Here is a 72,089-nt window from a genome sequence, read left to right as displayed (position 1 = left end):
ATATGAAGAGCTATGGAAAGTTTACTAGAAGTTTAAGATACGAAATCAAGTTTTTATAAATTAACATTATTCAATTCTTTATTTCCAGGACTGACGTAATATTCTGCCTTAAAGTATATACTATGGCCGATAAAAGTGAGTAAACACTAGTGAATTATATTATTTGTTGAATATAATGAAAAACATTTGAATCCCACATAAACCTTTTGTTTCAGAACCGAACCAAATATTTGTCCTAATCTGCAACAAACCGAAAAAATTCATCACTCAAATCAAGGCTATATTTGATAAATACTATGGGAACTCGGCATCATAAACTTCAATTGTAAAATATTGATTTACTGAATTTCGTTGTACCAGCACGGAAGATGCCGAACATTCAGAATGCCCAGTTGAGGTCCTTTGACTCCACACAATTGAAAAATTGGCCGATCTTAGATTGGAAGTACGAGAGATGGACGAGTATCTGAAACATTTAACTTAATTGTTCGTAACAAAAATTCAAATATAACCCAAAGACCTTAAGTGCAAAAAATTTTATAGATATTTTTTTTGCACAATTTTTTTTTCTAAAAACCTAACGTAGTTGTTGACATTTGAAATTAAATAAAATTCATAAAATGTCAAGAATATCAACCCCTCACTTTTAGAATAAATTTAATTTTATTTTCAAAATGGGGCAAATTTGACCCAAATGAAGGTTAAACAATACAAATGTTATTCCAAAATAGAGCTCATCCTAGTCCACGGTCAATGAAATAAAGTCTCCAGTTTTCGTATCATTAATGACGATCCTGGTCCAAAACGTATATTGTATTTTTATTTCATTCTTTTTATACCCGTCACCATGAGTGGCAAAGGTATAAGGACTGAAATCGAAAAATTCTTAACATACGTTTTTCATTAAAACTTTTAGCATGCCAGTTATTATGTTGAATGTGACGAGAAAAAAGTGCTTACTAAAATTATTAAATATTTTCAACAAAATCCAACTTGGTCCTACAAAAAGTCTGCCGTCAAACTGTTTCCAATTTTATTAAACAGTACCGGGTGAACTTTTTCGTGGATAGAAAATCTGGTTCAGGTATTAGGAAGGGTCCACATGATGTTTCAAATAAATAGAAAGCATTTTCAAAAGAGCTCCCAACACATCCGGTAGGAAAGCTGCCCGGTTAGGCCAGTATTCGGACTATTTGGCACGAAAAGTTAAAGCCAAGGCAGGTTTAAAAGTATACAAGGCTCAAAAAGATCCTGACAGGAACTCTGCTAAAAATTTAGAGGCCAAAGCACGGAAATATAAGTCACATTTTATACAAAAAATATACCTGCTGCATAGTGTATGACGAAATGTACGAATGGAAAATTTTTCGCAGCCTCCGGGTCAATATTTTTATGTTGCTGATGCTCTAGGGAATGTTGAAGAAATTTTTAGGACCCAAAAGCAGACAAAATGTCCCAAAAAGTTATTGGTATGGCTAGAAATATTCAGTTGCGGCAAAAAAGCCAAACATTTATTACAAAGGGCCCTATAAATACCGAAATTTACATCAATAAATTTTTACAAAAAAGGATGTTTCCATTCATAAGACTTTTTAAAATGTCCACTTATTTTTGGCCTGATTTGGCATCCTGTGACTATGGTAAGAAAGGTCTTGGATGGTAAAAGAACAATAATGTGGTATTTGTACCAAGGGAGACAAATCCTCCAAGCTGTCTGTAGCTAAGGCCAGTGGCGTGATATTGGGCTCTTGTTAAAAGAGAATTGAAGAGCACAAAAAGGTGTCCAAAAGTGTGGTAGATTTTAAACGGAGATGGACAACCTGTTCGAACAAAGTGACATAAAGCACTATAAAACCAATAATGGAAGGGTTTCCGAAAAAGGTTCAAAATTTCATCACTAGTCATTAGAACAATATATTTTTTTTGTAAATTGTCAAATATAAAAAACTCAAAACTGTACGCTTAGTGGTTTAATTTTTATTAATATATACATATGTATGTTAAGAATTGTTCGATCTCAGTCTTTGTCATTCCGTTTGTAATTTCTACATTTTTCATTTGCGACCCCGCAAAGTATATATACATACATATATATTCTGGATCGTTATAGATAGCGAAGTAGATATAGACATGTCTATCTGTCGGTCTGTATGTTTAAATCAACTTTCGATAGCCCCCAAATAACTTACATACATGATTCATACATTAATATATCGGCTCGGTTGCAATTTAAAATCGACAAAATCGGCCCACAAATGGCTGAGATTTAAAGAAAAAACCGGGACAACCTCAATTTTTGGCCTATTTTTACTAAGTCATTAATATAGACAATATGGATATCTAATGATAGCTATTTTAAAGTCCATTGCAACTGCAGTTCCATCAGAATTTTTTTTTCATACAAACATTTTTTTGGCTTTTTCCAAAAAAAAAAAAATTATTTAAAAATTAAAGAAAAATTTGGAAAAATGTAGTATAATTTGGTAAAGGATATATAAGATTCGGCACAGCCGAATATGGATGTGGATAAAATAGAAAGCCAAACTAAGTCGCACCTACAATATATAAAAATCGGGAAAAATATTTTTTACCCCGAATTATTTCGTTATGAAATTTGTTTCACTAATAAATTAAAAACAAAAATTAAAAAGAAAAAATGTTAAAAAAAATTAAAAGAAGTTTAAAAAAGCCATGAAATTAAAAAAAAAAAATTTTGCTTACCAACAAATATTTGAAGGTCAAAAAAAGTATTAAATTTTACAGATTTGCAATTGAAGAATTTCGAAGAAATTTTGATTTTATTCACAAATTTGTTAAAATGATGATATTGGATGATAATTTACATAAAATTTTGTGACTTTAAATTCCTTGCATAATTAGTAATATTGTCATAAAATAAATAACAAAAAACTTATTCATAATCAATATTTAAATTTATTATAGGTAATACTTATATCTCTCTTATTTTTACTCTGTGATTTCACTTTCAATGGTATATATTTTCTCATTGCTGAATACAGAAATGAAGTTTGTATATTGAAGGCCCCATTGAATTTGAATGAACGATATTCTTCTGGTGGAGTTTGCTTTTTCTATATAATGGAATTAATCTTTATTATAATCTACACCACCATAGTGGGGAGGGTATAATGCGTTTGTGCAGATGTGTGTAACGCCCAAAAGTATTAGTCTAAAACCCACCTTAAAGTATACCGATCGACTTAGAATCACTTTCTGAGTCGATTAAACGATGTCCGTCCGTCCATCCGTCCGTCTGGCTGGTTGGCTGTCCATGTAAACCTTGTGCGCAGAGTATAGGTCGCAATTTTGAAGATATTTCGATAAAATTTGGTACATATAATTTTTTCGGTCCAAGGACAAAGCCTATTGAAACTGGCTGAAATCGGTCCATCATTTCACCTAGCCCCCATACAAATGTCCTCTCGAAATTGGACTTTTCGCTCCAAATAAGTTTTATATATACAAAATTCATGTCACCAAATTTTGTTACGATCGGTCCATAATTAGTCATAGCTCCCACATAGACCCGCTTCCGAAAATCACTTTAACATGCATAAATAGCTTAAAAATTTTGGTATACTCACAAAATTCAACATAGTAAACTTTCATATAGACATAAATCACACGACCTAATTTCATGGTGATCAGTTCATAACTGGTCATAGCCCCCATATAAGGCCCACTTCCGAAAATCACTCAAAAAAATTATTGAAATTTTTGCTCTTTTACTTACTTGTTTTTCAATATATTTGTGACTCTTGTTATTATTTTTATAACAATTTACCAAGTACTAATTTAATTTAAAGATTAAGCATTTGTAAGTGCACTATAATCTTGTTTTCTGTTTTTTTTGTTGCAAAATTGAAATAAATACAAAAATATTTACAGGGATATTAGAGTTCATTAGATAATGACTAAATTAAAATTTTATTTAATATCTATTTTGTATAAATATATTTTCATATGTTGTACATTAGGGTATAATCAAAATTGAGTTAAAATAAAAGTCTTTCGCTTAAATCATATTTCATACCATTAACATTACCTATTGTCCTCCGCACTATTTTTACAAAAAGTGACTTTGGCAGGATTGTTGTATTCATTTCATAAAAAATATTGTATTTTCAAAAATTTTTTTAAATTTTTTTCAACGAATTTTCAAACCAAAAAACGAAATGCATTTTGAATAGAAATTTTTCATATTTTTTACAACTTTTTAACTAGCTATGCCCCTAATGTTAATATGTATTAGGTGTTTATTATATTAATAATTTTTAGAAATTACCGTAAAAATGCAATTACAATTACTGGCTCTTTTTTTATTATTAAATTTTTTTTTGTCTAATTTAAATATTTTTCCCTCAATTGAATGTATTTAATTGAAAATTAGCTATTGACATCCGGTAAAAGGTGTTAGTATAACAAATTAGTTTTATTTTTAGCATTATTTATCTCTACAAAATTTTAATCAGTTAAAATTAAACCAACCTGTTTTTTTTTTGCATTAAATTATTTTATGCTGTTTATAAACAAAAATAATTTTATGTAGTTTTCAGGTGATTGAACAAATCAGTAATACCCATTTGTTAATAAAAAATAATGACCACAACTCACGTTTATAATTTGCAATCAGACAATATTTGCACACATTTTTTTGTTTCATAAAAGTACATATTTTTTTGTTTTGTTTCGTTTTGGGAAAAAAATATTTATCCGTATTATCTATTTACACAACTGAATAACAATAAAAAATTAATTAAAATTCTAAATAATTATTGTTATTATAGCAATTTCAATTAAAAGCTATTTTCTTTAATAATCTTATTAAAATAATTTAAATAATTTTATAGCTAAGGTAAAGGCTTATTTTTAAATGCGAAAAATTTGAGGGAATAATTTTAATGATTTGACTTAATTAATATTATGTCTATATAAAGGATTATAATTTTACGATTAAGTCATACATAAAGAAAGGATGTTTTTAAGCCCGATATAACTTACGAGATGGCTAACTGTCAAACGAACAGTCATACTGTGTGCCCTTTTTAGCATTTATGATCAGTATACTCTCGCAAATCATCGCTTGAACAAAGATTGACGCTTGATTGACAATGCTATCAAATTATTTAAATTTACTTTCTATTTAACTTCTATGCGACTTTTTTATAGCAAAATTTTGTTCAACAATGAGGCTCATTCTAGACTTAACGGGCTTGTCAAGAAACTAAATTGCCGCATATGAAGTGAAACCATTCCACAACAGACCCTACAGACTCCACTACATCCAGAAAAATTAACCGTTTGGTGAGGTTTACATGTTGGTGGCATCATCAGTCCTTATTTCTTCAGAAATGAAGCCGGAGCTGCTGCATTTGGTTTTTAGATAACGAGGAAAAATCTTAGACCTTGGGAACATAGAACTAAAGGCCATACGGCAAAAAATTTTCGATATTAAACAAATTTAAAAAATTTGTTTTCTGATATTAAAGTGTTTTAAGAAATGTTACATACTTGAAATCAAACCGAATATGCCCATACACTTTATACAGCATTATATAAAAACAATGCTTTTGTACATATGTATGTATGTCGTCTGTATTTATTCATAAACAGACATAAATATTTCTGGTTAATTAACAACCTGGCACTGGTTAAACACATACATATATCAAATAACATAAAGGCCAAACAAATAACAACAATAAAAACAACATCAGTAGCAACAACAATTTCAAATACAAAATGAACATTTCACATGATTAACTCTAATTCAAATTGTATGTTAATGACATGTTTTGTAAAATCCTTTCGTCTAATGAATACAATTGAAATTGATGAACGTAGAAATTCAATGTATTTGAATTGAATACCAACTGAATTGGAATTCTTGTGCCACAGAGAAATACCAAAAATTGAACAAAGCTTTTCGTTTGCTCTTCTTCTTGTGTCTTCTTTGGCATTTGAAAGAAACATTTCGAATAACTATTTAGCCAAAATAAGCAAAGAAATAATTTGAATTAAGGTGGCTGCAATTTTACAGGAGCATAATAAAAAACTTACAAATGTTCTCAACATAAATTAAAGTTTTAATTATTTAATGATATTATTTGCAAAACAAATTGTTTTTTTCACTTTTTTAAGTTGTTTTAATATTTATTCGAAATAAACAACTCCAGCTAAAAATTTAGCTTACATTTTTTAAGTTGGACCCACATTACAAAAATTATGTTTCCTGAAAGGGAGAGGTCGAGTGCTACTTTTAAACCACATGAGATAATCAAAAAATTTAAAAGGCATATGATAGATAATTGATCAGCCTATGAAATGGGTGTTTGAAAATGGTTCTACGCCTTTCAGGTGCCTCCTTATGGGTTAGCAAATTTGTGGAAAAATCAATTTTAAGGGATGAAAAATAAAATATTTTTTAAATTTTTTATGTTTCTTTTTAAAGGCTTTTATGATTTAAAATTATTCCAGAAAAGATTAAAAAAATTTGTTTTTTTTGAAAATAAATTTTTGGTTGGTTTTTCATTTTTGAAACCATGTGTTTTTTCAAAATTTTACCTCTAGTAAAAAATGGGGCAAGGACGGGCAGCTGGGAATTTTTGCGTTAGGTAAAGAAGTAATCAAAGAACTTATTTTGAAATTAAAATTTTTTTTTTTTGAAAAAAAAATTTTTGTTTGGTTTTATTTTGAAACCATGTAAAAAATGGGGCAAGGACGGGCAGCTGGGAATTTTTACGTTAGGTAAAGAAGTAATCAAAGAACTTATTTTAAAATTAAAATTTTTTTTTTGAAAAACATTTTTTTTTTTGGTTTTTCACGGTCAGATGTCATTTTTGAAACCATGTCTTTTTTCAAAATTTTACATCTAATAAAAATTGAGCAATTACGGGCAGCTGGAAATTTTTGTGTTAGGTTAAAGAGTAATCAAAGAACTTATATTGAAAATATGGCAAATATACAAATTGATAGTTTTTTTTCATTTTCCTTCAAAGTTGAGAAATATTGAAAAAATGGATAGTTGGTAAATATCGATTTACCTGGACAAATACAAAGCAAAATAGTACAGTTTTTGTTTTATTCTTTTCTTAGTAAATATGTCTATTAAAATAATCAAAAATAATGACGAGCAGTTACATAGTTTTTGATATATTGTATCTGAAAGCGGAAGAAATTACCGAATTTTCTGTTTTTTTGAATACTGAAAATCAGTCAACTTTGAAGGGCTATATCTGATAAGAGTAACATTTTTGAAATCGTTGGACAATTTACTGTAAAAGCTTTTTATTTAATGTTTTTTAGGGACACATGAAATTTTGATTTTTGCAACCTCACTTGTTCTACGGACGCCACTGTGGGTCGGTTTGAGCCTGAATCAAAATAGAACATCAGCTATTTCTGTCTTCTGCATGCTGATGCCAATTGGAGACACCAAGTGTTTTCATATCCTGTTGAACCTGGTCATTCCAACTGAGATTGGGCCTACCTTTTCTGTGTTGCTCATCGGTGGGTTCCTCCTTGTATCGGCAAGAGTTATTCACCATTGTATTTCTAGGCTGAGTTCGTTGTTGTTAGTAACACTAGCACCTAAATAAACGAAGCCTTTAACAATCTCAAAGCTGTTGTCTCCAAAAGTTTTTCGCTGTTCGATACGCTGCAACGTTTTACAACTCGAAATAAAATACTTCGTTTTATTTTCGTTCCCTTTAGACCCATATTATTTGACTTCTTTTCGAGTTCTGCAAAGGCTCTGTTTAATTTTCGTGTATGGCGACAATGATATCGATGTCGTCAGCATATGCAATGATCATGATACTTTTGTTGTAAATAATATCCGTGGTTTTAGTTTTTAAATACAAAAGAATTCAGATATAATTCTAATGAGATATTTTACTTTCATTTTAAAAAACTCATTCTGGTTCGGATTTATAAAAAAAACACAAATTCAATTTCTGGCAGCAGTCTAATCTGCATGTATACACAAAGACTTAAACATTTGTTAAGCTTTTTGTTCTTTTGCAATTAAGGGGTTAAGCAAAAAAAACTGATTAAAAAATAAATAATAGAGTGATGAATATAGAGTCAATACCATAAAGAGAGTATAAAATAATTTTTTTTATTTTTAAAACAAATGCCATATGTACTTCAAAGATGACTTCAGAGTCTAATGTTGTCTAAAACTAATTGTGGGAAGTTGTAAGAGGGAAGACAAGATAACAATGGGTACAAGCAATTGAAATACGATTTTGCATGTCAGAAATGATGCTTGAATGCTATAATTTTTTATCATCACTTGGGGTAAAAAATGGATCCATTACAATAACCCGAAGCGTAAGAGATTGTATGTGAAGCCCAGCCAATCAGGTGAATCGACACTAAAGCAAAGGTGCTAAGATAATTCTCTTTATTTGGTTTATGAATTTATTATAAGCTACTGAGATCTGGAAAGACCTTTACAGGGAACCTGTATCATTGACCCAAAAAGGCCTAAAATATGCAGCTAGACATGAAACTTTAATAGTCCATCATGAATATTACGGTTGGGAAATTTTACCACACCCACTTTATAGTTCAGAGAGTTCTCCGTCCGACCACTATTTGTTTCGATCGATTCAGAATGGTCTGTCAGGAATACGCTTTAATTTGTAACACATTTTTCAAAACAAAAGAACAACTGAAAAACTTTGGAATTTTATATAAATATATAAGTTTTCTTTTTGAAAAGGGCATAAGTCTAAGAATTTTAATTCATAATATCTTTGTCATAAACTTGTTTATTAATAGAAATATCATAAAATCAGCTAGGAATTTAGTTCTCATCGAATTTTTCCACAAAAAAACATATTTTTGTTATTTTTAATGAATATCGGGCTCGTTCTCTTTTTGAGATTCCTAGATAAATTGTAATATTAATGATTTTTATAATAGGAAAGAAATTACAAAGATGGCGCCATGAGCCATACAGTCGGCACAACAATGAACAATATCACAGAACTGATAATTATAAATTTGTCAATGAGACCATCTGAAGGTCTGCTTTACATGAACAAACCTCAAACACTGCATTATTAATTCCCATATTTCTACTTTAGATTGGTATCAATAAAACAGATAATTTATAAAAGTTTCAGAAATTATTATAATTAACCCACCGCACAGAGAGGCCAAATATATTAATTTTGCGGATTAATTGAAAAAACAAATTTCCAGTATTGTGAAAACTGAAAATACCAGCTTAAAGAGCACAAAATTATACATCAGCAGGCAAAAAATTAATGTGAAATATGAAACGGTATTTTTATAGTCACGTGTTCAAATTACATATTGTGAGAAAAAAACCTAAAAAAGTGATACAAAAAAAAATAAAAAATTTTGCAAATAAATACTATGTGTAATAGGTAATTTAAAAAAATTAACAAATCTTATGCAACCATCAAGTTCAGGTATTTATTGATATGTTTTTTTTAAATTTAAATTTGAATTATTTGTTATTAGTTTTTATATTGGAAGTGCAAAAAAAAATGGATTTTATCAGTTCAAATGGACATAAAGTTATTAGCTGGGCTCAGCTGGGCAGATAATTTAATATAATTTAAAAGCATGGACAGTTAAGCATTGTTTCAGAAAAATTAGGTTGCGCTTCGCTGCGCCTCATAAGTTATATGAAAATTAGTAAGAGCTTCACCCGTTAAGTCTACCAACAAAAAAGGCCTTTCGATTCTGCTAAACGTTTTATCGCTGTCGTTGTTGTTGTTATTGTCATTATTTTTTGTTTTATAAGAGGGGAATCCCGTTCCCGAAAATCCCGGTTTTTTCGGGATTTTCTGAATCCCGAAGCCCGGGATTTTTTAATTTTCAATCCCGGGGTTTTCGGGATTTTCCAAATCCCGTTTTTCATAAATAAATATGGGAAATTGTCATTTTTGTGTGCCTTTTTCATGAATTTTGACATTCTATATGCCCGAATATCACAAAGTGATGTCCAGCAAAGTTGTTAAGCTCAACTCCTGCTACAATATAGTTAATAAAGGAAAACGGTATTTTTGGTTTTCCTTGAATGGGGCTCTTGAAAATCAATTCTTCACCCTTTATTGTAAGTTGTCTAACAAAACTCAATTTAAATTCAAATGAAATAGATTTTATCTCAGATGAGGAGCTCGAACAAAATTAAAATATTTCTATTGCTAAAAGGCTAAAAGATAAGGTTCTGTTACCAATATGTACACTAGGCTGTGTCGATTTGTATTTGTTGTAAAAAATCGTATAGCAGAAACGCAATCTACGGAAAATTCTAAGAAATTTTCCCCAAGAAACTATAGGTCTAAAATCAAATCCTATCTTGCGCATTTCGTCTTTTATCGAATTAAAAAACTATTAAAAATATAAATAATGAAATATCATTGGATAAAAGACGAAATCGCAAGATAGGATTTGATTTTAGACATATGATTTCTTGCGGAAAATTTCTTAGAATTTTCTGTAGAATGCGTTTCTGCTATACGATTACTCATGCAAGTATTTTATGCTTTTTAGTGTCTAATAAAAATTAATTGCTAAATAAAAAAATTTCTTTCTATTGTAAATACACATAATCGGACAGCAGGGTAACAGCTGGAGAAGGCCAAACACTGAATTGGAAAAGTACAATGTAGTAAACACTGTCAAATATTTTGGATAAGGAGTCATGTTGTGGGGTTGTATGGCTGTAGCTGGTGTAGGAAACTTAGTTTTCATCGACGGTTCAATGGACAAAGCAGTGTACCTTAATATTTTAAAAGAAACCCTACTACAATGCGCTCTAAAGTTAAAGCTTGGGAATATTTCTGTTATCAACAGTACAATGACCCCAAACACACAGCCCATGACGTCCGAATATGAATAGTGCATCACGTTCCCCACATTCTCCCGACTCCTCCGCAATCACCTGACATGAATCCCATAGAAAATCTGTGGGATAAATTTGCCGACCCTGTAGGAAAGCACCATATTATTAGTAAGACTCAACTTAAATAAGTCCTGTTATAAGAATGGCAAAATATTGGAGCTGACGTCACCAAAAATTGCCAAGACGATTAAAATAAGTCATTAAAAATTATATACAAAATATTAAACTATTAAAAAGAAACTATTTTCCTATTAAAAATTAGAAACTGTGTGAATATTTTTGTCCCCTTAAAATCGAACTTCGAAACATTAGTTAAATTTTTTTTCTGAAATGTGCCAACTTATGTTTAGTTTTTCCATATATTTCAATAAGTTATACGTAAATAAATATTTTTTTGAAACCCGTACGAAAGTTGTGGCCTTCGTTTAAAAAGTATGGGAGATTTAAGATAAATCTGTATGCTGTGTGAATATTTAAGTCCGGCACTGTACATAGTTATGTACGTTTCTTTCTTATAATTTTCGGGATTTTAGATTTCCCGAAAATCCCGAAACCCCGGGTCGGGATTCCGGGATTCTTTACCAAATCCCGAACACCGGGATTTTCAAAAATCAGTCCCGATTAGCATCTCTAGTTGTGATACTAATACGAGAGTCATATGTGAGTCAGGCCTGGACCATGCTATATTCTTGTATTATAATGAGATAAACGATAACAAACTTTTACAAATTACTTTCCTTTATTTCAGTTAAGTTTAGTTTTCCATCCGTTGAGTTTCTAATCGTGAATGAATAGCACGCGGGATTTTAACACTTAGGCCTGTATTTGCTTGTTTAGAAGTTTTTATTGTGATTAAAAGTTTTTGTTGTGATTAGTTCGAAGTTTTTTCTTGTTGTTAATACGAAGTCATCCGATAGCAGGCGATTTAGCTTAATAAAAAAATCATGTTAGTGAGCGCGATCACGAGAATTTTAAAGTTTTATATCGGGAGCCAGTTATCAGTCACGTTCACAGCTTTAGTTTTTATATTGTCTCATTTTAAATATTGTGTTATATATATTTCAATGCAATGCATTTAATCTTTGCAGGAACCGAACCTCCCATTACTAGTTAATATAATGATATCATCTTACAACAATATGGTAGTTTTTTTTTATCAATAACATGCATAAATTTAGGGTGTCTCACTTATGTAGTTCTATATATATAAAATAATTAATAATTCATTTGTATGGGGGGAACCCGATTCCTCCCTCGTATAGCCTTCCGATTTTGGTGGAACGTGTAGTTTGTTTTTAGAGTTAAACGCAGCAAATTTAGTGTACATAACTATTGCAGTTCTATAGATATACCTCAGTTAATAATTATTTTATATGGTGGGTTATTGACTTCCCCCTCCGATATCCCTAAAATTTTGTTATAATATGCGGATTAGTCTAAGAGCTACCCACGTAAAATTTTGCGAGCATCGCTATTATTGTTGTTGAGATATTAATAAATCCTTAAAAAATGGGCATTTGACCCCACTGTGCACCGTCATAAATGTAATTCTTTCATTACTAAACTTAAATTCTATTTTTAAAAATTGTTTGCATTTTCATAAAAAGGGGGATTTGTTATCTTACAAAAAAATACATACCCTTTAACAACAATTACTAAGGAAATATAGATATAATCGAATTGTAACTAAACACACCCTCTATCAGGAATAATCTTCAAGGAACACTTCAATATTTATGTAAGAGCCCACACGTGTGAATAAACAATTCGATATAATTCTGCAATACTAAAGAACCAAATGTTCCATTATTTAGTTTCATTTATTCCTCACATATTTGTTATTAAATTTCTTAGAAAAGAAATACATAAGTAAATATGTAAAAGCAATCTTACTAAACTGGCTTTCAAGGCAAACTATAAATGAAGTAGATACAAGTTTCTTAGTGCAAGTGTTTTATTCATTTCAACAGATTGTTGCCCTAACAATAGCTAAGTTCTATTAAAAAATAATTAATATAATAAAATTTTAGTAATTAGTAAATTATTTCAGAGTATATGCATTTAAAATTTCATTCTTTAAACAAAACACATAAACTAAATATCATAAAATTCAATGGAGTTAGGTAATGTAAGTATTTCCTAAAATTTATTTTGGTTGTCATTGAAAATATTCATTAAAGGTGCAAACTAATAGCATTCACGGATTCGAAATACACTTACAGTAAACATAGCGTCAACACAAATGGCCTTAATTATATTTCAATAATTTCAAAATACCAAATAAAATAATTATGTAAAAAGCGGAAAAAAAAATTCTGTCCACTTTAACAAAATCCATTAACATCTGACCCCCGACACCATTTTCCTCTTTTAATTTCACATAAAAAATAAGTCACATTTTTTTACCCTACACCACCATAGTAGGGTGGATATTCTGCAATTGTGCTGGTGTTAGTAAGTCAATTTCACGATGTTCGTCCATCTGTCCGTCTGGCTGACTGTCCATGGAAATTTGGGCGCAAAGTACAGGTCGCAGTTTCGCCACATTTATCTTCAGCCCAAATACAAAACCTGGTAAATAACGGTCCATTATTTCAGGACCGATAGGATTTCATCGGTCATAAATGGTTGATTTATATAGATATCCCCATTTAAAAATTTTGAGCTGATCGGTGCATAATTGACCATAGCTTCCATGTAAGGCCCACTTCCGGTCCCACTCTAACGGACATGCTGGTATCCAGAAAAAAATCCAAATTGAGATAAAAAATGAAACAATAATTCAATAATTTTTTAAAGTTCAAAATGTGTTAAAGGTTCCAAATTTTTCTTTCGGTGGTCATGAAGAAATACCAACACAAACGCTGAGCATGTACATTCGTCTCAGTCTCAGTGACGACTAAACAAAATAGATTTTGAATATGTGATTAATTACCTTGCATTGAAATGTATATCTATGATTTATTTTAATGTAAATCCTATCCTCAGCACATCGAAATGAAAAAATCTGAATCCATTAGGACCTGAAGTGCAATTGATTTTATATCATGTAAAATTTAAACTTCCAAAGTCTTCGGAGTTGGATTTTCGTGTTAGTCTGCAACAATACTAACACGAAAATCCAACTCCGAAGACTTTGGAAGTTTAAATTTTACATGATATACCATTTTTCGAAATTACTTATATGATGCATATTCCTAAATATAAGTAATATATAAGTCAATTTTACTCGACAAATAAAGCTCATATTCACATGTTCTCTAACCCATTATTACATAAGATTATACTTAAACACATACGCCATGAAATCATACTTGTACTCCAGGTAGAGATGCCAAACGGGGAATCCCGTTCCCGAAAATCCCAGGGTATTCAGGATTTAAGATATCCGGGATTTTTAATTTTTAAAAGTGATAGACAAAGCCCTATCTGAAAATAGTTCACATCTCATAAATGTCTTAGTTATATAGATATCCAATAAAAAATTCAGCAAAAATCAGTTTTATATAAGCCAAACTCGCCCTACCAAATTTAGTGATTATCGGTCCACATTTAGTCATAGCTGCCATATAGGCCCACTTCCGAAAATCACATTAACTAGCATAAATCCCTTAAAAATGTTGGAATTCTCATAAAATTCAATACAAATAATTTATATATGTACAAAAGTTTCGCTAAATTTTCCTTAATTAGTCATAGCTCCCATATAATGCCCAATTCGGAAAATCATTCTAATGAGTATAGATTTCCTAAAAATGTTGGTATTCAAATAAAATTTTACACAAATAAGTTTCCTATATACAGAGGTCATGCCACCTAATTATATGGTGATGGGTCCATAATTAGATTGGTGTAGGTTATCAATTCTTGAGTAGTTATATTATACCCAATCGGCGTTAAAGAATATATCATACGTGTAATTTACGCTCCAATGCTAATATTTTTGATTTTTTTTATTGTATAAAATTTTCTGTTTTTGTTTTTTTTTTAAATAATTGAATATTGGTTTAATCCTTATGCATTTTAGTTAACGACATATTTGTCAGTAATATACATATTAGTACACTTGATTTCACACCATATTTAACGGAGCGTGATTTATGTTAATTTCGTTGATTTTAATTAATGCATAAAATAAGTAATAAATATATAACAACTTGCAAATGTTTAATTCTCCAGGTAACAATATTATTATTAAATAATTAAAGAAAATTTGTAAATTTAAGACAAATTTTTACGATACAAAATAATGCTGTTTTAAGTGCAAAAAAGGAGGCCACCAAAATCGTGGACATACAATGCAATTTATGTAAATTGATTGATAACTTCTGATCAGAATCTTCAGCGGAATCTCAAGAACTATTTGCAACATATTTGGACATGGTGAATTTATTCACAATTTTGTATCAATAAAAACATAATATTTCAGATGATTGGTAGTTTATTTAACTGAAACGTGTTCATCATTATCTGGCTCCATAGGACATATAAATTGTGCCTCTCTCCCCATAAGTTACATTGATTCCCTATAGTGGCAAAATAAGTCATGAAAGTGGAATGACTTGACTATGAGTAGTGTTTATAAACCGATTAACCGAAAAACCGGTTTTTCTTCGAAATCTTGGTTTTTTGCGAACCGTTTAATTTAAAATGTTGATTTTCGGTTAACCGGTTTTTAAAATTTAGGTAAAAAATTAAGAAATCTCATGGTTTTGTGCATTTTTTATATTCATTGTATACACATTATTGGTCTGATTTGAAACCCAAACTGCTGATTTACAATACAAACCTATTTAGATTGAAATTCTTAAGAATAATAATGATTCTAAATAGTAAAGGACCATGAGTTGCAGAAGTATTACAGGAGAAAAAAACTTTCTAAAATCCATAATTGGAAATATTTTTTGAAATCTGAAAATGGAGTTTTATTACTTACATATTTGCAAGTAATACAAACATGTATGTCCTTTTTTAGGACTTGTAACATTTTCTGTTTCATATCAGAAATTTAAGGTGATAATAAATTTAAAAATTTTGAAATATTTAATTAAAAAATTGATCTACATTTTTTGGTTGAAATTTAATGAATAAACCAATAATTAAAACAAGTAAGAAAGTAATACCCTACCCTAAGTAAAAGAGCAAAAACATTTTTCTTTTAAAATTTCAATAATTTATATTTTTGAGTGATTTTCGGAAGTGGGCCTTATATGGGGGCTATGACCAATTATGGACCGATCACCATGAAATTAGGTCGTGTGATTTATGTCTATATTAAAGTTAACTATGTTGAATTTTGTGTGTATACCAACATTTTTAAGCGATTTATGCACGTTAAAGTGATTTTAGGTAGCGGGTATATATGGAAGCTATGACTAATTATGGACCGATCGTAACAAAATATGGTGACATGAATTTTGTATATATAAAACTTATTTTTAGTGCAATTTGTGGAGATAGGTTTATAAATTAAACATTTATGACCGATAAAGTCCAATTTCGGAAGGACATTTGTATGGGGGCTAGGTGAAATAATGGACCGATTTCAGCCAGTTTCAAAAAAATAATTTGCGCCAAATTTAATCGAAATATCTTAAAAACTGCGACATGTACTCTGCGCACAAGGTTTACATGGACAACCAGCCAGACGGACGGACGGACATCGTTTAATCGACTCAGAAAGTCGATCGGTATACTTTAAGGTGGGTGTTAGACTAATATTTCGGGCGTTACACACATCTGCACAAACGCATAATACCCTCCCCACTATGGTGCTGTAGGGTATAACAAGTATTATATAGTTAGTAATATATTTATACTCAATTCCATTTGACTGAGATAATAATTTTGAAATGTTTACAAAATTAAATGAACTTAGCACTTTTGTATATTCATAGTTATTTGATATTATCCATTCCTGACTACTAAAAACTACAGATTTTAAAGCTGTGTATACTTTATAGGACATTTTATGTTTTTTACACATATATGACGGTCAGTGTTACCAACTATTGGTGAACAAAAAGGGCTAAATTCTTAGAAAAAAGTGGCTAAAAAAGGGCTAAAATTTGTAATTAAAAAATGCATACATTTGACACAAAAAACAACGCGTATATCATATGGCGATGTTTTTAAAATCTCGTATTTACATCCTGGTCTGCAAAATGCTAGGCAAATTGTTTATATGAAGACAAATTATGTATAAAGTAATCCTTTGTGATAACTTCGAAATCGATGGAGAATATTTTGATAAGTGAATATATGGCAAATATGCCTCTCAAGTAATGCAGAAAAAAAATATTCTAAAAATTATACACGTTGTCGGACAGAATTGATTTTCTTTGGCAAAAACATAAATTTTGCCATTAGTCAGTAAACATATCAAAACTAAGGTAGCCAAAATATTGCGTCCCTGATGCAAATAATAAAATGCTTGAGCAAAAATTTAAAGATATAATTTGAGAACTAGAGCAATTTTGAAGAATGTATGGATGGTTTCAACAATTTGTATGTGCTTAAATTGTTTACTGGTTCAACATTTTAAGTTAATTTTTGTCATAATATTCCTGCAAATTTTTTTGAACTGATTTTACTAATTTTCAACATCAAAAATTTCAGATCATTAGAGTAAATATATAAGTTTTGATTTAGCTATCAAAATGGCTAAATGAAAATAAAAAAGGCTAAAAAATGGCTAAAGCCTAAATTAAGTTTTTTGTGGCTAAACAAGATTGAAAACGACAAAATTTAGCCAGAAAAGGGTTAAATTGGCAACACTGATGACGGTTAACCGGTTTAACCGATTTTTTCGATGTCGGTTAACCGAAAAACCGGTTTTCTAAAAAGGACAATTTGAGGTTAATCGACAAATCGGTTTTTAATAAACACTACTTATGAGGCTGTTTCTTATGCGGACGAAATGGTACTTTTGGTTCCAGGAATGTTTCTGGCTGTGATTTCAGAGCAACATATCAAAAGAAACATATGAACTTTGAAAGGAACTTTCAATGACATTTGACAAATAGTCAAACTTTCGGTTGCTACTAGGAATCTGTTTTCTCTTTGTTCTATGAAAATTGCATATGTTTCATTTGCGAGAAATTTGAAACGAAAATCATAAAAACCTTAAAGAAGGTTTTTATGAACAAAAATTTTGAGAAATAGTCTTCTCAAACTAATTTCACCTTAATTTTAGTTGGAGTCATCGATACCTTATATTTTCTAAATACAAACCGTGCCCTTTTTACGATAATTTATTAGACAAGTGGATTTTTGCAGCATTGCTAAATTTGACATAACACATTCATAATTTCGGGGCATTTGATAGTGAGATATTCAATCTTTACTTGTCCTTGATGAATTGTAAAAGTTGATATGACCTGATTTGATAGGCAGTGTTTGAGGCATTTATTTTCCGTCTACATTTTCCCACAAGTGAGTTCTTCCATATGTAATGCTGCCACTTAAATCTAGCGTACTACAGTTGTCAGTTGCAAAGTCTAAAATATTTACAGTTCATTTTGATATGGCTTCCTTCCACATAAAATATCATATGTTTTAATTATTAACAGCAATATACAAGAATTTAATATTACGTTAAAATATTTTAAAAATTTTTAAGTATCCAAAATTCCATGGTGCCAATCAATTAAAATTAATTTCATTTTATTTTATATTATTTCTGTGTATTTAATTTAAATGTGTTAATGGGTTTCTATTGACAAAATTCCCTCTTAAAAATTTGTTTAATTGATTTTAATATTATGATATAATTTTTTGGAAATTTCAATAGAAATTTTAAATATTTGTAATGTATTCAATAGAATTTTAATTTGCTGGCGAGAAGTATATAATTATTTTAAAGTATTTAATACTCAGTTAATATTTTATCCACATTTTTTTGCGTAATATTTCCTTTTTTTTTGTTTGTTTGTTTATACATAGAACAATGAAATTCAAGTTGTTTTGTATGTGGGTACAGTACAATTATTTTTGTAAATATTATTTGGAATGAGAAAAATTCATTAACCATGGTCATGTCAATCGGTGTTTAAATTATACAAAAAACACAGGTAATAAAGTATGTATAGTCGGTTTGAGCGACATTTTATCGACTCCGACAATGATCCTGAGTCGATCGGAATACTTTAAGGTGGGTGTTCGACTAACAATTTTGGGCTTTACAAACATTGGCATAAATGCATAATACCCTCTCCACTATAGTGTATAATAAAATATTTTTAAGATCATATCGAAAGAAATCGAAGCATATTTTTAGGCTTAATAAAAACAAAATCTCTTAATTTGAAAGAAACTCCCTGTTCAAAAAAATCAAAACTGTTGCCCTTAATTAAACCTTTCCAAATTAGTTTCCTTACATTAATTAGTGTTATTTTTCCTTAATATTACCAACCAAAAAGTACCAAAAAAAATTGTTGACTTGTATTTTTAATTTCGTTTGTAGCAGACAGCGCTAATTAAAAGAAACTCTCATAATCTCTATACTAAATTATATTTATGGCCAAAAAAAAACACATTTTGTTTTACCTTTATCCAATTGTTTTATACATTATTTATAAAAAACAGCAACAAAATAAATTTCAAAACGAAAAAACTAAAACAAAAAAAGAAACATCCACAATATAAAATGCTATATAAATTTTATGAAAAATATTCAACCGACCATTTAATTTATAAGCTTTGGCTACTTTAACTTTGAAAAGGGATTTTAACCACACACCAGACATGGTTTTACCACATAAACCCAACAAATATTGCGGCGGCATGGTTGTGATGAGACACATTTGTTGTATGTATACATATTTTTACAGTCAAAAGAAAAACACAAACCAGAAACAGGAGCTGAAGCTGAAGCAGGACTCCGAAAAAAATATAAATTTATACAGCAGGGAAGCTTGTTAAAATGTACAGGAAAAATATAAGAACTTTATGAAAAAACCAAATTAAGTTTTATAAATTTAAGGGGATACAAAGAAATATTCAAATATTTGACAATTAAGTTTTTTTGTGGTAAATTATGACTTTAAAGCACAAAAACAACAACAATGATATATTAAAAAAACTTTGCTGAGAGATTTATGATTGCTGGTATACAAAAATAAAAATTAGCTAGGCATAAATTAGTTAAGGTAAAATTTTTGATAGTAAAATTTCAAGAATTCCAAATAATTCCTATGAGATATAAGGTTTTTTAAATGGTTTTAATGAAATATTAGACAAGATTAGGTTAGCTTTTGTTTTCAAGGTATACCGTTATTTCTAAAATGAAGGAGGCTTCACAACATATATTCGCGTAACTCAAAAAGGTTCAGCTTATAATAAACTAAAATTCAGTATGGCTTACATTGAGCGGTATCCTGGTCTGTATCTGACTGCTGAGAGAAGTGTCCCTTTCTACCTACTCCAGATTTTAAATTGACAACCACCTCCCATTGAAATGTCGAACTTAAAAGATAGTACTAAGTCCTTGGTCGATGGTGCTACTATACTCAGGCTACTATGACCACGATTGACCAGACGAACATCCCGAGTTTCGTAGTCGCTGATGCTACTGAGGAAGATACATCTTCGGGCGATCTTGACAGCAGCCTCTCAGTTCTAAGAGGGAGTCCGATGAGGAAGACTTATACATACTGATCTGTGAACCGCAAAATGTGAACAAAGACTGACAAAATTCCGAGGCCTATGACACTGAAAACGGAGATCCAGGATCTTAAATCAAAGAACATCATGAACGAAAAGGGCTGGTGGTCTACAAGCGATCTCTTCGGTACATAAAAAAGTTGGACACACGAGATCCATCGTCCTTGAATGCCTGAGAAAAGGCGTTGCAAGAACTGGGCCGAACACGATCATCGTCTCGTATAAGCTTGATGTATGCCCATCTACATTCAAGAGGGTCACATCGGCACAATGAGATGTCATGACCAAAGCGGCAGGACAGAATCTGCTAGTACAACACCTAAGGAGCTGTGGGCAACCTCGTCTACATGAAGAGCCGTTTCCTTCCTAATATTAAACGGCAAAGGTCAGGTAAAAACCAAGTTTCTGAGCTAGAATTGGACATCATAAATCGTAGTCAACCTGAGTGTAAAATAATTACGGACAAAAGGCTACTTTGGAGGAGGAGATCTCTTGTGCGAGCTAGTTGACGAACTCAAGTGATGGTGAGTGAGATTGTAGTTTCCTTTTCCTATTCAGAAGGAATAGAGAACTGGACGTTCGATGGAGATGGGTAGTATCTCCGGATCACGATTGGTTCATGTATTCTCGCAAGGCATCATTAAACACGGGCTGAGTAAACTTCGGTTAATCTTACCCATGGAGAAACACAGCGATGTGTCCAACCGTCCAGATCAGTCTGCACTAGTCAGAAACAGCATCAGATGAGTTCCAGCGTTTCATGGAGAATGAAGGCATAAACGTGGCCTTAATCCAAGATCCCTAATTCGTGTCTCTGAATTAGGCGGTTAATTTAATAAGACAAATACCGATTTAATAACTGTTTTTTATGCACTCAAAATATAAAAAATCGAATTTCATTAGATCATGTGTCATTGCATAAAAGACATCTGAAGATTTTTAATATAAGACTTTTAATGCTATACGATAAAAGAGAGGGGCTTCTGGATTCCCAATCCCCTAAATTCGCTGACATTTGGATCACTGGTTTTTTCAAAATATGACCCTAAATGAGTCCTTGATCACTCTAAACTGATCTGCGAAGATATTTCCTGAGTCTAGTATTAATCAAAGACAATTCTAATTTTTGACCACCTAATTTTCATCCACCGATATAGGTGCTTTTAGAACATATTTAAATATTGTTTTCACACATTTGACGAGGTTTGTGAAATTAGTAAAATCCATTATCAATATCTATTCTACGTATTGTGATTGACACATACCAAACATTTAAACAAGAAAAAATTTAAATATTTCTAAAGCTATCACATTTCAACACTTTAGTACATGATGCCGGTAAAAGTGTTAAATTAAGTCATTTAAAATCTTTGAATTCTATAACATTTCCTCCGGAAACTATTCTACTTCATTGGAGTATCATTTTAATGATTTACTAAACATAAATACGTTCGAAATTTCCATTTTGTAAAACCCAAACTATTTGTCATTACTACATGTTCATTTGACAATATGTATGTATTTGTCAATAGAGTTTTGTAATAAGCGGCAGCAACATCAACCTTCATCAAATTTTTAAAAATGTGTAGTGAAGTGAAAATTTGCATTGGCTCAATGAATTCAAATGAGAATCAAAAATAATACCAAACAAAACGTAAAGACCAAAATCTATAGCAAAAAAAAAAAATAAATTAAGAGAAATGTCAATACAACTGTCAACACAATACTATATTAAATAAAGTGTCATTGATTTTAATACGTTGACACTTTATCAGCAGAGAATTTAATATGTATATATATATATTCATATGTAAGTATCTATCTAAAGGGGGTATTGACCATTGAGAAGGAAAAACACCTTTACAATTCATCTGTTTATCTTTAATATACATATAATGTATTGTAATTTTGTAAACATTTTAAAGGGTAAGGTATATAATTGTCCAATTCACAACGTAGTTGTATGTTGTACGTGGGTACACTGTATATTGTACATTCAAATTTGTTAAACGTGACTAAAGATTTCCAAAATATCATTTACGTTTTTGTAATAATTTTATAGAAATTGCTTTATAGTAGCTATCCTTCTAGCTATTCTTTCAAATAAGTAATATCTATTTTTTTGATAATTTGTTTACTTTTTGGATTATGCTACCTTTAAATTGTCAAGTTCATCATATTGGATCAGTATAAAATTAGTATATTAGAACTACATTATTTAGTTTATCTAAAATATATGAGGAAAATCATAAATTTTTGCGAATAGTTGATACTGAATGCTGATGGCCTGTTTTTTTTTTGGTAGATACACATAGACACATACGATAGGAAAAAACCTGTGAGCCCAAAACACTTAGGTTGCTTTGGCGAATTATGGACCAATATTTAAAAAATATTATGGTTTGATTATTTGATACAAAAATTTACCAGAATACTATTTTTAAAATCGGCGAAACTATTTTATTTCAAAGACTTAAATCGTGTGTTTTGTGTGTAAGTAAAATTATTATGAATGGAAAATGACAGACAACGTTTTATTTACACTAAAATAACAGCTTTATTTTGAAAAATTTTTTTTAGTTTTCAACTTTGGAACAATAGTTTTTGAGCATGCGGTCTCAAGAAAAAAAAATTCAAAATTATTTTTTAATCATATTCTCCAAAATATTTGATTTTTCTTATATAGAGTAACACAAACAATCTTTAATATTCACATCAATATATTCATGTATGCATATTAAAAAAAACTTGTGTGCACAAATGCCAAAAGGTTGGAATTTTTGTCAATATATCTATATAAAACCTATTAGATTATAATACATATAAATATATAAACAAAACTCTATAAACCATAAAATGAATTTATTTATTTTTTCAACAATGTCTTTGTGGAGCTAAGCAATAGCAATATTTGTTAGTGTCTTTGCTACTGTTCATATTATATGAAGCTTTAAAGCTTTCATGAGAACAGGAAGTTATAAAAATGCAGTCAAGTGAATTTATTGCAAATTGCAAATAAATCAAAATGCGGAAGTGCAGAAAATTATTTTTTTTTATATTTACATTGTTCATTTTGTAACTAAAATTGAAATAGATGTATATATAGGCTTTAGGGTGTAAGTGAAATTATTAAAAATAGAAAACAATTTAAGTAATATGATATAATTAATATCACTTGAAATAATAAAAGTTGTTTTTAGAATTAGTACAATTTCTATTACTTATTTTGTGTTTTTAATGGACTTTGTTAATTTTAGTTTAGTCCAGGTAGCAGTAGACAGTTCTTTGCTTTACTTTAATGCCTTTTTCACCACTTATGGAAGCTGTATAGAAGTAGAAACAATTTCTACATCTTCCATATCATTAAAGGTTTTGCTGGGAGTACCTCACTACGTATGTTTGATATTTAAATATTACGAATTAAGTATACGCCATATAGTCTCGAAGCAATTGTTTATGTCTTCAAAAGAGACCGAAAATAAATCATCAAAATAATCAAAATACCTAAATTCTGATTTATATTTTCTGATAAAAAATAAATCACTCAGTTATTTACATACGATAATATATTTTTTAAATTTTTAACAATTTGTTGAAAGAATATGATCAAAATGAAGTGTTGAGATGATCAAAAAATAATATTTCGTAAAATTTTTTAATTTTTTGAAAAAAAAATTTAAAATTTTTTATTTTTGAAAAAATTTTCTTTTTTAAATTTATGATTTTTTTAATCATTAATTTATGATTTTTTAAAAATTTTTATTTTTTTTTTAAAAATTTTTTATTTCTAGTAAAATTCGGCTCGTTGGACGGCCGAATTTTACACCAAAGCCAAATTCGACACCAAAGCCAAATGTACATGGCGCTAAAATAGATATGGGGGATATCATGTCAAGCGAAAAAATTTGTAAAACCTTCTGGTCGGGAGGAAATTTAAACCAAAATATATATACTAATTCCTTTAGTTCCTATAAGGAGCACGGGGATTCAACAAAAGATTTCAGATCGTTAATGTTTGATTCCGGGTTCTTAATTTCATTCCAGATTTTTCCTACTCCCGAAGCCTCTAATCAAGTGTGGGCTGGCCGTTATCGCCTTCTGCTACCTATCGGATTCTAGTACAATGGCATTACGGGTTACATCTCCGGGTGGTCTTTGTAATCCTTGATCAATCCTTCGCCATTTCATTCTCAAAATTTTGGAACGTATTTGGCTTTGATGTGTGGCTGTCCAGAGATGTGTGCTCGTAGGCATTTTTGGTGAAAACTTTCAAAGTGTTTAGGTCTCTAGCAGTTATATTCCTCGTTTCACAGCTGTAGAGGTGCACAGACTTAAAATGCGAATTTAAAATTGTCGCTAAGTTAATTTTCTGTATTTGGTGCGAGCAAAAGGGTCCCATCTAGTATGGCCTGCTAAAAGCAGAGCAGACTTATACTCGTCGCAACTTTTGAAAGAATATGATCAAAATGAAGTGTTGAGATGATCAAAAAATAATATTTCGTAAAATTTTTTAATTTTTTGAAAAAAAAAATTTTAAATTTTTTATTTTTGAAAAAATTTTCTTTTTTAAATTTATTTTGAACCGAGCATTGACCCAGAATATGCGGCTAGACATGAAACCTGTTAAAAAGTATTGCATAATGTGCCCGAGTGTTGTCTTGATGGAATATTACGTTTTCATTTTTGGTCTCTCCGCGATACGTTCGCTTTGGAACAAGTATCCAATATAGGCTTGATTTGTTCTTAGTCTCAAAAGATGAGCAGTTGTTTTGGCTCGGAATCCATACGTTGTCACAAAGATGGGAAATGGTCAAAGATAACAATGGCCAATACTTTTAATAAATTTGTGTTGTACAAATGTTTAAAAATAAAATCTTAATATTTGTCAAAATTCCGAATTTTTAAGACATACACCTAATAATATAAAAGCCTCGATTTTCATCAAATGAATTATTGACATTTACTTTACAAGTTCGCATGAACAAAATAAACATATTATAAACAACTCGTTTTGATATTTGTGATTTTATACCCTTCATTACGAGTGCCAAGGGCAAATACCTCCCCCCCCATAAAAACTGAAAAGTTTTTATATAAAAAAGGAAAAACAGAAAAATATATAAGTAATAAATTTTACTTTATTTCCTCCCCAAATTGTTGACTTTGATCCGTAGCGATGGATATATATAAGTTGGCCCGTCTGTCCGCCTCTATGTTGAAATCAATTTTGCAAAACATCAATTTATAAATATTTAAAAAAAAATTCACAAAAAAATATTTTGAATCTTTATCTTAAACTGTATTTTCGTAAAGGTTATATAAGATTCGGCATAGCCGAATATAGCTCTCTTACTGGTTTTCTTTTCTGTTTCTCTCAACCACTTCTCTCAGTTATATAACACAAAAAACGATTTTAAATGGTTAAGTCAGTGAATTTACCATTGAAATGAAAGAGAAGCCATCATTTATTGTATCTGGTATCTAATTATTAGGTGTTTTGTTTTAATCGGTTACTAAAATTTTTTGGGGTTATAGTTTAATCGATAAATAACCGAATAATTACAATTACTTGATTAATCGATTAATACAAAAAAAATACAAGCTCCTAATTAGATTACAAACAAATCTGTAATTATCATTATTCTTCATTTCTTTAATTCCTTTAATTTTAAATAGCTAAAATTTTATTTATATTTTGTATTTAATACGTATCAATTCTTATGAGTATACGTTGATAAACTTATAAATATTATCGTATTAAGTACACTCGTGTAAGTATGTACTATAAATATTCAACAAACTTTTCAATAAAACAAAGAAATAAACAAAGTAAAACAACTGGGAAACTAAATATTTTGAATATCCCATAAGCCCATAATACCCATCACTATATAATTCTCTAATGTGTAATTAGTATTACTTAACTTTTATCAAGTCACAAAATATACATTACACTTGCTACTTATTTACTACATAACCATACCAACGCCTTCATCTATACGAATATCTATCTATGATTTTATGAAATTTCCAAAGTCAAATATGGTATAATAAAAATATAATATAAAGTTTACTTACATCGTCATCATTACATTAAGCCAGAGAGAGAGAGGGCAGAGGAATGAAGAAAATTTCAAAGAAAACAAACAAGCACCCACACAGAAAAACACAAAAACCCTGTTGGTTTATGAGTAATAGAAGAAGAAAAAAGTTGTTATAGATTCGTATGCTTAAGCTTTCGTAAGCGCTTTTTGGAGTTTTTTCTCACTGCCATGTAGGTATTGCACTTCCTATATGACACAAGACAGCTGCAACCACACAGATCGTTGTCATAGTCATCATCATCATTTACATCGTAACTTACTTTACCAGCAGTATTGCTCATCATCATCACAGCATGCATTATGCGTTGGTTGGTTGGTTGGTTGGCTGACTGGCTGACTGGCTGCTCACTTTTTAAAAAGAAATCAAAACAACAACAACAAAGTTTATTGTGAAAATGCTGAGAAAAGAAAAAAAAGAAAAGTTTTATCTAAAATGCAGACATTGCAGCTACTTTATTGTGGTTTTACAGCTTGAAAACTTTTAAAACTAACACATTTTCATACAACCAGTCATACTTATCTAACACATAAGCACACGAGTACATTTTGAATGAGAGTAAAACACAAATTTAGTTTGTAGGTAATAACAAAAAATACATATATGCATCAGTATAACACCATAATGACAGTACTTTTAAGCAAATGTTTTAGTATCTTTTTTCACTTATTGCGAACAGATAATCATGTATTGGATATAGCATTGTCCGGGAAAAATCGAAACGTAAATATTTGTAATCGGTGGTCATTAATAAGAAATATTTACGTGGCCTTAAATATATAAGGGCATATTGGAATGCTAATGGATCGATGATCCAGTAACATAATAAAATATCATCGCAATGTAAGGACAGAGAAAAGAGTTTAATTTCCAACCTTTTCTTCATTATAAATATATCCATTGATGTCGATGAATGATAAATTTGCCGTGGTCGCTGATAATCATTAATGACATGACCCTATGAACACTAGTGTATGAATTTGATCCAACATTGGCCATAACAAAATTTTGTGATTGTGCTATTGGATTAATTCTCTCAACTACTTAATGTTCCCATTATTTATGTGCTGCATGGAACTTCACAACGATCATATTCACCAATCATCACACAATTGCATCTAATGTTCCCGTATCTACGCACTCTTATTGAAATGAATGTCGAATATCCCGCCATCCCAATCGAGTGTACGTAGTATTTTGAGACATGTTTTTCTCGTGCCTTGACAAACAAATATTTCTACCTAATATTGATTGATAACTGAGCACATTCTTTGTTATATTTATAAAATATTAATTTTTTGTCTGAAAGGAGTTAACTCATAGACTAAATAAATGAATAAAAAAATAAAATTGTCCAAGTACTGTTCTATATTTAGAAAGGCTAAGAAAACATAATTAAAATTATCACTTTCAAAACCGACCAAAAAGGTCTATGGACACTAGTGTGTCCCAAAAAAAGTTGTTTTTCATATTTTCATGGGTGCTCAAGCATAATTTGAAAGCTTATAGGGTAGAGTATTTTTGAGATTTTTTTCAGATTTTTCGGAAGTGGTTTAGAGGTCGCTCCAATCGAGTTTTTGCCAAAAATCGGATTTGTCGGCTTTTTTTTAGTTTTATTCATAACATTGTCTATATCGACAATTTTCATCACTTTTGAGGACACAGTTTAAAAGCAAAATGTCCATGCTTTATTTTTGTGTGCAAAAATTTTTAGTTTTTGTAATGAATTGGCTCATTAAGGTGACCTACATTACAATTTTTCGTAATTTTTCCATACATTTTGTAAATAAGGCTTTATAATTTAAAATTTTTATGAAAATGAAAAAAACTAAAAATGCAGTTTGAAAGATCAATTAATTCTTAATAATTTAGAGACAAGTCGCAATTTCAAAGATAAAATTTGATAACAGCTATTCTATTGCCAATTAGACGAAGCATATTGAATTATGTTGGAATCTGTCCATTATTTCTACTTGACCCCAAAAAATAGATAAAATCTCATAAATATCTTAGTTATAAAGATATCTAAACCAAATTAAGCAGAAATAAGTTTTATATAAGCTAAGCCTACCAAATTTTATGGCGATCGGTCCATAATTAGTCATAGCTCCCATATAAGGTCCACTTCCGAAAATCATTTTAACTAGCATAAATCTCTTAAAAATATTCGTATTCAAATAAAATTCAATACAAATATGTTATATACAGAAGTCATGTCACCAAGTTTTATAACGATCGGTCCATAATTAGTCATAGCTCCCATACAAAGCCCACTTCCGAAAATCATTTTAGCGAGCACAAGTCTTTAAAAAATGTTGGTACATTTTAAAAGAAAACTGTTAAAAGAAAATTGTTGTCCCTAAATTATTAAGAATTAATTGATCTTTCAAACTGCATTGTTAATTTTTTCCTTTTTCATAAAAATTTTAAAAGTTATAATGCCTTATGACACATTTTATGGAAAAATTACGAAAAATTGTAATGCAGGGCACCTTAGTAAGCCAATTCATTGCAAAAACTAAAAAACTAAAAATGTTTGCACAGAGAAATAAAGCATGGACATTTTTCTTTTAAACTGTGTCCTCAATAGTAATGAAAATCGTGGATCTTGACAAAGTTATGAAAAAAACACAAAAAAAAGGCCGACAAACCCGATTTTTGGCAAAAACTCGAATTGAGCGACCTCTAAACCTCTTCCGAAAAATCTGAAAAACATCTCAAAAATACTTTACCCTATAAGCTTTCAAATTATGCTTGAGCCCCAACAAAAATTTTTTTGGGACACCCTAATGGACACGTGTTAGAATGTCATACCGCCCATAGATATTATAATCCGCTAGCCTTGCAGACAATTTGGCGAAAACTTTGATAACAAGTTAATGCAATAAATTACAGAAAGCCAGAAAAATGAAAATCTGTCAAATCCAGAATTTTTTTCTAAAACTATATTCAATAAAACGTGTCGAGTTGAACTGGTTCCCATATTGAACTGGTTTCAATTATTTCATAATTTAATCAAGTATTCATTTGCTCAAAAAGAAAATTTGTAATGTACAATTGAATCATATCATATTCAACGCTATATGAGGTTACAGCTTTTTTATTAAAATTTAAATGAACGACGGGAGCCATTAATTGCCACTAGCGGTCAGTCGGAGGGTGGATTCTTGTTCATGTTAAATTTTCTCTCATATAGGAATCATTATACATAAATAATTTATTATAGACTCCCTGACTGAACTTACTAATTGAAAAACTCTTTTATTATTATCCCATGATGTTGTTTGGGATAATCGCCTCTAAACCCTCCCATCCAATGATCTTATTGGCGAATATTACACTAAGATCCCTAATTAAATCCACACTTACTTTTTCATCTCATCGCGAAAACATTAAAAATAACTTAGAATTTCATAATTCAAGTAAACAATTTATTTAACAAAATTGAGGAAAACCATTAGGTAGGTAATAAAAAAAAATTCAATGACTTTTAAATATAAATTTGGTTTAAAAGATCAAAATTTAGAAAAAACATTATTATAACATTTTTTTTTTCTAACCAACAATAGTAAAAGTAAATTGTTAAGAAAAGAAATGCCTAGTAATTAAATATAGATAATTATAATAATATTAAAGAAATAATCTAGTAAACTATATTTCTATATTTTTGGGACAATACTGTAGTAAAAAAAAGAATAATCAAATTAGAGAATGCAATGGGTATCTTGTAATGATCATTTACAATGTTAAATGATCATTGCTTAAACTTTTTTTTTTTGTTTTATTGTTTTATGGTTTTCGATTTTTTGTGTCTTGCTTTTACATATCAATTTATGAATTACTTGTGCATAAACAAAAAAAAAGCGTGAGAAAACAAAGAAATGTGTTTTATTTCTTGTTCTTTTTTGACTTTGTTACTGACACAGTATTCCCTAGCAAATCAAGGAATATGTAAAAGCAAACCTCAAAAATTTGATTATTGTTTCTTTTAAATTACAGATATTCTGATTTTGTTATTAAATTTAATAATAATGAATGCAAAACTAATTTTTTTTTTTTTAATTAATAATATTACTTAAAACAGAGAAAAAAACTCACCAACTTAATTCTGGAAACGCTGAATGATGAGGCCTCGTCAGACTGCTTTTGTTGGATGTTTACTTTGTTGTTACATAGATCTTATTTGTTTTGCATGTCATTAATTATATTATATATAAAAAGAACTTAATTAATAAATAATTCAACTGTGATAATTTATGTGCAATATAGGTTAAGTTTCTTTTTTTTTTGCTTTTAATCTTTATGTTTTACATTTATACATTTTAAACTTTTGGTTTTTAATTTGTTATATGTATATATTTAAATTTGATTTAAGTTAGATGATTTTTCTTATTGGTTTAGTTGTAAGTTTTTAATCACACTTATAAATTTTGTTAAGAAATTCAAGTAGTTTGATTTATTAAAGGTAATTTAAATTGTTTGCACCTTTTGATTTTAAGAAGAAAAAAGAATATATAGCCACAAAAAAAAAACTTAAACATGCACAATCTTACGTAAAATTTTAATTATTTTGAGACTCAAATTTGGGTAATTGTCTTATGAAGAACTTAGATGATTTTTGGAGGTTTTCCTAGACGACTTATCCGGTCCTATTTTGGAAGCTGGTAGGTGTTTTGAAGCTCGTCTGAGACTCTTAATATTTGCTTATAAAATTTGTAGTTTTTTTTTCGAATTTCTTTTTGGCTGATACACAATAATGAAGCACTTGACTTTAGGTGTTGTCTTATCGGTAGATTTAAAATAATGATGATCAGCGGTAAGCACAATTCTTGTGAGCGTGGTTTTTAGGTTTTTTTTTATGTGACTTAAAAGTGGATACAGTGGTGGCTAAATAAACACCCCCGTGCCTTTTTAGATGGAAATTAGCTTGTATATTCGAGGCTTTTAATGGTGTTTTTCCACAATTTATTAGTCTTCCAATAACCTCAAGGATTAAGAAGGATTCAGGTTATGTTGAATCTTGGGATTTAGCAATATGGTAATTTCCACTCTAGTTGTCTATTAAAAAAATATTGTATGTTAATTAACTACATCGAAATCTTTAAGTCTGCGAGATTTACCTTTATGAAACTTTAAAATTAAATTGGTAGAAAAAATAAAGTGTGTCCTGTACAAAGGATATTATATATTTTTACTGAACGATGTTTTCACTTTGAGGTATAAAATCAAAAGAAGGTTAACACATTTGGTTACGAAAAACCATGCTTTCATTCTCGTTAGTGTTCGGGATTTTTCTATTTTTTTTAGTTGCGTTAATATGCGTTGCTATGCGTTCTCATGCGTTGCAATGTGTCAAAACAAAGTGGCTATTTTCAATGTGGCTAACTTGATTTTTTAAAGTAAATGCAACAGTGTGAGGTGAAATACAACACACAAAGCATTACTGTTAAAATTCAAAACGAAATTTTCGTAAAAACCGAATTTGAGGCAAAATTTTAATTTGAATGTGGAATAAAAACCAAACATATACATATTTGTTTATATACATATTTATATAAATAAATATGTATCACAATATAAAATGTGTACTTTCAAGAATAAAACTTTTTAACAATAATCGTCCATTACAAATTTCTTGATATTTTCTATTGAATTTTGAGTTTTGAATTTGATTATTTTGACAATTGAATATACAATTTTCGTTATTGGTTGAATTTCAAATACAAAAATTATTAAGTAGATAATTTTAGTAATTGAAAACACATTTTTGTTATTTTTTGTGTTTCAATTACGAAAATTATCTATTCAATAATTTTTGAATTTGAAATTCAACCAATAACGAAAATTGTATATTCAATTGTCGAAATAATCAAATTCAAAACTGCATTACAGTTTGAATTGAAATATAATTTTTTCTGTGTATAAATACCAAAATAAATTACATGCTCGATTGTTGAAAGTCAAATTGTGATTTTTTGAGAAATTTTCTGATAATTTTTATTTATTTAAAAAATAATGCAAATTTAACATATCATTTATTGATTTGCTTAGCAAACAGAAAACTTCGCAAAATTAATTGCACATTTACTGAAAACTTTAACTTTAGATTTCAATGTGGTTTCTATTACTTTTGTGGATTTAACTTTTTGGTAATTTTTATGAGTTTTTATGAAGTTAGAGTAAAAGATAAAGTTTTATATATGTATATGTAAATGACATTCGCATTTAAAGAATCGCATTTATTGATGGATTTCTTAAAATGAAAATTTTAACAAATAAAGAAATAAAGTAAAATTAAACAATTAAGATATTAAAACTTATAGCTTTAAAATTAGATATCATACTAAGTAAATGGTCTTCACAAATTTACTGAAAATTTAAATAAAATAGAAAACATACATTTTGTCTCTTTATTAATGATAACATATCAGATATATAAATTTATTCAAAGTATTGGCCATTGTTAGCGAATTCGTCCAATGCTCGCATCAAACGAATCACTTGCGTTCAGTGCAAGTTCCCTGTTTTGGTCTGATACAGAGCATTACCTTAGCGCCATTGATAGTTGGCTATGGTGTCGATTCGGCTGGTTGGGCTTCACATACGATCACTTACTCTCCATCCATCCATTTAAATCGCTAGTAATGATTTGGTGGAAAAAATATTTGTATTTATAGCGTTCAAGCATCATTTCGGAAATGGAAAATCATCTCTCAAGGTCTCTCGGCTTCAATTCGTAGAGTACACAATTTCCCAGCTTTTGGATGAGTTCCGCTGCTCCTTAACATTTTGGAATTGCTGCTTGAATAACTCCGAATAATTTTTCAAGCTCTTGTTGAGTTTGACAATAATCTTCATGGAGTAATGCCTCCAATTCTCAGTCAAACTTTTTGGCTGGCCTGAGTGATATTTGTCTTTCGTGTCAAACCATCTCTGGCACGTTGAAACCAATGAAACACATTCATAAGCTTTGGTGAGCAATCGGTGGAATTCAGCATCAATGTTTTTCAAATTAAAGAAGTAAAGCAAAACTATGATGCTTTGTTGGTACAAAATTCGACATTTTCGAAGTCAAAAAAGAAACTTTTGTTGTTTCAATTATGATGTACTCTTCAAATTAACATACACCCAATATATTTTAAATCGAGCAATGGCTCATATTTATTTTGGAGATATCCTTTGACTAAGGGTAATTTTTTAAGCTATGTATATTTTTTTTTGTCTAGAAACGTGTTTCTGTTTGAGAAAAAATATTTAATAGTAGAAAAATCTAATTAATAGTTTTAAAGTTTTTACCACGCATAGAGGGAATTTCAAAATTCTGAAGAACTTTATATTTTGCAAGTCATGGAAAACTTGTATACCAAATTTTATCGAATTTAGAAGAGTAAAAGTTCAACGATTATTTAAATGAAATTTTATCGTTTTATTCCCATACTTATAATTCAAACAAAATTTAATGTCTAAAGGTAGGGTCTAAAAACGTAGCCACTAAATAAAACACATTTAAATTCTTTTATTTAATTCAACAACTTATTTTACTTAGGGTGATTCAAAACAAAAAATTAAGTTTTATTTTATTTGATGCTGTTTGATCTTACAAAACACTTGTAAGAGTAAACACATCAAACAAATTTGTGCGAAAAAAAGTGGTTACGCTTTTTTGAGCAAATATTTGCCATGTGTGTTTCAATACTATCCATATAATATAATTACATTTGAATTTCTCTTTGTGCATATCTCAATACTTTTGTTTGTCTATCACTGCATCTATCTTTAATTATATTCATTTGCCCAGTACAAGTTAAGTATAAAATGTAATTAACAAATGTCTTTTGAAAACATTGACATCCTAGAGTGTTACGAATCAATATATAAATTTTTGCAAATGTCTTAAAGATATTCATATTTTTGAGCAATAACATAACTGTTGACAATAACATTAGTTACCAGGGAATATCAAATATTCAAAATTTCCTTCTCAAACTCATACTTATAAGAAATATAATATGACAACCGCATAGACGAACATGCGAGTTATTTCTATGACATGCACGTACTTCAAATAAGTATATACGTATGTGCTCTTGCCTACATATACATAAGTATTAATTTGTAATTATAAATGTCGAACATAATTAAATTGTACTTAGCTCTCTGGCAACAACTCTTTAGCAAATATTGAACTTCAAATATACAAATATTTATGTGAATATTCATAAACAAGTACATATATTTATGTGAAGAAATATTAATATACAATATTATGAATATCTCTAATACAGTTTCTAGTTACTTACTTACTTAATTTAGGAAAGAAATGTAGGTATAATTTTAGATATTTAATTCCTATGTTTGTCTCTTACGTACAGGAAATATTGAATGTGTTTATATTGTACATAAATTCTATGTAAAATTTCAAAGGATTGCTAGGCAACTGATCACATCCTTGTGAATTTACACAATTTCGTTTACATGCTCTTAAGGGTACTCTTATGAACGAATGAGAGAAATATTACATTATTTGTATCTAGTATAATTTTAAGACTGCAACTTTGATAGATTACTTAAATTTTTTAAGAAACCTCGAAAAACTTATCCAAAATTTGATATTTATATTAGTTTTAGGAGCTGCGTGACCATTATTTTGCACATTTTCAATTTTCGATGCTACCAAGGTTTACTGTACGAGAGTGGGTCAATAAAGGCAACGCTGCTCCTTCCAACAAAAATATGTCAGTTGACTTCTGTCAAAATAACAAGCTGCGTCATTTAGTTTGTTTTTGACAGCCACTGATAGCAGACTACCTCGTGACTTGAAGAGAAATTGGAACAAAATGAATTTCGTCTGCTCATTAAGCATTATGGGAAGTCTGAACCATCACTTTCAATGATAAAAAATCGAAACAAATGAAGATAAGTAAGAAAGTATAGTCGGGTTAGCCCAACCATATGATACCCTACACCGAGCATATTATTATAAACAGTTTTCTTTCGATATGAAACTTATTTGTATTGAATCTTATTTGAATACCAACATTTTTAAAATATTTATGCTCGATAAAGAGATTTTCGGAATTGGGCCTTATATGGGTGTTATGATTAATTATGGGCGGATCATCACAAGATTTGGTGGGATGATTTTCGCATATATGAAACATATTTCTGTTGAATTTTGTTTGGATACTATCATATTTCAGAGATTTATACACATTAATGAAATTTTCGAGAATGTTGCTTATATGGAAACTATGGAATATTGTGGACCGATCGGTACTAAATTTGGTAGTACAAGTTTAGCTTATATAAGACTTTTTTTTTGCTGAATTTGGTTTGGATATGTTTATAATTAGGATATTTATAAGAGCTTAGGTTAGGTTACGTGGGTTGCTCACAATTTAGCGAGTTCACTCGGAGGCCGTGTGGCCCATTGTACCCTTAGAAATACTATACCCTTATGCTGAAATTTCGTACATAAAGTGAGAATAGTTTCCCTCCCTAATTTCGTTGACCATGTGATTCCTGTGGGAACCAACCGGTACTTCTGATAAATCTGATCATATTTACTAGTGGCACATCTCTGAGACAGTCCAGATCATGGAAAAGAGCTCTACCAAGATGTAGTAGTCTATGATCTGTTAAGGCTGGGCATTCACATAGAAGGTGCTGTACCGATTCCTCCTCCTCTTCATCTAAACAACTTCTGCAATAGCTATAACGTGGATAGCCCATACGTTCCGACATATGTCCAATCATAAAGTGCCCAGTAATTATACCCGTAAGAAGCCTAATCGATTTTCTGCTAAGAGACAAAAGAGTCCTAGTTCTATCCTCTGTCAGATTGGGCCAGAGCATTCTGGATATTCTACAAGTGATGATATTTGACCACCTGAGTTCCGTCTCGCTCAAAGCCCATTCATCTATCAATTTTGATACTGTCACCAGGGGAGTGTGAATATCCCTTTGCGCTAGAGATACGACCAGGGACGAACCGTTGGTTGCGCACTCATCAGATACTTCATTTCCCCGGATGCCCTCGTGTCCTGGAACCCAAATCAACTCGAAGTGATGTTGTGTCAGTTGTGCCAGTGAATTGATACAATTGAGAAGACATTTCGACCTGATCACGTTGGAGTTAAGAGCCTTAATTGATGCAAGGCTTTCCAAGTAGATATGTATGGTCGAATTTTCGAGATTGAATTCCCGGATTCTTCTCGCGGCTGTATCGATGGCATAAATCTCTGCCTGGAAAACCGTGCAGGTATCGGGTAATCGAATAGACATCAAAAGGTCCAGCTCATTTGAGAAGATTCCCGAGCTCGTGCCTCTTTCTTTCTTTGAACCATCAGTCTAGATTGAGATCACGTCATCCCTTGCCGGTATTCTGATCTTAAATGAGCTTAAATATTTTAAGATATGGCAGTTGCCAGGGATAAATAATGGACTGATTAATCGACTCAGAAAGTGATCCTGAGTAAATTAGTATATTTTAAGGTTTTACGACAATATCTTTGTACTTTAAAAACATCAGAACTAAGCCAACCCTCCCCACTATGGTGGTGTAGGGTATAAAAATCGGAATATGGTGTTGTCTGATCGGAGATTGAGAGTGCGAGAGATTATGGAAGCCGTAGGAATCTCACATGGCTTAGTGTTTTTAATTTTGAATGATAACTTTCGTACAAGAGAGCTTTCCGCAAGATGAATTAAGCTACGAAATTCTCTCTTTCCACCCTATTCTCTGGATTTAGCACCGAATGACTATTTCTTGTTTCTAAACCTGAGCAAATCTCTCGGCGGCAAAAGATTTGACTACAAAGATGAAATGATTTCACAAAAAATAAAAAAATTGGATAAACTTTGGACAAAGTGCATAGAACTCTAACGATGTTTAACACACAAATGGCAACGCATTAATCAAAACAAATTGAAGTCGGACTAGGTACAGTCTGAACTATAAAGCGGGTGAGGCTAAACTTCCCAAACACTTCTTTCTAAATAGTTTTTAACAGGCATAACATTAACATATGGTCGAGAGTTGTCATCATGGAATATTGCGGTTTCATTAGGGTGGCATTTGGTGAACATTAGTAAAAAAAATCATCCTGCAAAAAATTTTGGAAAATCGGTAGGGAAAAAATGGATTTTTTTCAGTTTTTGTAAAAATTTTGCCATTAAAAAAATACTTTTGCAATTTAATTTGAAAGAATCGAAATGTGTACGTAATTGTAGTTCCAAAAAATGTTAAAGTTATTAAAAATTCGACAGGCCATTAACGTGTCTCAGGCAACTAGAACAAGAAATGTAGGAACAAAATTAACATATTTTGATAAATATTAAAATAAAAGCTCATTTTGACTTAAAATATTTCCATATTTTTTTCTGTATGAGTTTTTGTCTTCGTAGGATACCGTTAACCTATTCGCAGGTATGACCAAAAAAATATTTTTTTTAACGGCAGTTTCAAAACTCCATTTTCAAATTTTTAAAAATTTTGTTAAACAAATTTCAAAATTGTTTGATCATCTCATTGGAATTTATTAAGAATATAATAGGAAATAAAAATGTGAAAAAATTATGAAAATATCTCTTATAGTTTTTCCGTACCTGCGATTTAAATTTTTAAATTTTCGAGAAAATCCAATTATTTGGCCATTTTTTGGCGAATGGCCAAACTACAACTTTCGTTTATTAAGGGCCACCCTAGGGTTCATATCTGGCCACATATTTCGGGCATTTTTTGGCTAATTTTCGCTTCAAACGAACCAGTTGCATTCGGTAGAGGTTCTCTGTGATTGTCTGGTCAGATTTCAGCAGCTCATGATGGATAGGACCTTTCTGCTCCCACCAAATAAAGAGAATTACCTTAGGGCCAATGGATATTTGTCTCTTGTGTCGATGCGGCTGGTTTGCCGTACTCCACGTACGATATTTTACGTTTGTTTTAGTGGATCCATTTTTCATCGAATGTAATGAATTGGTTCAAAAATAGTTTGCTTTTGGACATACAAAATCGTACTTCAAGGTGTCTCGGCTCTAATTTCCCTGCCTTTGGGTGAAATCCCTGTTTGGGCGATCTTTGTCTTCCGTGTCAAAATCACTACATCTAAACCACACGATGAAACCTGTGGAACATCAAGATATTCAATAACTAAGAGAGAATAAATGACATAAATGAATTAAAAACAAAAAGCGTGTTAAAAAGATACGCCACCTATTGTAAATCCCGCATTTTGAAGTGATACACCTAATAGTTTTGTAAGTATATATTTCACTATTTAAGCTCACGAAATACGTATTATGAATTCTAAACAGATTATAATATTATCATATATATTATTTACTATCACGAAAAATCTGCAATTAAATTTATTTAAACCCTAAAACAAATTGTATTTCATAAATATCATTCATCCAACTAACTACAGCCATACTTAAACATAATAGATTAAGTAAGTAGATAGTTTTTAATAAATATTCATAAAATCATAAAATATAAGTAATTACATCCAAGATTTCATTCAATGTTTTCAAAATGAAACCACTTATATTACTAAATCAAAATCATATCAAGTTTATGCAACAATATTTTACCTTGTACTTTCAAATGTTTAGTTTCTAATATTCAAAAACACATACTAATTCTGCTCTTAATAGTTGAAAGGTAGATGTAGAGACAGTAAGCATTTTTATTTGTAAAGTATCTTTCATTAACTGGATGCAAATTACCGTAGAAATTATAAAGTACAGTTTATGAGTGTATGCATACAATTTTGTTGCTTCTGAGGAGATTTATTCTTAGATAATCTGCTAAAGACAAATATTATTTTATTTATGATCTACTAACAGGAAATAGAAGAAATTTATAAGTTTAATCTAGCAAATTGTTTGACATTTGTGGGGAATCTATCAAAAGTTTAGAGTGATTTAATATTTGTATGCCTTCATAAATGTTATTTATAGTTCGAACATGGACTACAAATGTTTCTAAAATAGACTTTCTTTCCTTACACAGAAAAACAAGACAAACATTCTTAAGTGATACTTACATTTGTTTAATTAATTTATTTTGAAATTGTTATATTATTGGGTGTAGGTATAGTTATTGAACATTATATGTAGTGTAATTTTGCTTTACTTCTTTAATTTAAAAAAAGTATCACTGAAGCACACCGATTGCCCACCAAAGTGTTCCATTAGTTTCAATATGAGTGATGTTTTGTGCGGTTCAGAAGTTGTGATTTTGACACGGAAAACAAATATCGCCCAAGCCATCCGAAAAAGTTTGAAGACCAAGAATTGGAGGCATTACTCCATGAGGATTGTTGTAAAACTCAACAAGAGCTTGCAGAGTCATGGGAATCTACTCCATCAGCACTTTCAAAACGTTTGCGAGCAGCAGGATTCATCAAAAAGAAGGAAAATTGGGTACGGATACGAGATAAGCCGAGAGACATTGAAAGACGATTTTGTACGTAAAAAATTATGCTGAAACACTACAATAGAAAATCGTTTTTTCTAAGGTAATTCTCTGTGTTTAGTGGGAGGAAACTTATGAACTGCTGATATCTGACCAGGCCATTATATGGAAAATGTACCCAATGCAACTGATTCGTTTCAAGCGAATATGTGGTCAGACATCAAACTGGAACAGTGTATTCGATATAAGAAGTTGTTTGGCTCAGAATACATATGTTGCCATAAAGATAGGAAAAGGTTATACCGAACAATGGCCAATACTTTGAAAATTTTTAAAACAAAAAAGTACTTTACCATTGCAAACCTTTTTCATTTTCCAAATTGTATCTATATTAATTAAACATTACCAGAGGTCAATAAATTCATTGTGTATATTTTGCATTTAATATTTATATGGCTTCATAAATGTATTTGTTATTTCGAACATGGACGACAAATGTATTTAAAATACACTTTTAGGAAATAATAAAAGCTGAAAACATATATCCTGGTAATAAGTACACTGGATTATTGAATTAACAAGTGCAAAGTAAAAACTAATTTTGTATTTAACCCATTCCCAGCCATTGTACCTGCTTGAGTACAGAAAAAAGGCAATATTCAAATACTCATAAATTTTTTAACAAGATAAATTTGACAACTTTTTTTGTGATTTTGCATTCAACACACTGTGCTTTTAAACATCACACATAAAACATTTAAAAAAATAATACCCTTAAGGTATATTTTGTCCTGTTTTTATAATGCTATATCATTTTTTGGAATATTAGCGAGGTTTGTAACAATTGAGCTGCGGGGAGCAAACACAGTTTTACGAAAGCAAGAGTTTTTTATAATTTTGTGAAGTGGAGTGATTATGTGTACATTTTATAAAAATGTATAAGAAAAATAATTATTTGGGACAAAGTTGTGTGATTAGGAAAATCGGTGTACCCAATTGGGTACAATGGCTTGATATGTATTATTTTTTTTAAGATTTTTCTTACGCTAAAATAGAATTTCAGACCATCAAAACGTGAAGTTTTTAATGCAAAAGTTTTAAAAACTAGATTTATGGAAAAAATATGAGCACCACAATTTTGATAGCTAATATTTTATCAGATTCGGATTGTAATATGGATGAAGATGAAGGTGTTGCTGACGATATTGTTAGAGATCGGATGTACCAGGTGAAATATAAGTATTTTGTGATAACAGTGATAGCGACGATGATGTTCCACTTGAGAAGTTCTGACAGAAAATAATGCCCTCAAGATCAAGCAAAACAAATTATATTTGGATAATAAGACCATGCTATGCTCAAATGTCTCAAACTATTTTTTTGGACAATGAGTTCGATATTATTTCATACTTGAATGGGAAAAGGTTTTTAGTTTAACCATTTAGCAGACTTGCATTTATGCATCGCAAGCTAATAAGCACAATGTATCCTTCAGCGCAGAAGATTTGAATATATTTTGAGTATTTTGCCTTACAGTGAATATCGCTCTATGCCAAAAGAAGATATGTATTGGATGCTCTGCGAGGATACTCGCACTCCAAAATTTCCGAAATTATATCACGGAACAGATTCGTTTTGTTAATTTGGCTGATAACACTAACTTAGATGCTACTGACAAAGTGAGACCCATATACAAATTACACTGGTTTCTGGTGTCGCAACTACTCCTGGAAACCAATTTCCTTAAAGGATAAAAAATCCCCTACGATGGGGTGAATGTCATAACAGAATAAGATGGTTGTCTGAACAATACGATATTGCTTTGTGTTGAAAAAGTAATGTTTTAAAAATTTTCACAGATTATAAAAATAGCATACACTTTACGCCATTGTACCCATTCAGGTACAGCCCCAAAAACATGTTTCCTAAAATTTTTTTTTAATTTTTTTTAATTTTCTATGTTCTTTTACCGTATTTTAGTTTAAATAAATAAATGAATTTAAAAATTTTTCATTTTAAATGGTCTTGGTTTTTAATGGGTTAAACTTAAGGGATATTCCATACCAAAGTACTCAGAAATTTATTATTTTTTGATTATTCATTAGAAACAAATGGAGCATATTTATTACTGTTCAAATAATATTCCGGGGGGTCATTTGTATGGGCATTTTCAATACCGAACAAACCTTATCAACAGATAGAATTTGTATACAGTTTGTATTGATCACTTTGTTGTAGTGAAAAGCTAAAATTTGAGAACATCATAAATATGTTTTTGGAAAATAATAATTTTTTTTTTTTTTTGGAAGATATGAGTTTCACCTTTCAAACAGAGAAAGATTTAAACAAAGTAGTCGAAAAATGGCTGAGTTATGGTAATATAAATTCAAAGTTAGAACGTGTAAATATATCCGTATTATTTACGTTATTTCCAAAACTCATTTTGCATGGAATATATAAAAAAACGTTAAAATGTTTCCAAAGGGAGCAAGGATTGTGGAGATCCTGATGAATAAATATAAGCTTTTTGTATAAGTATTTGGTATTGGTGAAAACCTTAGGACATGAATATTAACAGTTTAGTGATATGAAGTAATTGTTTTGAATTTTTCGGACGTCATTTACCATAGAAACTAAAAAATTATAATATTATTGTTTAAAGAAATTATAAATCAACATTTTTTATTTTCAAATACCTAAATTCCTAATACGGGGAAAATGTGTTATTTTTTTAGAAAAGTGCCTACTGTGGCGTCATTTACCATGTGATAGTAAAATTACTTTGTATTTATTTAAACAAGATTATAAATAAGGGTTATACAAATATGGAGCCTTTTTGTGCACCGGTGCACAGTGGTTCAGAAACGTATTTTTTGGCAATAATTCGGTATCTCGGGAACTATTAGAGATATTATTACGAAATTTCACATGATTGGAGCTGAGGTGTTTTCTAGTTGATTTGCAGTTCTTCAGCTTCCTAGGGGTAATGGGGGCCAGTACGTGGCCATTCAAATTTGGTCACCTCTGGTCTTAAATTTTTAAAAAAATCGCCAAAAATCCATTTATGATCCGAATGAGCTGAAATTTAAAATATAAATAGTCCTTGAGAATATCTACTAAAAATACGCTTACACATGTAGGTAATCTCTATTAGTTGAAGAGATATTTAGGTTTATTGATTTTTCTTTTTTTGGTTTTTTAGTTATGGCGGGTCAACGGAGGGTCGATTTTTTTTTTTACAAATTCAGCTATATTGGTGATAAAATTCTAAATAAAATACAAAAAACTTGCTAAGAGTCATGTCGTCCCTATAAAAACTTACACTCATCCAAATTTGGATCATGTAAAAAGTCAGTATATTTTACGTTTTTTTACCAAAAAAGTGCCTATATTTTTTCTTTTGTAGAAAAAAATTTTCTTCGGAACTATATACAATTTGTATATGATCCGGAAAGAGAACTTAATGGAAAAGCGTGTAAACTAAAATTTGGCTCACTTAAACGGACATAACACACCCTAGAACTATCCAAACTTGGCCAATTTAAAAAAAAAAATGTTGGTTTGAGTAAAAAATTTTAAAAAGGCAAAGCATCGATCCTCGAAATAGCCCCCTATTTGTATAACCCTATATGTTTCTTAAATACTTGTAAAGTTTTTTTTACTATCACACGGTAAATAACGTCACAGTAGGCAGTTTTCTAAAAAAAAACTGAGTTTTTGGAACACATTTTTCCCGTTTCAGGAATTTCGGTATTTGAAAATAAAAAAATTCAAAAATTATAATGCCATTGATTTAAGGACATTTAAGTCTATATCAGTTCCAAATTTTGTTAAGATATCTTTAACCGTTTAAATTTTACATTAATTCAAATTTTATATTTTTCTTCGTGGAAAATCACCATATTATAATTATTTTTTTAGTTTTTACATTTTCTAACTTTGGATGCATGTAACTTTTTACCGCGGTGTTTTGCCTGTTTAGAATTTTTTACTCAAACCTAAAATTTTTTTTTAAAATTGTTCAAGTTTCGATAGCTCTGGGATCGACGAGGTCCGATTAAGTGAGCCAAGTTTTAATTTACACGCTGTTAGGCTCTCTTTCGGGTTATATACAAATTTTATATAGCCCCAAGAAATATTTTTTCTACGAAGGAAAAAATATAGGGACTTTTTGTGATAAAACGCCATTTTTGCATGTTCCAACTGTTGACGAATGTAACTTTTCATAGGTACGAGATAATTGTTAGCAGGTTGTTTTGACTTTAGTCAGAATTCCATATCCAATATAGCCGGTAAACAAATTAAACCCTCCATAGGCTCGCCATATCGAAAAAAAAAACAAAAATGATCGAGCAGAATTAAAAAGTAAACTTAAATATAAAGATTTTTGTAATTTAGCGTAAAGAGTTTTATTTACAACTTTTGTAGCATTGGTGACTCTCAATGAAATTTTCCGGCACAAATTTTCGTTGAATATTTTATTCCTTAAAGGTCCCTTTTAAAAGGACTTTTTTGGATTTTCTCGAAAAAAGGGTCAAACTCAACCCTAAAAAGGGGAGCTAGATTGTTATGATCTTCCACAAAAATGATCCCCATAAAAATCCACGATATAACTCTTACAATTAGAATTCTCTCAGAACATTAACTTACAACATTTTTTTCAATTAGTATAATCGATCAAAAATTAAAAACTTTTACCCACTGTAAAAAAAAATCAGACCAGCTGGACTATAAGTTTATTCTACATAAATACTCCACAACACTTTTTTTTAGTATTGTCAAAAGATAACTAAATTTTCCATTTTTATTTAAAGTGAATGATTATAATAATAAACAATAAAAATAATGTCCCAGCTACCAACATTAAATTTTTCTACTTAATTTTTGTTTGTGTTTCTTCGAATCAAATAAATTAAATATTTGGATTTACTTTCAAAGTAATAAACTTTTTCAATAGAAATCATATCAAGTCAAATCCATATGCTGTCAGCATTGAGATGGATTCTCCTTAAATTTAGAAACTTCATAATTATTTTTTTATTATTCGACAGTAATTTTTATTGTAATTATCAAAATAAGCATATGGTGCGAGCTTAATTTTCAATAAGCAAATACCATAAAAGGTATATATACATAATTATATAAAATATAAATTATTGACTTTGCTACAAGGGCATATATAAATAATTTATATAATAATTTATACGTAAATTGTTTTCTTGTTATCATATACATTTTTCGAATAGTGTATGCCTATTCAAGCATTATGTAGTTATATTAATACAACATTATTGCAATATGCTTTTTTCTGCATGCAATCATAAACTGCATATAAAAATATATAAACATTACATGATCAAATTTTCAAATATTGAAAATGTGTGTGAATAAGCAGGTTTCTGTTCTTGTATGGTACATTTCATGGTAACAGAAAAACAAAGATTTACATTTTTCGAAATTAACATTTATAATTTAATTAATTATTATTACTAACAAAACATATAATAAATTAAATACTAAGAAATGAAAAACATCATTAACGGCTACCACAAAATTCAATAATTGAAAACCGCAGTCGTTGTCATTTATTTATACAAAATGTTTGAAAAAATGTTTCTCAATTTCTATGGATGACACCATACGAAACCCATTTACTCTTTGGTACAATAAAATTTACTAAAACAAACTAATTTTTTCTATTTTTGAAAATATACAGAAAAACTGGGTGTAGCAATTATTATGCAAATTCTGTACATGGATTTAGTAAAATTATGTTCCATGTCTACTTATAATGTTCAATAAACACTTAGAAATGAACCTACTGACCTGAGTATTTGCAGAAAATAATTGGTATTATTTTAAAAAAGGTTTGCAGATACTAAATACTAATACGTTTACTGTTAAAAGTTTTAACACATATCAATCTCATGTACATACATTTATATCTAATTTTTTTTGATGTTCTTAAAAGATTTATTTTGTTAATAAACATGAATTACTGGATATACTCGTATTAAATTTTAAATAACGTAAACTAAAATTGCAAAAGAGAAAGAAAAAATCTCATTTTTACTTAACATATATCCATATTTAGTTGGGGATTAATTGAGAATATATTAGAAAATAAAAATATGAAAAAAGTATGACAATATCTCCTATAGGTTTTCTTATAGGAGATATCTCCTATAAATCGTGAACGTCGAAGGTCAACATTTTCAATATTTGGAATTTCTTATGGAAAGATAGCTAAATTATATATTTTTGGAGCGATTTGGACCTATTCTGAATTATATAGTCCAGATAATTTTAAATATAGTCTGAAAGTTTTAATATTCAATAGCGAAATGTTATATGTTTTTGGGCCGATTTTGATGAAACGTAAGCAAAACATATAACATGAAGTCTAGATTTATAACAATTTTAGAATGGCAATTACAAAGTTCTATTATTTTAAATTAAATTGCAAAAGTAATTTTTAATGGAAAAATGTTTACAAAAACTGAAAAAAAAATTTGAACTTATAACCTCAAAACTTCAGCGGGCTTGCGGTACGTCTTAAACTGGGGAGTAAGACTGGGAAAAATCAAACGTTAAGCGCCACCCTAATATACACATAGCCTCTAAAGCATAGACCGGCGAATAGAGAGGATTTACTATGTGTATAGGTGACACTACACAGAGAGAAATAACACATTTCGATAATTCATTTGTTTTGTTTTGCTATGTTATGTTTGTTCATTCAGGTTGCTGCTTTACAGTGTACTGAAAAACAAACAAAAACTGAGCTAAAAACAAAAAAATGAGCAAAAAACGAAAAAACATGCGCTATATTCCTAATTTGTTGAATGCAGTCAAGCAATTGAAATATTAGTATTTTTACGCTCTTGTTGTTTGCGATCGTGTTGTGTACGTATAACCGAAAATGTTAGTATTCACAACAATACTAGCGCCGCACGGTGGCTCTAAATTTGATCGGCCAAAAGTCCAACTTTTGTTAACTCCGATTTCAAAAATTGTAATGCCATTCTTACTATTGACACTAAGGTAGCCAAAAAATTAGATAAAAATATTGTCAATTGTGTGCGTGGCATGCTGTTAAGTCAAATATTTTATATCATTTTATAAAAAATGTGATTTTCGTAAATTTGATCAGAAGTAAATTATCATTACTCGCAAACTATTATCGATAATTGGATGATTTTTCTTTTGTTATGTTGGTTGGATAATAGTATTTAAGAGCTGATATGATTTGTCACTGTACTTTTTATACCTGATGTGTTATTAATTTTAGCCAAATTTTAATTTCAGTGGAATAAAAGTGCTTAGGGTCAAAAGGAGTTAAACAAATTTTACTACCAGGAGAAAGTCCAAAGTGTCCTCTTTAAGCCTATATGTACTTGTTGACCTGTTTAGATCTGCTTGTTGAACACTTTTTTCATTTGAATGAAATTACTCCCAAATTTTTGTTCTATTTTTATTTTACTTGTTCATATGACTGGCGCAAAGTACAAGTCGCAATTTTGAAGATATTGCGATAAAAATTGGCATATAAATTTTTTTCGGCCCGAGAACGAAGTCTATTGAAAATTACTGAAATCGGTCCACTATTTCACCTAGCACCCATACAAATGTTCTCCCGAAATTATACTTTATCTGTCTAAATGGTTAATTTATATATGTATCTACACAAATTTTGCACCAAATAAGTCTTATATAAACTGAATTAAGGTCACCTAATTTAATGATGATCGGTCCATTATTAGTCATAGCTCCCATATAACGCCCTCTTCTGAAAATCATTCACGAAAATAAATTATATTGTAGGGTATTATACAGTCCAGCATGGCGGACATACTTCCTAACTTGTTTTTATCTGCTGATAACTTTTTTAATAAGTATAGCTGATTCAAAAACAAAAAATTTCCATTTTCATACTAAATGCTATACAAAAATTAAAAGTTCAACTTTAACCTTAAAGTGCGCAACAACTACTGAACCGATTTTAATGAAATTAAAACTGGAGAAAAACTCAAGAAGTTATCTGTCCACCAAAAAATTTCTAAAATATCTCTATCGGTTCAAAAGTTACAGAGTTTTGGCCGATGAAAAACGAAAATGAGCCACTGTGCGCCGGTCTATGCTCTAAAGAGTTTACTCTCTTTAGACTCTAAAGTTTAAACTTTAAACTAAAAAGTTTAGAGCAGTGATGTTCAAAAATAAAAATGAAGATGTATTTGTGAGAGAGCTACCCAGCAAACATAATGTCAAACACTTAAAATAAGAACAAAATAAAAAATGTTTAGATTTAGAATTTTTGCCAGATATAACCAATTTATTAAATGAATTTAATTTAAATTTATACGGCCGAAATTCTCTCAAATTTTTTATTTATTTCTGACTTTGTTGTTTTGTGTTCAATTGTAATTGAAACGCGTGTGTTTGCTATGCTTCGTCCAAAAACCAACCAACAACAATGCTGAATGAATTTCTGAAAAAAATGAGACATTTGTTACGTTCTTTTAAAGAGAATAAGAATATGTGTGTTGTTACTCAGCGCGAAAGCACAATGAAATGAACATCATTGGTTTAGAGGCACAAGTTATTGTATTTTTTTTAAGACAATGAAAATCCTAAAATTTATCCATCGATTAAAATTTAAAAGTTTCGGTTTCTTGGAGATTTAACTGAATAATAGAATCGGTTCTAAAAAAAATTAAATCAAACTGTTTTTTACTGACTTTTGTGTATATAGCCTAGTACTCTGTTCATATTTGCGAAAAATTATGGTTTTTTCATACGAAAAATTTTACATGCGGTTTGACAGCTAGCTGTTGGTTTTAATTTCGTGCGAAAGAAGTGCTGCGTATGTTATTTCATGTGGAAAAATAAGGTTGCCAGGTGTATTTCACATTTTTTCTACAATAAAAACAGAGTACTGCTTTTGCGAAATTATTTCGCATATATTTCATTCCAAATATTTTATATGTAGTTTGACAGCATTTCGCACGAAATTTTTAACAGGCAGAAAATGCGTCGAATTGGAAATATCTCTCATTTGAGACTTTGATTTTCATGAAATTTAAATGCGTTTTGCACCAATCATATTCGAATTGGTTGAGACATAAATTCTTTTGCTGTTCTATAACACAAAAATATGAGGGATTAATTGGTTTTGTCATACCGTTTGTAACACATAAAAATATTGGTTCATATACCCCCATACAATTCTGAGGTGATCTAGTTATATATAATATTCTCTATTTATCAGAAATGTTTAGTATTGAAAATGGGAAAAAGCAAAGTGTAAATAAAATTAAAGTATTAGATGGTGGAAATATTTCAACCTAGAATACATAAATATGGCACAACTATTAACTCTTGATCAGATTTTTTTAAATTTGAAATTGTTTGTACATATCCTAATTTTTGGGATAAAAATTATTAAAATTAAATAATATCATACATCTCCTGAGTTTTTAGCATTCATATTCCTATCATTGAAACACCATAATCGTGTACACTTAATGTATTTATCAGATATTAATCATACGCCTACATAGTCTATTAAGAAACTCAAAAGTTATATTTTCCGGAAAGAAGTTATAGTCGAAGTGCATAATATACACATTTATGTACGGTTCAGCTTAAATTATTCGTAAAATATGATAATGATTACTTTACAAGCAAATATCTTGAAAAACTTGCCCTATTAATTAGTACTTAAAGTTTATTTTTGAAATATTCTTGTATTTTGATAGTAATTTTGTTTAATTGGTTTTTGGTTTAAGAAAATTTAAATTAATTTGCGAACTCCATTCTCTATTGGATTTAATGCATAAATACTGGCACAATAAAATGAACATAAAGCTTTAACAAAGTTTTCACTTTTTCGCATTAAAATAAAAAAAAATATTGTTAAAATTCCTGCATATGGATTATGAGCCATGAGGTTTATGCGCCTCAATCTGCATTTTATCATCTCTCTGGATTTCGAGTCATATTCAATTGTTAATGTTCCTTAAAATAATTTTTGTTATCAACAGATTTATGGCCTTCGATAAAATTGCTAATTCATGCCATCAAGGGCAATATGTTGCATATTGCTTTTTTTAGTTTTAGCTTAGCGATTTTTTAAAATGTTTTTTTTTTAACTAGTTTTTTTGATGATTGTGAGATAATTATATTGATTACACATATGTTGCATGTTTTTTTATATATTGCAAAATAAGTCATTTAACTATACATTAATAAAACTTTGGTAGTTTGTTATTCTATTATTAATTTTACTTAAATATTTTTTTAGTGTTTAAAGCAAATTAAATTTATATTTTAATTTTTTTTTGCCTCTTTTTCTTTGTTTTCTGATTTCACAAAACTATTGTATTATAAAATTTTATCAATGTAATTCTTATAGTTACAGTTGATTGAATACTTAATTCATTTAATATGTCATGCACTTCATTTGCTATGCTCTGATATACTGTTCTCTTTTAAAAGACAAAATAAAATTAAAAAAATATATATGAGGAATACCAAATTTTTTGAAAATCTTTGAAACTAAATTCAGATAGCTTATATTTATTTGGGTTTCACATACACATATACTAGAGAAAAATAAACCTGTGAGTCCTAAGTCTTAGGATCATTTAAAAGTTAAAAAATTAAAACTAAGCTTTGTAGTTTACAAAACTTTGTTCATTATTTTGATATCTGTACTCACATATATATAAAAGTGTTACGTTACTGAGTGACTGCCTGATTCAAAATCAAACAGCCCACAGTGGATGGGAGGATCAACGGGATAAATCGGTAACCTTATATCTTCTAAATTAATACCAATACAAACAATAATTAAAATGCATATTTATCTTAAAAACTTCAAACATTAGCTGATAGCTGTTTGATACTTTTTTGAAATTCGAACTCTTTAGGTAATGAAACGGATAAATACAATGTTTTAGTACTTTTTTTAGACCCTATGTATCTAAAAAATCATCGAAAAATGCCAAATATAATATTGGTACTTTTTTAAATTCCGGAAAAATACTTTTTACTAGGAATTAACACGGATTTGAGTCGTTTGAGACATATCGTTGTCACATACAATTTTTAAAAGTTTCTGGTAATTATCTGAGTAATGATACAATCAAGGATATGATCATAATGATATTAGGTACTAAAAAGGAGAACTAATAGTACTTTTTCATTGTCAAAATGCTACCTTTTAAATTTTCTTAATACATGGAATATTATAGCCAAATTTCATATAAAAACTTAGTGTTATAATTATTAAATATCAGAGCTTCGAATTAATTAATAAAATTTGTGCTTAATTCACAAAAAACTTAGTTAAAGAATATCAGGCATTCATTCCATAAATCCATTCCTAATATTTAATTTTTTAGATTCATTCCAAAGCTTTTGGATAAAAACCCTAATGTGCATGTGAAGCCTGGCCAACAGGCCTAATCAACACCAAAGACAAGTACGCTCTGTATTTGGTCGGACCAAAAGCGTCCTGTCTAATATGAGCTGATGAAATCTAGCCAGGCAATCACAGGAAACCTGTACCGAAGGCAACTGAGTCGTTTGAATCGAGTATTGGCTAAAAACGCCTAGAATATGTGGCCAGGCATGAAGCAGTAAAAACTGTTAAAAACTATTTATTTAGAAATAAGTGGTTAGGAAGTTTTGCTTCACCTGCCTTATAGTCCAGACCATGACCCGTCCTACTACTATTAGTTTCGATCGATGCAGAGTGCTCTCTCGGGGATATGCTTCACTTCAAAACAGAGTATCCGAAATTGGATTTATTCGTTCTTGGTGTCAACAAATGAGCAGGTTTTTTTGGTGAGTAATCCGTATGTTGCCAGAAAGATGTCACTACTTTTAATAAATTTATATTGTACAAATAAAAGTCAAAATTTCACAAATTCCCGCACTTTTATATTATACACCCATTAAGATTTAAAAAAAATATTTCTTTAGAGAAATCCTACAAAGTTTTTGATATTTCCCATATATAACTGACATTATTTTCAAATTATGGTGTGAGTTGCTGGTTGTGCAACGGTAAATAGCGATGTTAATGGTGGCAATTGGGTAAACGAATATCTGTGTATATTGTATATAGTGCACAATATTGATAACGTTAGTAAAAGCAGCTTAAAGCACTTTGGCAATTGTTTAAACGGCATTAATGTCACTGACAGTAAAGTGCAATATTAGTAGCTGCTGACGTAGTTGTTGTTCCTACTATTGTTGTTATTGTATTTTTTTTTTAGTAATAGTTGACGTTGAAGGGCATTGTACCACAATCTGGCATTTGTTTCAATGGTGAGTTGTTAATGTCACTGTAGATCCAGATGAAATTGTGCATTGTGCAGGCAATCGTTGCTTTTCATTTGTTGAATGCTAAAACATGTACATTTACAATGTTCGAGTGTCACTATATACAGACATACATTTACTTGTATTTTACAAGTTGAGAAAAAAAGCTTATCATTTATCGTTGTATCAAAAGAAAACTTTACTTTGCTACTCTGCTACAGTTTCAAATATTTCTGTAACATTTTAATATATATATTTTTTTACTTTATTTTCTCTTCAAATGAACACAATGTTATTTAATATCGCTTGAGGATAATTTTTACTAAGAAAACTAATATCTTGATGTATTACGGAAATGCTTTACATTATAGTTGTTGAACTAAAAATGCTTGTACTTATATAAGTTTATTGTATATTAGCTTCAAGTTAAATGGACTTCATTAAGTAGAATATTTTAATGGAAGATAATGTCGTTTAAGTTTAAATAATTTTAAGTATTTCCACTAATTAAGTACATTGAAGACATTATGAATTGTATAATTACTCGCTGTTAAACATAATTAATGCAGTTATTGTATTTGTAACATAAAATCAAGTATGTACATCATAATTTTATGTTTAATTTATCTTAATTTCCTTTCTGAATTTTATGAGAATGTCTCGTAGAATAAAACAAATAGTGAGATGGAAAAATTACTTATTTGATAATACACTAATTATGGATACTTCATTCGATTCCAATCTATTCGCCACATCCGTAGTCTACAGAAAATTAGTCGTGATTCCCCTGGTGTAGGATAAAATTGTTGATAAAATTGTGTAGACGTTAACGGTGTTCTTTCTACCAGGAAGAACATTTCGTACAGAAGGATAATTAACATACCTATGATTTGAGCAAAGACTACTAGAAACAAATATGGAGGAGATGCACATCGGTCAAAGTTTCTTACTAAAGAATGAAGATTTAGGGAAATGAGCTTCAAATCGACTATTAGAATAGATAGTTATGGTGTTGTGAGACCACATTCGATACTAATTATCCCGCAAAAATCTTTAGTCGGTTAAGAACTATTTGCTAGCTATTATGATATAGGAAAATTTAGATCTCAACTGTGTATACGTTAATGATGCCCTCTGTACTAGGAAGCACATCCCTTATAGAAAGCGAAATACATTGGAAACATACAGTGAGCCTAAAAAGTGAGTAAACACCAAAAATTATTTGATTTTTTTTAAGATAATGAAAATCCTAAAATCAATTCATCGATTCAAATTTAAAAGTTTCGGTTTGTTGGAGATTGAGTTGAATAATAAATTCGGTTCTTAAAAAAAAGATTTAAGTCGGAATATAATGATTATTATGATCTTAAAAAAATCAAAAAAATTTGTGAGACTGTGTGTACATCAAGGCGATTGTCTACATATTACTATGAGTAAATCAGCAAACAAAAACTACATACAATAAAGGAAGGAAGGTCCTTTCCTCCAGACCAGAACACCAAAGAAAGCCACATTCATGGTAAAAATTTTACTAGGATGATTCTTTCGTTTTAAATTCGCTAGAAATTTAATTCATTTTTGGGCCAGAAAATAGACATGGATGAGATTCCTTCTTGTGATTTAATTCAGTAATTTTTTCAGAGGCTGTATCGATGTGTTAATTTGAGCCTTGAAAGCGGACAACTTGAGAATAATTAAAAATTCACCACACAATTTCCATACCGTTTAACTTGAATCATTAGATTGCGTCAAGAGGACTGAGTGCAAAACCTTGTCAATCCCGTCCCGGAAGGCCCGTCCTATTCTCCCAAGCAGACCACCAAAAAAAACAAAACTGAAGGAAAAAAAATCTGAAAAAACTGATTCATTCGTTGTGAATTAGTCAGAAATTTAATTTTTTTCTGGGTCATGAATATACACAATTGAGTTGAAAACACTGATTGTGATTTAACTTCAACATCGAAAGCGGGCAACTTGAGAAGAATCCAAAATTCATTACACAAAATATGCATACCGTTTAACTTGAATCAGTAGATCACGTCAGGAGGACTGAGTGAAAAACCTTGTCATCCCATGTCTATATTCTGTGTTTAAAAGCTTATGGTTCAATTTATGTCAGACGTGGATTCAGCTAAATATATTTTTTTTTTTTTAAATTATCAATTACTATGTACATAACTTTAAGTATGGATTTTAGAACCAAATGCTAAAAGTTTTGAACAAACTCATTCTTGATTTTATATTAAATATATTTGAGGCTATCAGCGCAAAAGTGGTGTAACCCGCAATATTGGTTGATAGCTGTTCTAGTGTTGCATACATATTACCAGCTATATTTACGCTGTTGTTGGAACTGTCTATATCCAAAATATATGTATTTTTAATCATGTTTTTCCGGCAAAATCATTAAATGTTATGACTTTATTTACCTACATATATGTAAATAAGGCAGAATATGCATATATGCATGTTCTGTTTTTTATTGAAACATATATGAACTAAATTATAATTTTAAAAATTATAGGAATAAAGATATAATCATAATAGCTTAACTTAATTACTAAGATATACAAATTAATAACCTATTATTAACTTTAATCGATATTGCAATATTACTCTCTAATAAAAAAAGATATTTTATGGCACATAAATTCATTATATAAAATCTAATTTTTTATTACAAACCACTTTAAATACCCACTTAAGATATTTAGAATGAACCTCAACTTCCTTTCGTGTTTAGCTTCTTTCTGTACTTTTTTGTTTTGAGCAAATCATATATTTGCGCAATCTTAACAGCTTTATATTCAATATTCCAACAAAATGTTAAATTAAAATTTCACAAAAACCCATAGGTCTAATAATGTACCGACGAGATGTACAAAAAAAATGTACATTAAAAGCAATTAACGCCAACTGTTAAAAGCGAGGGTAATCAACACATATACACGCTGAATCGAGCAAAAACAAAATAGAATATAGAGAACGTACACACGCAATCATATACAACAGACACAAACAACGGAAGTACTTAGATAAAAACCAAACTATAGAATACAGTTAATACGCACGCAACAAAGTGAATATGTATACAGTAGGGTGGCCCTAATTTTACACTTTTTGGATTTCAATAAGATTGCTACCCGTTATCTAGACACCATATGCTGAAAAACTGATCAAAATTGGATAACGTTAAGAGGTTGCTCATTTTATTTGAAGTTTCAAGGTTTGGGTCATAAACATAAATTTATAAGAGATTTCGCTTATTTAAGTGTTTTCAGGAAGTGAACTTTATATGGGGGTATGGACAAAAATGAATCGGTCCGAATAATATATCCTTTTGTATCTTATTTTTGCATGAAACTTATATTTGCTGAAATGTTGGGATACAGGCATTTATTTATATATTTGTATGGGGACTGAGAGAAAACATGGACCTATTTTTATCATTTTAAACATAGCTTGTATTTTTGTCATATTTAAAAATATTTAAAGCTAAATATTTATGAGAATTTACGCTTAAAATTACGGTACATGAAAAAAGAATATTAGAAAATAGGTAAAGAAATATTTTTTTATGAAATAATTTTAACAAATATGTGACCAAAATTAAAATTTCATCGACATCAGCAATTTTTCATTCAAATCAGTCCCCACGATAATTCAAAATAGATACAATTGTTAAAATGAGGAGCCGCAGAACAAAATGTACTTTTTTGAAAATTTAAAAATTTTGTGAAATTAATTTTTTCTAGAATATTTCAACCCAAATATTATACAAATACCAAAAAATCAATTTGTAAAAAAATTCGAATAAAATTCTTCTTCTTCTGCGGCTCCTCAAATATGCTCTTTTATACTCAAAAATATGGAAGGTATATTGATTTAGTCATTCCGTTTATTGCTCGTAGAAACAAAAAGTATATAGGAGTATATTTTTGTTTCTCATAAGATTCTAAGACGATCTAGCTATGTCCGTCCGTCTGTCTTATCAACAAATAATCTATGCTGATAAACTTTGTTTGGTATTAAAAATTGCCTCCTAGCCCACATACAAATGTCCCCCGGAATACTGTTTGAGCAGCCATAAATACATTGATTATAAGGTAATCCTCATAAAATTTTGCACATATTACTTCTAAGTACTCTGAAAATATACTGTAAAGTATGGCAAAAATCGGGCAACATTTTTACCTCGTACCCCCATATAAGGCCCCCCTCAGAAAATGACTTGAACATTCATAATTTTCTTATAATAATAAATATTGTGATAAAATTGGAAATAAAAAAGTTTTATAGGAACCTAAATCTTTCTATCAACTTTTGTGAATACACCATTACAAGATTCTGCACAACTGAATATAACACTTAAGGTACGGTGGCAAATATTTACTCAAAAAAACGTAACCAATTTTCTTAGCACAAATATGTTTGAAATGTTTACTCTTACAAGTGTTTTGTAAGATCAAATAGCATCAAATAAAATAAAACAAAATATTTGTCTTAAGTAAAATGAGTTTTTGACGATAAATAAAAGAATTAAAATATATTTTATTTAGTGGTTACGTCTTTTTCGTCAAATATTTGCTATGTGTGACCCTAGCTTTACTTGTTAATCCTAACTTAGTGTTTAGCTTGTGAGGAGCAAAAGTCATAGGCACTTATTTTTGCCTCATATTAGTTTTCATTTGTGATTTTTCAAATTTGTCTAAACGTTATTTGTAGTTAGTTTAAGTAACGTCACCTAGTAGTAAGTATGGAAACCAAACAAATATCCGTACACTTAAGAGCAACCACGGGACACCTAATAAAACTGAGGTAAGTGAGTACGGTGGGATTTAGAGGTTCTAACCGTTCCCAGCCTACTAAATCGTCTTCCCTCTTCGGTACTATGTCTTTTGACGCCCGTTGTGGTGTCGCGGTCAACGGAGAGAATACCTGCGGTTTAAGACGTGTAGAGAGTATATACGGGAAGCCTTTCCCCGTTATCGCGTGCCTCTCTCTGTGAGAGTGTACTACGAGAAGCCTTTCCCTGTTATCACAGTGCTCAGGAAGCCTTTCCCCGTTAACATCGTGCTTCTCTCCATAAGAGTGTACTACGGACCGCTCTAATCCCCGTCAGTCGGTGGCTAACGTCGTACTAAAGTGTTGTGATAGTGTTTAAGGAATATAAAGTACGATATATAACATTGTAAGAAAAATAAACTGTCTTTTAATATTTTGGCCTAAAAAATATTTTTTTGTAACGAACCCTGGGAGCCTAGATCTCTACACCAGCATAACGTGGATAAACACGTCGAACAGTGGTTTAGAAACTTTTTTTTGGGAAATAAAAAGGGCCGTATTTTTTACGTTTTTTTCCAAAAAAGCCCATATATTTTTTTCTTTTGTAGAAAAAAAATTTCTTCGGGACTATATACAATTTTTATCCCGAAAGCTAACTTAATGCGAAAGTGTGTAAAGAAAAATTTGGCTCACTTAAGCGGACATACCACCCCCGGACATACCTATCCAAACTTGGCCAATTTTAAAAGAAAAATTTCGGTTTGAGTAAAAAATTCTAAAAAGGCAAAGCACCGATCCACGAAAAAGCTTTATATTTGTATAACCCCATATGTTTCTTAAATACCTACTAAGTATTTTTACTATCATACAGTAAATAACTTCACAGTAGGCACTTTTCTAAAAAAATCTGTTTTTGGAACACATTTTCCCCGTTTTAGGAATTTCAGTATTTGAAAATAAAAAATTTCAAAAATTGTAATGCCATTGATTTAAGGACATTCGGGTCTATATTGGATCCAAATTTTGTTATGTTATCTTCAATTGTTAAAATTTTACATTAATTCAAATTTTATATTTTTATTCGTGGAAAATCACCATATGATTTTTTTTTAGTTTTTAAGGTAAATGAAGTCCCAAAATTTTATAAAATTATTTAATTTTACTAAAATATCAATCCACAAGTCATATGTTTTCAACAATATTAAATACTTATACAAAAAGCCTTTATTTACTCATCAGAAGTTCCACAAACCATGGCCCCTTTGAAAAATTTGTACATTTTTTTTTGTAGATCTTCTCAAGCTCTATTTATGTACAAAATTTCAGCTCATTCGGATCATAAATGGATTTTTGGCGATTTTTTAAAAAATTTGAGACCCGAGGTGACCAAATTTGAGGGGCTAGGTACTTGGGCCCATTAGCGCTAGGAAACTGAACAAATGTAAATCAACTCGAAAACACCTCAACTCAAATCATGAGAAATTTCGTAACAATATCTCCAATAGTTCCCAAGATGCCGAATTATTTCCAAAAAAAAAAAGTTTTTAAACCACTGACAGTCATTATAAGCTGATTTAAATTTTTTTTTATTTTTTTGAAAATTTGTTAAAACAAATTTTTCAAAATGTAAAATTTGTGCTTGAAAATTATTATTATTTTTTTTGTATCAAATTGTAATTTTCATATTTCAGAAAATGTTAAAATTTTATAATTAAACATCTATGGATATATGAAAATAAAAGCTATTTTAAAATTGATTTTTGATAGCATTTAATATTTTATTTTTTTAAAATCTACTACTTGACCTAAAATGCTGTCTAAACGTTATCAGATTTTGCTAAAATTTTCAGTATTTTTAGATAACGAGAAATAATTTTAGACCTTGGGAGTATATTGCAAAATAAGGGCCACCCTATAAATATACTGACATACATACTTATATGAGCACACTTTTTCTCACAAATTGTTTATCTATTAGGTACTTTACACTTGTTTAGGAATTTACTACACTGACCTGAAGTACAGTGGGGGATAAATGTGAATGAGATTGATTTGAATATTAAATACTTTCTAGGAACTTTAAATGTACCCAAATGTAGCTACAATACAAAAGTAATTATTTGAAAATATTTGTGTTCTTCAACAAAATGTCCATGAAAAGTAATACGACAAGATTTATAAAAACTGTCAAAATATCCCTTATTTTACTATAATACTCCTATTAACACTAAACAACATATTCGTTTTGTCTGGATTTCGTGGAAATTAAGTGCTCTAATTCAATATCATGATTTTACAATGCTCAACTTTTACCCACTACAGTTAATTCGTTAATATATAATTTTTTCCTTATGCATTTTGCAAAACACAATACTAAAGTTGTTACCGACTGGTACTGCTAAACTCCCCAGATGTTAATTATCTTTGCTGCTGCTTTACAGCTCCTGCCATGTTCTACTGATTCTACTTAATGCTACGTAGTGTTAGTCGTTTTTGACCCATATCGTTAAGTGGCAATATTAGCATTTCTATTATGGAACTTTGATTAAACGTAAAAGGAGGTAGCATGTATTATGCGAAAACACACAGCTACTACAACGACCTACGATACTACACTACTTACTTACTTACGAGGAGGATACTTTTAAGCCGCTCTGCTTTGTTTATTAGCAACAGCAGCAATACACAAATGAAAATTGCAAAATAATGAATTAAAGGTTTAATGAAAAAGTTTTGTTAATAAACTGTTTTACTGAGTAATTTTTCTAAAAGCAAAACAGCAAATTCTAAAAATATAATTTAGCATTGTTTAAGGGTAGTTGAACAAAAAACCAAACAAAAAAAATGCACATAAATTAAAACATAATAAAACTAAAACCATTTATTATAACTTAAACTTTAAATTCTTTTCATATATAACCTGAGGGTCAGTGCCCTATATTTGCTCTTTATATTCAAGCCAAAGAAAGGGAATTGAAACATAAAGAAGGCGGCATTTGTAGTAAACAGAAAACCAAACAAAAACATTTTATGAAGAGCTCTAAAGGTATGAACTTATTTTGAATTTTCCAAGTAACTTTTAAACATTTCAAATTAAATTAAGTTTAATTGTCCATATGTTAAGCAAATATTTATTTTTCCATGAAAATCTTTGCCACCCTGATAATTAAATCATTAAAAATCCACTTAAATGAAATTAATACTCTTCCTTCGCTGGCATGCCGCACAAAGGCCAAAACCAACTTATACATACATAAATATTTTTTCTTCTCCATTTGTCAAGTAGATTTTCATTAAAAGATACAAAAGCCTTCAACCAACACCTTTTAAAATTCCATAAGTGCTTTATCAAGTGGAGTGATAGAAATAGCATAAAAATGTGTTGTTTAAGACCGACAACATGATACCTACCTCTCCACCTGTTAGGTCATAAAAGATCAAATTTTGAAATGAATGCTATTAAATGCAGAAACGAAGGTACCCTACATTCAGCAACTATCATAGTATCATTATTATTGTTTGCTTGCATACACTGTTTAGATTAAACCTTATGTGAGTGATCAGATGCTGAATGTTATAACGACATTAACTTCTTTGACATCATGATCTCTTTTTGACCGGATTGTCAATGATAGCTGGCAGATCGGTAGCAGTAAGAAGTATCTATTGACTCATAATTTGAATTCAAATAATCTAAACCTACACAATTTTTCCTGTTGTAAGTTTAACATCAATAACTGTCGGGTATTTAATATAAACCAAAAATATAGGCGTACATTAGTGTGTCCCCAAAACTTTTTTTGTTGGGGCTCAAGCATATTTTGAAAGCTTATAGGGTAAAGTATTTTTGAGATTTTTTTCAGATTTTTCGGAAGAGGTTTAGAGGTCGCTCAAGTCGAGTTTTTGAAAAAAATCGGGTTTGTCTTCCTTTTTTTGAGTTTTCTTCATAATTTTGTCAAAGCCCATGATTTTCTTTACTTTTGAGGAAACATTTTAAAAGAAGAATGTCCAAGCTTTATTTTTGTGTGCAAAAACTATTAGTTTTTCCAATGAATTGGATCAATAAGGTGCCCCACATTAGAATTTTCAGAATTTTCCGGGCTAAGACTAATTATGGACCGATCGTTGTACAATTTGGTGACATGACTTTTGTATATATATAACATATTTGTGTTGAATTTTATTCGAATATGAACATTTTTAAGAGATTTATGCTAGTTAAAGTGATTTTCGGAATTGGACCTTATATGGGAGCTATGACTAATTATGGACCGATCGGCACAAAATTTAGTAGGCGCGAGTTTACTTTTATAAAACTTATTTGTGCTCAATTTGGTTTAGATATATTTATAACTAAGATATTTATGAAATATTATTTGGTTTTAGATAGGGCAATCGTATGGGAGCAATAGAAAAGCCTGTACCAAATTTTATTTTTGAAATTGAGACCTGTAGTTTGATTACACTACGGTGGTTTTGGGTATAAAAATCGATATAAAAAATGTTTGAACACAAAAATAAAGCATGGATATTTTTCTTTTAAACTGTGTCCTCAAAAGTAATGAAAATCGTGGATCTTGACAAAGTTATGAATAAAGCTCAAAAAAGGACGACAAACCAGATTTTTGACAAAAGCTGGACTTAAGCGACCTCTAAACCTCTTCCAAAAAATCTGAAAAAAATCTCAAAAATACTTTACCCTATAAGCTTTTCAATTATGTTTGAGCACCCATGAAAATATAAAAATAAAAAATTTTGGGAAACACTAGTGTACATGATCATTACAATCATTTAAATATTAATACAAGTTATTTTAAACAATATTATGGTCAATATAATTATGTATATGATTGCGGCAATCATAACAGATAATACTCACATGATTGCAGCTATATACGATTGTAGTAATTATGTAAATGTTTGTGGCAATCATGTTCATGATGAATAATGTGATAAATAATTACATTGACCAAAAATATGTAATAATGTGGAAATCATTTCTCTAGCCATATTGATTCTACAACCGGAAAAATTATAAAACTTTCATGTGTAGGTTTGGATTATTTGTATTAAAATTATTCTTCATCAGAATATTCTTACTACTACCGATCATTGATAGCAGCATTGATTATGAGGTCATGAAGAGATAGTGAAGCCATCAGATAGTGATAATGCTACGGATGGAGTAAATAAATAATAAGATATGCCGGTAGGATCAATATCTATTAGTAGTGACTGTAAATCAACATCAAAATCAAAGTTCCCAGACGATATCGTTGAAGAAAAAAAATTAATTGGTCTCGTTTGCAAAAGTATAGTTTAAAAAAAAACTCAATTTGATGATAGGAATATTTCATATTAAGAGTTTTATGGATTGATTGGTTCTAAACATATCACTTCCCCCAAAAGATGTGGTGTGTTGATCAATTGGTAATGCAATTTATCATACCTACCTACAACCAAACATTCTATTGACGCGTAAGTATGTTAAATCTATAATCGTTGGGCTGTGCTGTATATTAACCCTTTGACGACCACGGGGACACCGGTACCCCAACACAAAAATATTGAATAACTAAATAATGAAAAAAAGATTGGGTGTCATTTTAATTTTAATTAGTTCGTAAACGAGTCTCTTATTAATGCGTTTAGATTAAAACAAGTTCGGTTACAGCATTTAGTATACCCTTCACCATGGGTGGCAAGGGTATATATAAGTTTGTCATTCCGTTTGTAATTTTTACATTTTTCATTTGCGACCCCACAAAGTATATATATTTTGGATCGTTATAGATAGCGAAGTCGATACAGCCATGTCCGTCTGTCCATCTATCCGTCTCTTCGTCTGGTCGTCAAAATCGGAAAAAAAATTTTATCATCAATTTTTTTTCAGTAACAAAATTAAATTTTTTTTTTTAAATAAAAATTTGGAAAATTGAATTTTTTTAATTTTAAAAAACAATCGTGTAAAAGTCGCATCAGTAAATGATTTATAGAGAAAAAGCTCATTCAATTCGGTATACTCTCTCACAACCTTTCTTTTGAAAATCAAATGAATTATAAAAGGCAACAAAATAGAAAACATATTAAAATCTTTTTAAACCACTCCACAATTTTGATATATTGAGGTTCCAGTAGTACAAATATGATCCACATTTTGTATTCCGTGGAGAGTAAAATTATAAATTTTTTAGATGTTTCTGTACATAATTAATGATAACTTAAAAAGGGTAATCCAATATTATTCGCTCATTTTCACAAAATTTTAGTTTTTTGTTTGATATAAACAAATTTATGGATTCTTTTCGAATTTATTTACAATTAAATGAATTTGTTCATTTTCACAAAATTTTAGTTTTTCGTTTGATACTTTATGAAGCTTGAGTAGTTAATGTTAATGATCGCCGTTAGTATCATCTGCACGCAGTATTTTGCCATGTTAGAAGAATAATCCTTCGTATGTTATCCAACTAATCAAACTATTGATATATTAAAGTGGAAGTAATGTGATCGTGTAGTATTAAAGGATCTAAGGAGTAATATTAAAAGCGAAATTTTCAACGTTTCAGACAATATGTTTGAAAGCGTTGTGTATATATATACTAATTCCAAAAATGTATCTACTAAGATGGTATTCCAAACCTGGATCCCTTTAACATAAATATAGATTTATAATTATGTCCATCGTTACAAGCAACTTCTTTAATTTAGAATACTCTCACAAACTATGGAGCGACTAAGGTAAAATACATAGAAATGGGAAAACTTTCGAGTGTAAAGTACTATTAACCTTCGCTTTACCAAAGGTTTTTATGTACATGGTTTACCAATACCCACCCGGGTGGTACTGCACTTCTATACATATGTTTATATGAGACGAACAAGTTTTTGGCATACATATTTATACATTTTTGTTTTTAAATTATAAACTAATTATTTCAAAGTGCAATAAAACTCATAATGAACTCTGTGAGACCATCAAAAACAGTTCGTTGTAAGAAAGGTTCCTAATAAGCGTTCCTAATATGCATGTACATATATGCGCTTTTATTACCACCTGTAAATATGTGTCTAAAATACTTTAGTTGAAGTAATTCAGTTAAAACAAACAATATTCGTTACAACCGAGTTTTACAGTAGATAAATCCTATTACTTGATATGCTATTCTTTTCTGGTATGTGTTATAATATATGGTAACGTCTGTCCCATAGTGTAAAAAACTTTAAGTATAGTTGGCAACTAATGCAAATTATCTTGTAATATGGCATCTTTGCCTTTTATGTATTTAAAAATTTCTAACGGTAATTCCAATAAGTACATTTGGTTAACAATTTGGATTTATTATTCACAATTTATTTGTTGTGCAAGAGCCTTGACAAGTGGTTTACAATATTTTTGATATGAGCGGAGAAAATAATTTGCAATATCTTTCTGCCGCAGCAATTTCAAGGTCAGTATTTATATATGTAGGAATATTTATTTTCAAAGTAATAAAACTATTAAAAAATTCTTACATACATATGTATATTGTCAAAGGCTATCCCATGAAGATAGAGAAGCATATTTCCTTCGGCTGATTGAAGCTGAATCAGATTTGGATGGAAATGATAATGTCAATGGAGCTGAAAATGAGTGCGAATATTACATGCCTAGAGGTGATGCTGAAGATTCTGATGCTGAACAAGATCAATTCGAGATTGAGGTAAACGAAGAAAGTGATTATGATGAATCGAGTGAGGATAATGATGAATCGAGCGACGAAATGCCAACAACATCTAGTGAGGCCGATTTGTATTATAACACTAAAGACAATGTGAAATGGTACAAGAAGGCACCAAATATAAATCGACGGGGAGCGGTTAACATTATTCGCGAAAAACTCTACATGGGTCCTAATCCAATCACAAAGAATATGTCTATTGTTGATATATTCAATTCCATTATGAGCGATGCCGTCAAAGATTTAATTCTACGATTTACAAACAAAAAGGCCGAAGCTGTATACAGGAAATGGAATTCAGAAAACACAAATTTTCAAAAAACTTGGAAACTAATTACAGATGAGGAGTTATTAGGATTTTTTGGAATTTTGCTTATAATGGGTGCCCATAATTCTTCTAAAGAGACTCTCACAGAGCTGTGGAGACAAAATGCATATCCTATATATCGTGCAACCATGTCGCGAAAGAGGTTCGCTGAAATTTTACGATTCCTTCGCTTTGACTGGCACGCCACAAGAGTTGCCCGACAGGAAAAAGACAAAGCTGCACCTATAAGAGATGTCTTCGAGATGGTGAATTCTAACTTAAGAGCTCATTATCGACCATACGAGTCTATAACCGTAGACGAGCAACTTTTTGGTTTTCGGGGCCGAACACGTTTTACGCAATATATGCCATCCAAGCCAGCTAAATATGGAATAAAAATCTGGTGGGCATGTGATTCCAAAACTTTTTATCCACTTCAAGGCCAAATATATACTGGGAAAATAGACAATGCAAGAGATGTGAAACAAGGAGAGCGTATAGTAAAAGAGTTGGTGGGCATGTACAAAAATTCTGGAAGAAATGTCACCATGGACAATTTTTTTACAACACTTTCATTAGCTAAAGAGCTGGCCACTTGGAAGTTATCCGTCGTAGGCACAATAAAAAAAAACAAAAGATATGTTCCTGAAGAGTTTAAACCGTCCCGAACCCGCGAAGTTGCATCTAGTTTGTTTGGTTTTTCTGAAGGTGTAACGTTAGTGTCCTATGTTCCTGCCAAAAACAAATCAGTTGTGCTATTGTCAACAATGCACAAAAATAAAATTACATCTGGTCCACAAAATAAACCAGAGATAATTTTATATTATAACGAAACTAAGGGTGGTGTGGACACGATGGATAAGATGTTATCACAGTATTCCACAAAACGATCAACATTTCGGTGGCCATTGGCACTGTTCTTTAATATTTTGGATACAGCTGCTCTTGCCTCATTTATAATATACAAGGAGAACATTGGAGGAACATCTGTGAGGCAATCGCAGCGAAAGCATTTTATTGAGAGACTTGGCGAAGACCTATGTCGTCCGTTAATATTGACCAGGTCAAAAATACCTCAAATTACTGGAAGATTTCCCATTAGGTCAGCTATGGAGTTCATATTAGGTAAAAACTTAAAAAAAACTAAGAGCAAATATGCTAAAGATATACTTTTCAGGTGAACCACTTACCGCTACGAATCAGGATGCTGATTTCGAGGCCGATGAAACTACAGAAAGGGATGCAACTGGGCGTATTAAAATAAAAGGCAAATGTCATATTTGTTGCTCATATAAAAAAAAGAGAAACACACGGCAAATTTGCGTTAAATGCAAGAAGCCCATTTGTGCAGAACATAGGGTCTGTTACACTAAATGTGACATCTGCCATCATGCTTCATCATCATAATTATATTATAATAACTTATAATAATTAAATGTAATAAAAAAATATATAAAATAGAGCTTTTATGGAATAAAGTAATATATAATTGAAATAAATACAAATTTAAAAAAACGAATCGAGTTCAAAATGTATCTTGTACCACCTGGGTGGGTATTGGTAAACCTTGAAGAAAATTTTAAAAAATCCCAAAAAACCTTATAAAAAATTAAAATTTTTATCATGTTTTTATTAAATTCTGCAGAACTCTAAAATTTGTTCAGTGAGTCTAAATTTCATTTAAATCGAAAGAAAATTAAAAAAGTTATTAAAGAAATAAAACCGAAAAGGTCACCCGGGTGGGTATTGGTAAAGCGAAGGTTAAAACAAATGTTGTTATACAAGCACTCACTGTATGGGAAATGTTTTGTATTTGTTTCACTTTATTGCTGCAATCGAAGTAGCACTTGTGATGTGGTACGATATGTCAATGTTTTTATAAGTTTAATTGAAGTTTCACTTAGAGAAATGGAAGAAAACAAAAAAAAAACGACGTACATACGTATATGGTGGTGATTGAATCAAGTCATTTCATTTAACTAAATGCATTGCAAAAAACTAAGAATGCAAGCTTGTTAGGTTAAAGGTTTTAAATAAAGGTGTAACTATTTGTAATGTAAAGTTACTGTGGGGTTAAAATAACAAATTTAGTTTGTTGTGGATGCCTTTAGTTTAAAGAAAACATGTGAGCTGCATACCTAAATATAACTATAGTTATATTTATGTATACATGTTGACATTACTTTGGCTTTTAAACCATATTATATTGGGGTTTTAAAACTGTAAATTATTAATAAGAAAAAATATCATGAATTCCATAGAACTCATGTTCCGTAAGTACATACAATTAAGAGTAATTTCCAAATTTCAATTTTATACCCACCATCAAAATGGTGGAGTATATTGATTTTGTATGAGAGCTAGGTGAAATCATGTACCGATTGTACCGGAAAGTTTCAGCCATCTATCTCCCTTCGTATGGGACCAATTGTGTTTTCAACAGACACACAGATGGATACAGCTAGATCGTCATTGAATTTTATAAGGATCAATAATATAAAGAGTGAGACAAAAAAATCTTATACTTGAATCAAGTTAAAAATAAGTAAATTTATTCATATTCATTAAACATTAAAATATTGGCATTTTACTCGGTATTTATAAATTTATCCAATTTTTCTGGAAAAGCTCCCATTAAAGACTTTATTATTGCTTCCGTTACATTTTTAGACGAGGTGGTCCACTTATGCTTAAAATAGGACATGTCTTTGTTTAACTTTCTTATGTTCTTCAATTATTTTTTTACAAGAAATACCTTTCCATAGGCCGAATATCTGGAACACTTAAGGGTATTTTTTCCATAGATGCCAAATACGGCCAGAAATATGAAGGCACTCTGTGCTGTAAAGGTAGAAGACGTTTTTGTTCACACTCCGTAATATATACATATTTGTGTGTTTGAGCTTATGTTGCCACAACTGAAAATGGCTTGCAACTTGCAAAATTTTCAGTCTTGAAATCCCGAGAAATTGTTCGAGAATTTGTTTTGAACTTGACTTGCTGAAGATTCATACAACAAACTCAATTTAACCCAAATAGACCAACAACAATTTTATTATTCAAATTATTCCAAAAAGTCTTGAATGTTCAGGGCTGTCACAGAATTCTATTCCAATCGAAAGTGAAAGTATTTTAGTATTTTTCTTTTTCACAAAGAGTAAAACGAAAATTTTTGGAATAAAACCCAGTTCCGGGGAATTGATGTTTTTTTAATATTACTGTGTTTTTTTATGTTTAATTTAACATCTTTACTTAATTTTTGATTTAATAAGCAAAACATTGCCAATTACAAAGGTTTGAATATAACCAAAATTAGAAATCGAGTCAGTTTATCTCTTTATATTAAATTTTTATTGGATTTTTTTAATTGTATCCAATTACATTTTAAAGCCAGTCTACATTCTTCACATTTAATAATTTTTTCTAGGCTGGAATACCCGGGATCCCGGGAAATTTCAAAATTAATCCCGTTTTACCGGGAAAAGAAAAACTCAACTTGCCACACAAGAAACTACTTGGGGAATTGTGTTTGTTTTTTTGTCCGGTATTGTTCTTGAGCATTACCTCGTCAATTAGCTACATTAAAATCATGACCGGAAGTTTTGAAAAGTCTGCCATAAGTTTCATCATCCAGAACACAACAGGTGTATTTGTACAAAAATTTGACCTCAATTTTTTTCGCTCGTGCTTTGAAGTTCGTTAACGCATTGCGATCTGGATCTTTTTGAACTTTATACGACTTCAACCCAGCATAAGCTTTGGGTCTGCGCACAAAAGTTACTTTTCTGATAGAAGTGTTCGGTGCCCTTCGAAAGACTTGTTCCATTTCTTTTGCATTACCAATATCTGTTAGACTTTTTCTTCCTGATTCAGGTTTCCTTTCAATGCTCAAATCATCCTTAACTGACGATTATTTTGCAGATCTTTTGCCAATTTTTGAAAGTCTATATTGGATTTTTTTTTAAATTTTTAATATTTTTTCGCGTACGTTTTTGTTGGTCTCCATTATGACCAAATAACAGTAGAAAATTAATGATTTAGAAAATGGAAAAGTTTTGGCTGGAATAGTGTGTCACACTTTTGACACACTCTTTAATATAGTTCTGTATATTTAACCCATTTTCGGCTGGTGGTCGAATTTTCGACCAGCAACTTTGTAATTGATTATCTAAGAAGCTGACCATATTTTTTTAAATGTGTTTTAACAGAAATGAAGTTTTATATTTTTTTTAACATCTTTGATATATTTATTTTTTGTCTTTAAGTAAAACCAGAATTTTTTCTTGATGAAGCAAAAAATGCAATTTTTAGTTACTTTTCTAAAATGTTAAACAAATTAAAAAAATAAAAAAGTAATTTATTTTTATTACTTTTCCGTGAAGACAAAATACCAAATTATAAGAGAAGAAAGAAATAAAATTCAAAATGATAAAACTCTTATTTTTGAGAGTCCGTAATTTTTGGTGGTCGAAAATTCGACCAATGGCCGAAACCCATCATATAGCGTCATGCATACTAATTTAATTATTTTATTTTCTTATTATATTAAAATGCTTCAAAATCATAACATATGTTTTATTTTTACCCTTGGGTAATTTTTGTGTGATAAATACATATTATTTTGTTTTGTGGGACCTAAATCTCCTTTTGATATTTATGCACTATATTTGGATAATTTCATTATTGCGTTAATTGTTGCTTTTATAAATGTCTATGCGCGTGAAAATAATGCTACTGCTAACCTTACACCAACAGAATTGAGTAGGTTCATTGGAATTTTATATTTGTTTGGTTATATTACTTTACCACATATCGATCATTATTGGTCTTCTCAATCCGACATGGCATTATCAATATTGAAACAGGTATTTGCATCTTGCCGATAATACTAATTTGGATATATCAGATCGTTTTGTTGCACTCATGTAAGATGTTTATAAAATAAAAGCCAATTCGATTCCGCTTTAAGTCGTGGTGCTTATGTTCAGAAAAGTGCTACTTATTTTATAGTATTTTATACGGTGGTTCAGCCACATCTTATAGTAAGAACATATGTCCTGGTGCCCAAAAAGTTTTAAATTTGCTTTCTAACGTACCTGATCCGGAGTTTCATACTGTTTCCTTTGACAATTTTTTATTCTACTTATCAGCTTATGTGTCTTTTTGTGCGAAAATTTTATGCAACTGGAACTATACGTGAAAACAGAATGGAAAATGTTACGTTGCAAAATCTAAAGAAAGGTAGCGGGGAGAAGTTGTTCCTTTAGTTGATAGTCAACAGTAACTCCACAGTTGAACCACATGTCAATGCAAAAATATATTGTAGCAAGCAAAAGAAAACCATAACAATTCCATAGCCGAAAGTGATAAAAGAATAGAAAAACTTCAAAACAACAAACCATTATCTCAAATTGATTTTCATTCTGAAGTCATAAGTAAACTATTGACATACGAAAATGAGTCTGAAAACTTGGAGAACTTGGAATATCCCAAATATTTATATTTCTTAAATTATATCGTTTTCGGCCAATGGTCGATTTTTGGACCAAGCCATACTAGGAATATGGCAACCCTGGGGCAAAAAATTTTAATTTTTTTTTCTTAATTGCAGCTTTTCAACCATGCCTTTAAAAAGAATTTAATAAGCTCCGTCGGATTCCGGTAGTGGCCGATAATGGGTTAAATTGATGTATTGTACTGTTATACATATAAAGTTTATTTTATTCTTTAGCTTCCTGCCTGTGCCACATTTTCTATATTCAATTAATTTAACAAGTATGCCGAATAAGAAATTACTGCCAACAATACACTTCTATTTATTAATATTTTATAAATAAAATAGAACAAAAAAAAATAGTTCGATTTACTTACTTTAAGGAAATATACAATATTGACGTGACCTAGATCTGACTACATTCTGTAAATCATCATGAATAGCGATTATAATATTTTGTTTATATTTTTTTTCTTCATTATAATTTTGCTCTAGTTAGTAAAATACTGACAATAGATTTCATACAATACGCTTACAATAGATTTAAAATATATGTACAATATATGTATATAAATTCTTCATAACTTCTGACAAAACTTTTCATATCCTGAAGTAAGCCAATACATTGAGTTAAAAAGTTTGAAACTACAGCACAACTTGAACAATACCATAAAGCAAAATCGCTGTTTATTAATTAATTTCTTTTATTAAATTTTACAATTTATTTGCAATTTAATTAAGGGTAACAAAAGTTTTATATAAAACTTTATCATAGCCGTTTTCTTTACATTTTAAAGCAAGGGAAGCAGCAGAAATCTATGCATGTTTTTATGTAGTTATGCAAGCAGTAAAATCTTAATTTATATTTTATAAATTTTAAACTTCCACTATTATTTCCTTTTGATATAATTTTGGTTTTCTTGCTGAAATCCGGCCATTCTTTAGATATCACTTACCAACATCATGGTTGCAAGTTTATTTTTATTGTTTTGATTCTTTAGGATATATTTTTTTTATATTTTGTTTTTCCATCGTTTGTCCAAAACTGTATGATGTGAATATAACACAGCGGAAACCACATACATTTTGCCATCATAATAATAAAACTTGCTTTCGACAGGGTAACAAAGAGTAAAGAAAACTAAATTTATAATATTTTAAAGTTGCTTAATATTTGAATCCTTTTAATTATTGCTTATTAAGTACAAATCGGTTTTTTATGCATTCTAGCTTATCTCTCATAAATACAATATTAATAACCCTTTGTTTCATAAATTCCATTTCACACTTGACAGTGGTTTGGCAACAAAACCAAAGACTACAAACCCAAAAACTAAAAAAAAAGAAATAGAAATCTA

General features: G+C 30.0%; 1 protein-coding gene across 1 annotated transcript; it reads left to right on the top strand.

Annotated features, from left to right (window-relative positions):
• The first annotated feature begins 41,217 nt into the window (after window positions 1–41,217).
• Window positions 41,218–66,644, top strand: LOC135950373 (piggyBac transposable element-derived protein 4-like). Its single transcript, XM_065499920.1, has 3 exons — window positions 41,218–41,315; window positions 64,747–66,362; window positions 66,415–66,644. Exons 1-3 carry the CDS (start codon window positions 41,218–41,220, stop codon window positions 66,642–66,644), a joined length of 1,944 nt encoding a protein of 647 aa, XP_065355992.1.
• The last annotated feature ends 5,445 nt before the right edge of the window (window positions 66,645–72,089 follow it).

This window comes from Calliphora vicina, chromosome 2 (assembly GCF_958450345.1).
Source record: "Calliphora vicina chromosome 2, idCalVici1.1, whole genome shotgun sequence".
Classification (NCBI taxonomy): Eukaryota; Metazoa; Arthropoda; class Insecta; order Diptera; family Calliphoridae; genus Calliphora; species Calliphora vicina.
Note: the sequence above shows the minus strand (reverse complement) of the source record. Positions and strands in the feature narration are given on the sequence as shown.

Coding starts and splice junctions, on each gene's coding strand:
- LOC135950373 (XM_065499920.1), top strand. CDS start 41,218: ATGAGCACCACAATTTTGATAGCTAATATTTTATCAGATTCGGATTGT. Junction 41,316..64,746: donor GATATTGTTAGAGATCGGAT/GTACCAGGTGAA, acceptor ATATTGTCAAAG/GCTATCCCATGAAGATAGAG. Junction 66,363..66,414: donor AGCTATGGAGTTCATATTAG/GTAAAAACTTAA, acceptor TATACTTTTCAG/GTGAACCACTTACCGCTACG.